The 72,089-nt window shown below is 41.4% G+C and overlaps 1 pseudogene; it reads left to right on the plus strand.

Annotated features, from left to right (window-relative positions):
- Nucleotides 1–50,452: 50,452 nt before the first annotated feature.
- LOC147444399 (ran-binding protein 1 homolog c-like) lies at nucleotides 50,453–56,121 on the plus strand (annotated as a pseudogene).
- Nucleotides 56,122–72,089: the final 15,968 nt, after the last annotated feature.

The following is a 72,089-nucleotide window of genomic DNA, read 5'->3' on the forward strand; positions in this document are numbered from 1 at the left end:
CACACATTATTGGAGGTCTTCAATGAAGCTAACCCTAAGGTCTTATGGTCCATTTGTTAGCCTAGCTCTTTGATAAACCATCTCTCATTTGGGCCCCTTTACCATTGGCCCCGTGTTGAGATAGATCTATAAGTACATATCTATATCTTAACACTTGTTCCCGTTTATTCTCTCACATTAAGTGATCGGTTTAAAATGAGAAGATCATTTGGGTTGCTTAGATATTAGATATTAGATTTTATGACATTACCTCTCTCTTGAAATCATAGTCGTCCTCGACTATGAGGTAGAAGAGATAAAGCCTTAATCATTAGTCAATTTTACTTAGCGGGTAGAGGATCCCTTTTTACCCTACGACATCTTTCCAAGATGGATGACTAATCCATTTGGTGCTTGGGAGACATAGTTGCCGCAAGCATGTCTGCTCTTTAGTCCATTTCATTCTCCCAAAGTAGAGTGACAAATTCTACTTGGTGTTTGAGAGACGTCGTCATCACAAACATGATCTTCCCATGTACTTTGAGTAGCAAGCGACTTTTAGGTCTTCCCTCAATGACCTTAAAAGGTGCTTTTCCCGTAGAAGTATGTACAATATTATTGTAGGCATACTCTACAAGAGGTAAGTACTTTTCCCATTGTGATCGTTGATCTACTTCGGTAACATAAGTCTTGAGTAGATCGAGTATCGTAAGATTGGCTATCTCACTTTGGCCATCCGTTTGTGGGTAATAGGCCGAAGAGAAATTCAATCTTGTTCCTAGATTTTCAAAGAGACCTTTCCAGAAATTACTGGTCATTCTAGGATCTCTATCCGACACGATGGATGTGGGTAATCCATGGTGCTTGAAAATTTGAGATATGAAGAGAGTTGCCATTTGATGTGCCTTAATAGTCTTTTTGACAGGAATAAAATGTGCTTGTTTGCTAAAACTGTCTACTATTTTCCATATTTCCGTATTCCCATGGATAGACTTGGGTAATCCAAAGATGAAATCCATGGATATACTCTCCCATGGTGAATTTGGGATAGGCAATGGATGGAGTAATCTAGGTTGCTTCCCTCTATCATACTTGGTCTTTTGGCATACTACACATTTTGAAACATACTCTTGTATGTCCACTTTCATGGTAGGCCATTAGAAGTATGTCTCTACTCCTCGAAGAGTAGGTTGAATACCTCTATGCCCCACATATGGAGGAGCATGGGATTCATACATAACTTTATCACAAAGGGAATGGGTAACACATAGCCTATTGCCGTGGATAATATAACCATCCTACAAGGTGAATGGTTCCTCTTTCTTCCCCAAAGTAAGGGCTGACATTATGTCTCTAAAGTCATGGTCAGTAGCGTACTCATCTATCAGAGAGGATAGATCATTGTGAGTAGCTGTAGACACCGCATTAACTTTGGGTCATCGTGAAAGTGCATCGGCCACTTGATTGTGCTTACCAGCTATGTGAGAAATATGGAAATTAAATTGCGAAAGAAAATTTGCCCACCTCATTTGTTTTTCGGAAAGCTTGGTTTGCGTCATGAAATACTTGAGACTTTGGTGGTCAGTTCGTAGGATAAATGGAGTCCCCAATAAGTAGTCCTTCCATGTGTCTAGGGCATGTAGAACAACAAAGCTCTTTCTCATAAATGCCCAAGACTCGTTCATCAGTATTGAGCCTTCGGCTCTCATATGCTATGGCATGCCCTTCTTGAAGCAAAACTACTCCAAGGCAATCACCACAAGAATCACATTGGACCACAAATGGCTTTGAGAGATCCGGAAGCACGAGGACCGGTTGGGAAGTAAGCTTCTCTTTGAGCTTTTTAAAAGCATTTTTCTCCTTAGCAGTCCATACAAACTTAACGTTCTTCTTAGTTAAGTCGTGTAGTAGTCCTGCTACTTGAGAGAATTTTTCTATGAAGCGTCTATAGTATGCACACATACCAATAAAGCTTCTTAGCTCATGTAAATTTCTTGGGTTAGGCCATGTTTTTATAACCTCTAACTTTGATGGATCCATATGGATACCATCTTTAAAGATAATATGACCTAGGTATTGAATCTCTTGAAGGAAGAATTCGCTTTTCTTTTGGTTGGGAAAAAGCTTGTTCTCCCTCAATGCTTGAAAAATCACTTGGAGATGTTGCTTATGTTCCTCCAAACACTTGGAGTAGATGATGATATCATCAAAGAACACTCCAGTGAATTTGCGATAAGGTCTAAAAATTTTCTCCATCAGATGATTGCACGTAGCTGGTGCATTAGTCAAGCCAAAAGGCATGACTAGATATTCATAAAGACTAAATGTTGTGCGAAACGCGGTCTTTAGGATATCTTCATCCACTATCCTTATTTGATGATAGCCACTTTTAAGGTCAATCCTACTGAAGTAGGTAGAGCCTTGTAGCTTATCAAACAGATCTTCTACTCGAAGCACGGGAAATCTGTTTTTGATAGTGATATGGTTTAGTGCTCGATAGTCCACACACATACAATATGTACCATCTTTATTTTGCACTAAAAGGACTGGAGAACAAAAGGGAGAGGAACTAGACCTCACCATCCCATTGTCTACCAATTCTTGTACTTGCCTCATGATCTCCTCTTGTTGAGCTTGTGAGACTTGATAAGGAGGCTTGTTAGGTGGTGAGCTTCCAGGAAGGAGCCCAATGCGATGGTCATCATCCCCTCATTTTGGAGGTAAGTCCATAGGGATATCATCGATGAACACATCTTGGAATCCTTTTAGAAAATTAGACAAGTCTAACTCTTCTTGATTCCTACCATTTACATTTGATGAAACATTAGTATCTTTTAGAGACTCTTTGACAAAAATCATGTATGCAGAAACTGATCTCTTCATTGACTTATCAAAAGCAAGAGGATTTACAAGTGGAATAGTACGATCATGTTCACTAGCATCTATATACATGTTCTTTCCCCTATAGGTGAAGTAGATTCGCCTTTTAGGGAACTTCATGTTGGCAGCCATGCGATCAAACCATGGTGCCCCTAGGATAACATCCTCATGTTGGAGAGGAGAGATGAAGAAGTCTTCTTTGTCGACATAGCTTTGGACATGAAGCCTCAAATTCCCAATCAAGGGAGTAACGGAGGCTTGCTGTCCCTTGAAAGCTGCGTCAACCATTATTATATCTCCCATCTCAAAAGCTTGAATGCCCAACTTGGTGGCCAACTCCGTTGATATGAAGTTGAGAGTAGAGCCATGGTCAAACAAGATGAAGGCATCATGCTCTCTTACCTTTCCCCAAGCATAGGAAAGTGATGATCCTTTGCAATGAGCATCCTCTTTTGGGGCTTCGATGGTGGAAGCCCTAGAAGTCTCATTGCGAGTATTCTTCTTGGGGCAAGAACGATAGCGATGTCCTTGCTCCCCACACTTGAAACACTTATGGTCCTTGCGAAAAGCTTCAAGCTCTTCAGGAGAGAGTTTGTTTTTACCTTTGTAAACTACCTTCTCCTTGGACCGATTGTTGTTGTTGTTGGAAGTGACTTGGGAAGAATTTTGAACATTGGTTTTCCCCTTTGCATCATTGTTGTCTTTGTTTTCCATGGGCTTGACGTTACGTCTAGCCCCTTGATGGAAATTGATGCGTGAAGCAACCATGGTGTGATGGATTACTTCGATAATAGTACCAGGCCGTTGAGAGTTGATGTATTCGGACATCTCTTCAGGTAATCCCGCACAGAATTGTTGCCTTTGCTCGGCAAAGTCTATCTTTTGAAAGATAGTATCCTTGAGATGTAAATCCCAAAACTTGTCTACATATTTGTGGATAGACTCATGGGAGAGAAGCTTCAAGCTGTGCCATTTGGTAAGCCCTTTTTCCTTTGCATCGCTTGTACGGAATTGCTTCATGATGGAAACTCGTAGAGTTTTCCATGTCTTTGGGGCTTCACCATTGCCACGAAGGATAGCCCACCATTGACGAGCTAATTTTTGGAAGTGCATAGCTACATGGTGTAGCTTGGAGGACTCTGTGAAGCCCTCGTCTCCAAAGGCCGCATCAAATTGCTGGATGAAGGCCAACACTTTGTCGGTAGCACCAAAGGGTGCCATCATAGGTGAGAAAAGAGATACTCTTTCCTCTCGCCTTGAACTTCTTTAGCTTTTGTGACCTTCGCCATGCAGGAAATGATTTGCGATGTCCTCCCCTCTTGTATTCTCTAGGAGAATAGCCATAGCTTTCATCGGAAGAGGAGGAAGGTGAAGAAGAAGGAGAAGAGGGTGACCTCTTCCTAACCCTTTCTTTCTTTGTTTATAACGTTCATTTGACACTCTAAAAATCCCGAAAGAGGCTAAACCTCCACATTCATACTCTCAGATTCAGAACTCTTCCACCTTCTCCTGGAAATTCAAAGTTACTATTTATTATGAAAAGGAAAAAAAGTAGCCTTGACTAAATCTCGCTCATACAAGGTTGGATTCAAAAACTTTTTTAATCAAACTTTAGCTATTTCAAGCTCTAAAAATTCATAGGAGAAGTCAAAAGCTAATTTGGAGATTAGGGAGGTCATCTGAGAGGATTATATGAGACAATTAGGAATTTCAAAAACCTTTACTAGCCCTATGGATTCCACTCCTTTTCTATGAAATATACTTATATTCATTATCTATTGATGCTTTGAAGAAAAGAAGTACGTATGAGGACCAAGGAGCTACAAAGTTGCTCTAGTCATAGGGATCTTAGCATTCACAGTCCTATGTATACTCAAGCTTCTCTTTGTTGTGAAGAGCTCAAAGAGCACGTTGGAAAGGGGGAAGAGGGAACACACCCATCACAAACAATGTTTGCCTCTCTATAGCCCAGGGATTCGGTTGCACCCCTATCCACACAGAATCTTACACACAGACACACACTTTTCTCAAACGAACTTGCAAATACACCCAAATCAATGCGCACATACTCGCATGGACCACAATCTAGCTCACACCCATAAACACATCAATTTCTTGTTTCCCTTGCACACAATCACCTCTCTCTCTCTCTCTCTCTCTCTCTCTCTCTCTCTCTCTCTCTCTCTCTCTCTCTCTCTCTCTCTCTCTCTCTCTCTCTCTCTCTCTCTCTCTCTGCACATCACACCCTCGGGGGGGCACACCTGCCTACACACACCCGAAAACACCGCGCAACAGAGCAGAAGAGAAGAGAGGGGAGGGGGAACAACACCAAAAGAAACACAACCAGAGCTTGCTTCTTCTTCAATTGATGGGCTATGGTGGAGCATACAACCATCAAAGCTCTCTCCTTCTCTGTTCTGTCTGTCGCCCTCCTTAGCGCAACAGAGTACGAAAAGTTAAATATCTGCTAATCCGCGTAGAATTTGCCTATGTGCGTGAGACGCAAAAATGCTCAAAACGCCCTTTTCCTCCATTGTGGAGACCAGTTTTTACAAATAACCAGTTTTACAAAAAATTTACAGAATGATACTTTTCGGTCTCCCTCATGAAGAGGTGTGAAGTCTCTCACACACTTTCCTGTCTTCCACTGACCACATGTCTTCCTCTACCCAAGTTGCCTTGCATGTCCTAAGAGCCTTTTAACATGTAAAAACCTTTTCTTCAAGCATCGAATCTTTCACGCTTAGACCTTCATAACCACATAGAACATACCCTTTCTGGATCTCCCTGCTTCTAATGGGCCTTCGTATCTGCTTCATCACGCATGTCTGTGCTTGTAAGCCTGCTTGTGCCCTTGGCTAGGGTCGACACACTTTGGCTGCACCATCATTGCCCAGCCCCTCGTTGAACATTTATGTTCAACCAAAAGAATTCTTTATTCATCTACAAAATGTAAACACTCAAGAACACTGTGAGAACACACCAAAAACCATATATATAGTCTTATTCCTGCTTATTGTCATCAAACCTCAAGTGGGTTGCCCAACCCCCTGCATCATAGCAACGCCTCCGCCTGGATCAAAGACATAACCTTGAGTGCAACCATTCATTGGGAATAGCCTCCTGTAAAGCTGCATCCATGCACATAACCAATGGTGCATATAGAATGCACACATCACTCCTTCACCGCTCCATGCATCCACAAGCATCCCGTCCTCTTCAAATTGAGAACGATCATGCTCACCATCTTGTTCAACATATGAATCATCCATATCGCCACCCACCTTGAACCTATCTGGCATACCTTCCCAACCATAGAAGATGGAAATCTCCTCCAAGAACTCCTGTACCTGTTGAATATCCCACTGCATAGCTGTGTCCATAAGCATACTCATCACCTGTGAAGCACATACCACTTTTATAAGCTTGTCCATAGCCATAGCATGTGGCTCTTCACTTGGCACAATCGGCAACACCTGCTCTTCGATCAAAGGCTTCCCTACCTGCATCAGCTTCATCTCCCCTTCCATACCTGTAAGCAGCCTCGAGCACCTCCTCTTCAGGACCATCCAAAAAAGTAGAGACATATGGCTCCACTAACTCCTCTCGTATGTTATCTTCATGAACGAATTCTTCTAATACAGGCTCTACTGCCATATTTTTAGACAAAAAAGAAGGAAGCTCACCCCATACCATTTCATCCTGGAACATAGCATCAACAGACTCCTCCTCCTTGTAGGATCTAATAGTCTATGCCATACGTCTGTGCATAAACCTTTGCGACCAGCCTTGCCTTGTGATGCTCAATGTTACCATCAATTTGACAGGCATAAGGCACAGGGATTGTTACAGCCTTTACCCATACCCACCCACCCCTTGGAAAGTATTGCAATGGATTTCATTTTTTATCTCCCGAGAACACAGAATGATCACGATGATTTTCCGATTACATGGCACGTCTGAGACGATTGTCTCCGACAGAGACCCCAGATTTATGAGTTTGTTTTGGAAGGCATATCCTCTTCTATAGACTTTTGCTTTTCAATTTGCTCTTCATTTACATTTCCAATCGACATGTCTTTATACACATAGTCAGGAATATTTACTCTTACCAGCTTGACCTTATCGGAATCACTTTGCTCGGCATAGGATGTGAAGTCTTCATACATGCTTTCCTCTTTGCTAGTCTCCCAAAACTCAGAGCTTGTATTATTATCATCCTCGCCATAGGTTGACACCGTGTCTGCATCTTCATCCTCTTTCTGCTCCATGAAAAGTTGGCCACCGCCTTGGCTTTGCACAAACTCTTTGTCCACTTTTGAGCTTTTGGTATCGGCAACCTGACTGCCATCTACTACTTTTTCATGCACAATCTCAATAAGAACATGATCCTTTATCTCTTTATGCTTCTCTGGAAACCCGACATCTACTACCTCTTTAGCACACACACTCTCTTCGACCAGAGGCTTATCTTCGTTGAGAAGCTCGTCCACCACTGGCACAGGCACATCATAAACTGAAAACCTCCAAGGAACATAACCAACCATAGGCCTTACCTCAACAGGCTCCGCACTTCGAACAATTGGAACCTCCTTCGGTTGAACCATAGGACACTTTGCAATCGTCGCAACAGGAACATAATCAATAGGCTTCAGCAAGCCCAGCTCTAGCTTCCGCTTCACTTCATAGGTATCGGCTCCACACTCCACCTTTTCCTTGATCTTTGGAAGCAAGCACTCAAGAAACTTTGACAACTTTAGGTATAGGTTGCCTTTGACCCCAATAGCAATCTTCAATTCCTTCCAACATGCTTCAAATTGCTCAAGAAAAATGGAAAAGTCTTTACTTACATCCTGACGTACCACCTTCAACCTAGCACCGGCTTCTTTAGGAGAGATCGTTTACTGAAATTGCTTCAGAAACTGCATTCATAGCTCTCGCCATGAACTTCGATCACCATCACCTAAACCATTGAACCATGTCTTTGCTTGTCCTCGCAACAATAACGGTACCATCTGCAGCTTTTCTGCATATGTCAATCTACGCATTGACATCATCCACAATTCAAAATCTGCTGCCCAATCCTTTGGATCTTCAATACCTGTGAAAATGGGACCAATGCTTGCCTTTGCCATCTTGATCAATTCGCAATTGCACTCTTTACTTTCACTATTTGCCAATCGTTTGGCGACTTCAAACTTTGCTCACAACTTCTACCAAGGAGCATCAGCATACTCCTCCGTGGGGGCACCACTGATGGAAAGGGGGAAGAGGGAACACACCCAACACACACAATGTTTGCCTCTCTATAGCCCAGGGATTCCGCTATACCCCTATCCACACAAAATCTTACACACAAACACACACTTTTCTCAAACGAACTTGCAAGTACACCCAAATCAATGCGCACACACTCGCACGGACCACAATCTACCTCACACCCATAAACACATCAATTTCTCGTTTCCCTTGCACACAATCACCTCTCTCTCTCTCTCTCTCTCTCTCTCTCTCTCTCTCTCTCTCTCTCTCTCTCTCTCTCTCTCTCTCTCTCTCTCTCTCTTTGCACATCACACCCTCGGGGGGGCACACCTGCTTACACACACCCGAAAACACCACGCAACAGAGCAGAAGAGAAGAGAGGGGAGGGGGAACAACATCAAAAGAAACACAACCAGAGCTTGCTTCTTCTTCAATTGATGGGCTGTGGTGGAGCATACAACCATCAAAGCTCTCTCCTTCTCTGTTCTGTCTGTCGCCCTCCTGAACACAGCAGAGCATGAAAAGTTAAATATCTGCTAATCCGTGCAGAATTTGCCTATGTGCGTGAGACGCAAAATTGTCAAAACGCCTAAACGGCCAGTTTTTATAAAAAACCAGTTTTGCAAAAAATTTACAGAATGGGACTTTTGGGTCTCCCTCATGCAGAGGTGTGAAGTCTCTCACACACTTTCCTTTCTTCCACTGACCACATGTCTTCCTCTACCCAAGTTGCCTTGCATGTCCTAAGAGCCTTTTCACATGTAAAAACCTTTTCTTCAAGCATCGAATCTCTACGCTTAGGCCTTCATAACCACATAGAACATACCCTTTTTGGATCTCTCTGCTTCTAATGGGCCTTCGTATCTGCTTTATCACCCATTTCTACACCTGTAAGCATACACATCACTGCTTGTGCCCTCTGCTAGGGTCGACACACTTGGCTGCACCAACGTATCATGAAAAGCCTTTTAAAATCTAACCCTCAATTTTGTGTTGTCACATGTGAATAATATTTTTCTTAATTTTGGTTATAAGCACGCTAGTAATATGTTTGTTAAAATGATACTTGGATATGGACCCAAAAATGTAATCTATGCTAAGGTGAATTTATGTGTAAAGCGAGCTAAATCTAATCTTTCACTTACAATTTTTTAATTCCTATGGTGAATCCTCACATAATAGGAAAGAAATAGTATCATGTCTAAGCTTCTCTACAAGGGACCATGGTTAATAGCTTTCCAACATTGTATCAAAGTTATACTTTTGAATTTTTATAAAGATAATTGTTGATTGAATGTTATATATAATGAAAGTAAGATACACGATTCACAAAGTTATACAAGCTGATGGATTCCTATCCCAACCAAAGAAGCTTTTCAATAATGAGTGTTTGAGAAAGAATGATGATATGATCGTTCTACCTCTCTCCTTCCGTAGGAGAATAAAGTATGGATAATGAATTCACCAAAACCCAAAATAGCATAATCAGGTTTCCTTGAACTATTGTATCCATAGCTATGTTGATTAAAATGGGTGAATCTTTCTCTAGAAAAACTACTGACTTTACGCTTTTGTATATGAATTCCTAAAATAATTTTAGGTGCACATATTAAATGGATGGTAAAGTGATCCTCTCCTTGTTTTGAAAATATTGCTAATTTTTATGATATAACCTTCTAAGTGTCGAATGGGAAGATTAAAGATATCTTTAAGTCATCCTTTTGGGAGCTAGGGACTCTCCTCCCATGGAGAAACCTATTATGTAACAACCCAAGGAACTGCCGTAAGGATTCACCGCCCTACCACCCTTTATATAGGCCCTTGGCCACCAGTTTTAGAATCCCATGTCCACACCTAGCAGTTGGCCCTTGGCCTCGGTCCGTGACCCCTTGGGTTTGGCCCTTGGCATTACATTACTCTCCCTTTGGAGAAGCATTTTTGTCCTCCAAAACAAAAGTGGTGATAGTGTCATAAAGAACACTAATGTTTTTGGCATTGGTGTCTTGCATGGATCCAGTTTTTGTGTTAACCAAAGCACGATCCCCTTGTGGCTCCTTGCAACCGGCCCATATCCGACATAACGTGTAGACTCCATTCAAAACTCACTCAAGCACTCTAAATGAGTTATCACAACAAATATGTACCCAAAATGAGTACCTCTTGTCACTTTCCATGAAAGTAACTGCCTGATGTAACTTAGTAGCAAAGTGTAACACACCGAAATGTTATCAATCTTCATCAGTAAACAACCCCACCATAACTGGTGTTCAAGGTTGAGAAGCTAACTTAAACATGAGGAGACTAAACTTAGTCGCAAACATGCTTTGCATCATTATGAACAAACTCCAAACTGGAAAGATAGTCTTTACCCGTTGGGTTGCTTTTCTCGCTAATGCATGCTCTTAGCATATCCTTTAGCACTAGGTTAATACTTACCAATTGCCCATACTTATTTACATGAGTGGTAGTATGTGTTGTTATTTTTTTCCCACCCGTTTACAAACAGTCCTCCAAAAATGACTAGTAAACGTGGGTTCTCAATGACTCACAAAATTGTGATGCATTCCATATAAGCTATAAAGATTGGAATGAACCAACTTGGTTAAAGAGTGGATCTAATTGAATAAACGTATACCATTTAATTAACCTATAGGAAAATACCCATACCGAGTGCGCTGCTCGTATGGTAGTTGGTAGATCGACACTAAATTGCATAGAAAAATTGCACATGTGATGCAGTATGCTTTGTAAGTTATCTTGTCCATGAATTTGCATGCCGCTCCAAACAAGCATGTGTTAAACACTAGGGCCCATAATACCTAGTTTGCATGCACTTAACACAAACCTATCCGAACCTACATTTTCATGCCTAGGATTTACATGGTAACTACGTGAAAATCTCGCATTAAAAGTTATACCATAGTAGAATGTGAAAATTTAATCACATATAGGCACCAACAATGAGACATTTTTATTAACCGAACATAGCCGTGCTATATATGTAAACAGCCATCTGTGAATGTTGTTTACTATACTTGTAACCTCAACAAGTCTGTACTTAGTATTAGATAATTTTTTGCCAATGAAATTTCTCCTGATATTGTGTGCATGGTCTAATAAACGGATGTGACCATAACCTAGGGACTATGTTGCAACACATCATTAGGATACACGCACCAATGTCAGTCTCGGAGACTCATATTCTCCACATGCATAATATGTCTCATAAAACAATGTCAAAAAAAGGGACATCAAGCAAGTACAAGATGTACTTGTGTGTGAAGGTAACTGCAACACTCAGCGACATGAGTGAGGGGGACCCTCACGAACCTTGCTCCACACTGGCTAAACCAAACTCCCTGAGTTCCTAGGCCATGTTGCTCACCTTGTGATCAACAACATGTGCCAAACAAAACCATACCATATAGGCTTATCACTAAAAAAATGCATAAATTTCCTGGTACACTGCTTTCCCAAAGTGTTTTGCTCCAACATGACCTTGTCAGTGTCTGTTGAGCAAAATGGAAGCAGCATATACCTCCTATTCTGGGAACACTTAAGAAAATTATATACAAACAGAAACAAGCAAAGTACATACTGACATTAAGTTAGGAACATACCGTGGAGATCCAAATCCTTGCTTCAAGGGCTCAGTACTGACACAACCTGTCAACTAAACACTAAAAGGAAATTAGTGAATAGACACAAATAGTTACATGATGATTATTGCCCATGTCTTGGAAATCTAAAACCCTTGGCAGATCCCAAATGATACGATGATTACCTCATGGTAGATGAGAAAATATTTCCTTAAAAGTACGTGTGAATGTTCCAAGAATTGGCCATCAACACTTAGTGAGTGATTTAGTAATCGAGAGCTAGGTCTTACCCAAAAGATGAGCTTCTATAAACACTGTCAGTCCTATAGACAAAATAGGAGATCCACTGAAGTTGGAATCATATTCACAACTAGATCTTTGGTAAACTTGTAAGTCCATAATCTTGAATTTTTAATGGACAATCGTGCTATCTGAAATGTTTGCTTCATCTATATACCTTGGTAGAGATAAGCATGTACGAGTTTAAAAACTCAACTTGATCTTCACACTATAAATATGTAGTGCTAAAGTAACATCCAAAAAATCACTAATGACAAGGAACTTGCTTGTCCACTAGAATTAATGGGTACTCAACTGGATATAATTGTTTGACCTTGATAACGATCATTGATGGATTATAAACAGATGGTTGTTACCCATGCAAAAGTAGATGGCTCATAGCCTTTCTAAAATAGATGGCTCTTAGTCTTTCCTGTTACCATACCGACCTAGAAAGATCTTGGTAAAACCATATCTAATTTCACTATCCCTTCAGAAAATTAGGAGGGAGAGAGAGAGAGAGAGAGAGAGAGAGAGAGAGAGAGAGAGAGAGAGAGAGAGAGAGAGATAGATAGATTGAATTATCGTCCACGGAGGTCATATATGACCCATGGGACCAAAAAGCACAACATTACAACAATCTCTTCTCAGTGCAGGCTGATACATATCAGTTAAGGACTGAGGGTCCATCAAGAGGGTAGAATAGAGAAAAAGAGAGAAAAAAAACCTAAGGAGGGTCGATTGAGCGGAGAGCTAGTTTGGGATTTTGAAACTCCTGGATGATCCCTTTGCCACCTCTGTAGACTGCCCATTGTCCTTGCTTACGTGCTTCATGCATCTTCTTGAGCTTGCTCGCTTTACTCTTGAGTTGTTTCATGGTCAATTCTTCAGCAATCCAAATATTTTTTCCCTTGAGAAGTCGAGATTGACGTAGCAGCTTCATACGCTCATCTTTGTCTTTGAAAGTGAGTATGCAATGCTTGAGTGGCACCTGTCTATGTGTGTTGTTGATCCAAGCAATAGCTTCGGGCTTGATGTAGATAAGTTGAAGCTGAATGTCATTCAGTTTCATGATTGCTTCCTCAAGAGTGTCCTCCGTGGTGCACCACGGTGATTGTAACCCCCCAATCCCAACCTTGAGGCCAAGAGATTCTTGTAGCCGGCATTCTTGTAGGGCCGCCTGTATCTTGGTGTCAATTTTCTTATGTGTTGCATCATGTGATTCTTTCTGCACAGCCATAACAATTTTGGTGAGTGAGGCTTCAATTGCGTGTGCTTTTCCAAGGAGAACTTCGATCTCTACTTCCTTCGCATCTTCAAGCTTGCATAACCTTTCTTTGAGTCTCTCATTCTCCCCGATGAGTTCTTGAATTTGAGCCTCAAGGGTTTTGATTTGTGCTTCTTGGCGGGTGGCGGGGTCCTTCCTTGGTGCCGCTGCCACTGCAAGAAAGCTCTTGCGTGCGGTAGGAGTGCCAACAGACGACATCAGTGCCACAAATGGGTAGTGATGCCTGCAAGAAGGCTATTCCTGTTGAACCAGTAATGCTTGGGAATTCTTGCAACTTTGTCGAAATGAGAGTGTGGTGAGATCGAAAGCTTATTTGATTTAAATAATTGGAGTGAAAGGCTTAATCTATACTCTGTGTAGAAGTAACACTGTGGGAGGCGGGGTGGCAGAGACGCTGTGTGTAGGATAAACACTGTGGAAGGTGGGACGACAGAGAAATAGCGCTGGCGAGGTCAAGGTAGGCTATCCATGACAAGGATGAGCTCAAGAGTCCGTGACGAGGGTGACACGAGGGCAAGCAGGCCGAAACCGGCTGCCTAGGATAGCGCGGTGGCTTGCTGCTTGTTGGGGCGGCGCTGGCTAGACCTGGACCCCCCTACAGGGCAGCCCCTCGCCTAGGGGGAGGTCGAATGAAGCAAGACTGTTGCCGCTAGGGTTTGAGAGAGAGAGAGAGAGAGAGAGAGAGAGAGAGAGAGAGAGAGAGAGAGAGAGAGAGAGAGAGAGAGAGAGAGAGAGAGAGAGAGAGAGAGAATGCTAGGTTAAGGAAAATCTCTTAAACTATATGTAACTAGCAGTCTTCATGAAGCAAAGGTACATAAAATACTTGAGGGGTTCACTAAATAATTAGGCAACTATCACGTGAGTGCAACAGAAGGGCTTATTAAATTTTATGTTTTCTCACATTTTCACATAGAAAAGGGTGCCGTAAAATGGAATTGGTAAAAAAAAATATAGATTGAATAATAAAATGGTGTATTTTATTTTTCAAAAACTCATAGATAAGGATGTTTAAAAATAGTCCTTGAACGTATGCGATATACACAATTTATACATAGTGACCCCCCCCCAAACAGAAGAAATGTGCATGACAAGTCACAGGCAGTGCCTTGACTTGTCTAATTGTAGTTGAATGACTTATCAACATGTGAGGCTTGTAGCCCCTTTGGCATATGCAATTGGGAATTCTACGCCTGACTTGTAGCTTATTCTATAAGCATAGGACAAGTGGTTTGGACGGTGCACTCTCATGAAGATGTTGCCCAACAACATCAGTCATAACTTGACCCACCTACCTTGTATGTGGTCATGACTGTCTCAGATGGATGTACTTATGGCATTGTGCCCGTGTATTAATTTTATGTGATTAAATCATTTTAAACAATTAATTTCTTTCTTTGTCCTTGTTCAGAGAGTAGCTGGGGTTATAGTAGAAGTGTAAACAATGATCAAGGTGAAGTACCTTGTACTTGACTAGCGTGTCATGCATGAAAAGGTGTAAGCCCTTAGCTACAATGATGGCCTCAAAATTTTGAGCTGATACTAGAAGTGCCTTGCACAATCAGGAATGGATACATCACAATTTGTCGTTGTCATACGTAAACTATGAGCGTATATCCCTCATTTGCCAAAGTCAGTGTAACAACCCGAGTCAATGGGAAATACCATGGCACATGTTAGAAGCCTTGCTTCTCATGAATATTAAACCACTTTTCTTTATATAACAGGAAATCCTTACCAATGTTAAAGGTCAAAACATAGAAAAACTTGAAATTGTCCAATCTGGTGATCCTCTTGTCACCAGTTGTCTTGAAAATCTGAAGGAAAACTCGCTCAAAGCTGGCTCAAAGAACTTGCTCAAAATTGGCTCAAAGCCATATCTGTTGTGCGGAAGAGAGTTGTCGTATTTACCGTATACGCCCCATTGGCGCGTAACGAGATAATGTGCATACACATTTTCAAGTTCCCCCAAGTTTGTATGCTACGAATATATTCCAAACCTTCGAAACCTCGATGCCAGATGCCGAAGTTGAAGCCTTGATTCACATAATTACTCATGGAGTTCTTGTGCTCATAGCTAACAGAGACTCTTGCCAACTTACAAATGTCATAGCAAAAGAAAGTCGACCTTGTCGAGCATCCTCAAATAATTGACCTTTTTGAATCGTGCATGTATTGAAAAGAAGGAAAATACTTGCAATGTATGTACCTCTTACCTGCTAGGCTTGATTACTATTGTCCTTGACCATGTAGATTCGTCTTGATTGATGAAAACTTGGGAAAACTTTTCCTAGGAACCATGTCGTAGAAAAAATGCAAATCCAGGACACGAAAATAGAGAAACCCATGTCGGGGGCTTCTCAAAGTGTAACAAGTGGTCGGCGATGCCGAGAAACTTTGCTCCCATCATCAAGCCTAGCAAAAGGCTGTGCCGATCTCCTTGAGATGCTAGAGAGGCGGTTTGTACTCAAGTCGTGCTTGATTTGGGTTTGCAAACTAATAATTGCCCCTTTGCCAATAATGTGCGATGACAAGGCTATGCATCATGATTTTTTTCAAACAAAAGCGAAATTGATCACTTACCTCATAAATTACTTATATCATCTTACCGTGTTGTCGATCTCTTGCATAATTCTCGAAGAGTCTTGCCCTCATTTACGCTTCATCCCTACAAGAAAGAGGCATGTTGAAAAGATTTTCTTGGAAAGCCTTGCCTTATTTACAACTCATGTCAAAGCTTGAAGCCACTCCAAAAATCCTGACTCGATAATTTGATCTGCATGCAACCGTTGCCGATTGTCCTTAACTAGCATGGCTTATTATGCCATTGCGATGGCATCTCCATAAACATTAGAAGCCTTAATTGCAAATTTGGAGAGTGTAGTGCATATCCTTGATCAGCTCAACCGCATCGTTTTCAAGTATCCAAGGGATGGGCCTTGCCAAGATCTCCATAGCTTGGTAGTTGCCTTCTTCATGAACATGCATGATTTTTTGAAATATGTTGTGGATAGAGAACAATATCAGATTCCATGGCCGTATATACCCTTGATGGCCCTTGGACACTTAACAAAACCTTGGAAACTGTGGGACAAAACCCTTAGGGGATGCCCCTTGGGTGACCCCCTTGGGTACCCTTGGGCACCCATGTCTGCAAAAAAGAAAAAAAAAAACGCTTTCTCACAGTAATGACGACGGCTGATTTTCATAGGGTCTCTTAGCTCACACCGCTCGCGGTGTTGCGTATCCTGCATGCCACCCATGACAAAAAAACGATCCACAGTCTGCACCGACCACAATGAGAGAGAGAGAGAGAGAGAGAGAGAGAGAGAGAGAGAGAGAGAGAGAGAGAGAGAGAGAGAGATAGATTTTATTATCGTCCTCGGAGGTCAAATATGACCTATGGGACCAAAGTTACATGTGATGTAGTATGTGTATGGCTGATGAGTGACTCTCGATGCTCCAAAATTGTAGTGATGAGAGTCGCAATGGAGAGCCCACACTTTGGCTGGGAGAGGAAAGTGTGTAGGTCTAAGTTATGGATGAAAATGTGAGAGAAGCAAGTTCGGATGTGATCAAAAGCTGAGCACTCTAGTAGTGTGTGGTACTCAGACTCTCGAACTTGCAGTGAGCATAATGTGCACAATCGATTTGACTCTTCTCCATTGCCCCAACGCCCTATCTCGCATCGAAGGAAATGGGAGCTAAGCCGAATTGCTGCGATAGTGCGTATCGCGGACAAGGGAATAGGATCAAGCATGTAAGTGTGAGTACGCTTTCCTCTCTCAGTGAAGAACATGGTTTTGTAGTTGGGGGCAATATAGGTGGTGTAATGTATGAAGCGTGACCCACGGGATTTCTCCCAAGCCGTAATACATTGGCGTTGTAGAAAAGCTTCATTCACTTGAGAGTCAATTTAAGCATCATGTAGCAAGTGTAATGCATCCCATCTCCCAAACCACTTCTTTATGTCTTGCATCCATCCCGTGCTCAAGATCTTGCTTCTATGCGTCTTTTGAACTTTTTTGCTTGCTTCCCATGCAATTGTAGGAAGTCGATGTGAGGGGTTTTGACGCATCTTTATCATGTACTCCACAACCCTTTCCATGCCCATAACCTCAATTGGAAGAGATCCCGACTCAAGAAGTAGGAGCATATATGGTGTTTGTGTCTTAACTTGGAGAAAGTTTGTAAGAAAACGCTTTTGGACATTCTCAAACTCTTTCCAAGTAGACTTTGAGATGCTCCCGCCCCACACTTCAACTCCATAAAGAAGAACCGGTGTCACCAATGCATCAAAAAGATACTTCTTGAGAACCCAACACTTGATGTTTCCCGCATTACACATGTTCTCAAATGCATAATATGCTCTCTTTCTCGCTTCCAAACGACGCATAGCACATTCATGCCACTTGTGATTGGATGGAACCTCAAGGCCAAGGTACTTAAAGCTCTCAACAACTTCAAGTGTCTCGTTGTTGTACACAATGCATGGCTTCTCCTTATGGTTGGTTTTCACAAGCATCACCTTTGTTTTGGATTCATTTACAATCAGCCCACTATGCAAGCAAAAGTTCTCAAGGACAACCATAAGCTTTTGTGCATCTTCTAAAGTGTGTGCTAGAAGCACTACATCATCCGCATACAACAAAAGCATGATTACAGCATTGCAAATAGTGACCTCTTCAATGCCTTCTTCTTGCATAAAGTCAAGTACCATTTGTTCCAATTGATCGATGCATAGAACAAAGAGAGTTGGTGACAATGGACATCCTTGTTTAACCCCAATAGTGCTTACAAAATTTCTGAAATTTCTCTTCCCATGCGCAATTGACAAATCACCTTCTCATAGATTCGAGAAACCGCAAGCATAAACTCACTTGGCACTTGGAGTTCTTCCACCCTTCTCCACAAATTGTTACGTGGAATCATATCAAAGGATTTCTTAAAGTCCACAAAACAACAATACAATCGCTTGCCTTTCAACCGACTTTCCTCCATGAGAACACGAAGAGTGACAAGATGATCAATGGTGCTATGGCATCGACGAAAACCCGCTTGTCCCTTTGCACGCTTGTCATTCTCTTCAGCCCAATCACTCAATTTCATCTCCATTATGCACCCAAACAACTTTGCCATAAGAGACCCAATCATTATAGTCCGGTAGTTGCTTACATTCTTTACATCCCCTCCTTTATGCAAAGGCTTAACCCAATTAGTACTCCAATCATAAGGCATACCATGTTGAAGTGCAAGGTTGAACATATCACACATCCACTCATGGGTAAAATATCCTGTCCATTTGATCATCTCCGGCTTGATACCTTGAAGATCTCCCGCTTTGCGAGTGGCCAACTTTTCAAGCCCACCGCATACATCCTCAATAGTAAAAAAAGAAGGCATACATGGGAGTGAACCATAAAATGGCATTTTTTCAGTATTTGCTTGCTCATATAATTGCCTACAATGTGTGTACATATCCACTAGACTCAAGTTACCAAAATTCTCAACTCGCTTGCCTCTCAAGTTTCTCCAAAATCTTCCACATGCATGTGCCTTTTCTTGGACTTGAAATTCTTGTTGCTTTACTTCACATCTTCTTCTCTTTTTTTGAATCAATGCCTTGTATGTATGCAAACGACTTTGATAGTTGTCTTTGTCCATAGTTGCATCAAGCTTTATCGAGGACTTTCGAGCATCTTGACATTCTTTATCAAACCACCTTTTGCGTGATCTATCTTTGTTGATACCATGGAGATGCTTTATGGCAAAGCATTCTTCCGCACAAGAACAAATAGCTTTCTTGAAAGCTTCCCATTTAGTTTCCAATGGTGCGTCACATTGAAGCTTTGTCTTCTATAATTTTTGCTCAACCATTTCAATGTACATTGGTGCCCGTTTGAAATCCATACATAGTGATAACTTCTCTTTCCTTTGGCTGAGATTATCATGCTTAGTTGCTTCTCCACATGAAAGGTCAATACATAAGGTGCGATGGTCGGATTCCGGGGTCCATTGACCAAACATAAAACTCTTTATGCGATACATGATGGCTTCAGAGAGTAGCATATAGTCAATCACACTATCCCCATTATGTCTCCTACATGTAAATCCATTGGTTCCACTCCACAAAGATACACCATTGGCAATGAGCATACCCGTGCTATTACACATGTGTAAAAGTAACTTTCCATAGTGGTCCGGCTCTTTCTCATCCATTGAAGTACGATCATACAAGTGAACTTCCTCCAACTCCCTTGAAATGTATGGCATATCAAATTGTTGAGTATCATGTTGCAATGTTTTTGTGCGAGCATTCATATTCCCAAATACAATAACATCACCTTCATCTTTGAAATAAGCAATGTCCTCTTCCAAATCAGAAAATGGTTGATCTCTATCCATGCAAGCATAAAAGGGAGAATCATGATGAGGAATGTAGCAACCGGCTACAAACATGGGTGCGCTTTTTGGTGTCATAATTTTCAGCCATACATAACGTTTGTACTTGTCATCTTTCACAATTGATACAAAATCTTCCAATCCTTTCTTAACCATACATGCTAACCCTCCTTGTCCTCTTCGTTGCTTGAGATTCTTTGACCACATCAATGAATGTACATTGTAATCCTCCAAGCCGTTAATCCTTTGTGTGTCATGCTCCCAAGTTTCAACAAGAAGTACAACATCGGCTTTGCTTGTTAGTTCATCAATGCCAACTCTCGCATTCCATGGGTATCCATTACAATTCCAAAAGCATATTTTCAATTGTAACTCGGTCTCATAGGTCACGCATCCCTATTTGCTTGAGAGACTTGCCTCCTCCTTGGGCACATTTTCTTCATGAGAGATCTCCTTGTTTTTATTATTCTTTTTCTCATATGCCTTGCGACGCATATTTTGTTGCTTAATAGTGCGATCTTCACATACAAAACATTTTGTATCCCTCAAATAGATCCAACTATTATCAAGGATAATCTTTCTCTTGGTCTCATCCGGCATGGTGCATACAATTGGCCGTTCTCCCGAGCGAGGAGCTCCTTGCTTCCCCACTCTATGTGCTCCATAGACCATAACTCCGAACATGCCAAAGTGGGTTTTGAAGACATCTTCAATAACAATGGCAAGAGAAGGAGGTGTCTCTAACTTCTCTTCGGGAATTCCACGAATAACAATGTTCTTGGAACGTCGCTCCCGTTCCTTCAACTCCTCCACATCCACATTCTCAACATTCTTTGTTTGAACTATAGCTTGCATGAGTGAGGAATTAGAAACCACATTGCTACCACATACATCAGCCCAAGACTTGTTTGTGCATACATTTTTCATGTCGCATACATCCCGTCTCATAGTGTCAAATTTCTCCTCTTTCAATACATGGTCATGCTCTACTTTGCTCATCCGCTCCTTCAAAGCATTCAAGTCCATAAGAGAGCGTTTACATTCCTTAACTTCCTCTTCAAGGTGCATCAAACGTGTTGTTTGCATCTCAAGTGTCCTCTTGAGATTCTCATTCTCAACCACAAGTACCCTTAGTGTGCCATTCTCCATTGCAAGTGCTCGTAAGTCTTCGCCTTGTTTGTTTACGGTCTCTTGCAATGATACCAAGTACGCCATGAGCATGGTTTCCGATGTCGTTGGTTGGGTGGTTGTGTTGCTATCTCCACACTTAGGAGATTTTGGATCATTTTTCACAATGGTTGTGGACCTTGTTGAAGAAGAAGAACCCTTGCGAGTGCCGGAAGACATTGTATGTAAAATAGGAGATGAGAATCAATTTTGTTGAACCTGTTCACTTCGAAAATGCTGCTACAGAAACGCCTTCCATAACTCTGAAAATTTTTGTCTTTACATCAATGCGTAGAGGACTTTGTGCTCTTCGATTGAGGCTATAGATCACCCAAATCGGAGTTCGGATGAAGAAGTTATGATCAAAAGAGTGGACTGCTGTCTACTAGGTCAAAAAACGGCTGCGTTTTTAGAGAGAGAGAGAGAGAGAGAGAGAGAGAGAGAGAGAGAGATAGATTTTATTATCGTCCTCGGAGGTCAAATATGACCTATGGGACCAAAGTTACATGTGATGTAGTATGTGTATGGCTGATGAGTGACTCTCGATGCTCCAAAATTGTAGTGATGAGAGTCGCAATGGAGAGCCCACACTTTGGCTGGGAGAGGAAAGTGTGTAGGTCTAAGTTATGGATGAAAATGTGAGAGAAGCAAGTTCGGATGTGATCAAAAGCTGAGCACTCTAGTAGTGTGTGGTACTCAGACTCTCGAACTTGCAGTGAGCATAATGTGCACAATCGATTTGACTCTTCTCCATTGCCCCAACGCCCTATCTCGCATCGAAGGAAATGGGAGCTAAGCCGAATTGCTGCGATAGTGCGTATCGCGGACAAGGGAATAGGATCAAGCATGTAAGTGTGAGTACGCTTTCCTCTCTCAGTGAAGAACATGGTTTTGTAGTTGGGGGCAATATAGGTGGTGTAATGTATGAAGCGTGACCCACGGGATTTCTCCCAAGCCGTAATACATTGGCGTTGTAGAAAAGCTTCATTCACTTGAGAGTCAATTTAAGCATCATGTAGCAAGTGTAATGCATCCCATCTCCCAAACCACTTCTTTATGTCTTGCATCCATCCCGTGCTCAAGATCTTGCTTCTATGCGTCTTTTGAACTTTTTTGCTTGCTTCCCATGCAATTGTAGGAAGTCGATGTGAGGGGTTTTGACGCATCTTTATCATGTACTCCACAACCCTTTCCATGCCCATAACCTCAATTGGAAGAGATCCCGACTCAAGAAGTAGGAGCATATATGGTGTTTGTGTCTTAACTTGGAGAAAGTTTGTAAGAAAACGCTTTTGGACATTCTCAAACTCTTTCCAAGTAGACTTTGAGATGCTCCCGCCCCACACTTCAACTCCATAAAGAAGAACCGGTGTCACCAATGCATCAAAAAGATACTTCTTGAGAACCCAACACTTGATGTTTCCCGCATTACACATGTTCTCAAATGCATAATATGCTCTCTTTCTCGCTTCCAAACGACGCATAGCACATTCATGCCACTTGTGATTGGATGGAACCTCAAGGCCAAGGTACTTAAAGCTCTCAACAACTTCAAGTGTCTCGTTGTTGTACACAATGCATGGCTTCTCCTTATGGTTGGTTTTCACAAGCATCACCTTTGTTTTGGATTCATTTACAATCAGCCCACTATGCAAGCAAAAGTTCTCAAGGACAACCATAAGCTTTTGTGCATCTTCTAAAGTGTGTGCTAGAAGCACTACATCATCCGCATACAACAAAAGCATGATTACAGCATTGCAAATAGTGACCTCTTCAATGCCTTCTTCTTGCATAAAGTCAAGTACCATTTGTTCCAATTGATCGATGCATAGAACAAAGAGAGTTGGTGACAATGGACATCCTTGTTTAACCCCAATAGTGCTTACAAAATTTCTGAAATTTCTCTTCCCATGCGCAATTGACAAATCACCTTCTCATAGATTCGAGAAACCGCAAGCATAAACTCACTTGGCACTTGGAGTTCTTCCACCCTTCTCCACAAATTGTTACGTGGAATCATATCAAAGGATTTCTTAAAGTCCACAAAACAACAATACAATCGCTTGCCTTTCAACCGACTTTCCTCCATGAGAACACGAAGAGTGACAAGATGATCAATGGTGCTATGGCATCGACGAAAACCCGCTTGTCCCTTTGCACGCTTGTCATTCTCTTCAGCCCAATCACTCAATTTCATCTCCATTATGCACCCAAACAACTTTGCCATAAGAGACCCAATCATTATAGTCCGGTAGTTGCTTACATTCTTTACATCCCCTCCTTTATGCAAAGGCTTAACCCAATTAGTACTCCAATCATAAGGCATACCATGTTGAAGTGCAAGGTTGAACATATCACACATCCACTCATGGGTAAAATATCCTGTCCATTTGATCATCTCCGGCTTGATACCTTGAAGATCTCCCGCTTTGCGAGTGGCCAACTTTTCAAGCCCACCGCATACATCCTCAATAGTAAAAAAAGAAGGCATACATGGGAGTGAACCATAAAATGGCATTTTTTCAGTATTTGCTTGCTCATATAATTGCCTACAATGTGTGTACATATCCACTAGACTCAAGTTACCAAAATTCTCAACTCGCTTGCCTCTCAAGTTTCTCCAAAATCTTCCACATGCATGTGCCTTTTCTTGGACTTGAAATTCTTGTTGCTTTACTTCACATCTTCTTCTCTTTTTTTGAATCAATGCCTTGTATGTATGCAAACGACTTTGATAGTTGTCTTTGTCCATAGTTGCATCAAGCTTTATCGAGGACTTTCGAGCATCTTGACATTCTTTATCAAACCACCTTTTGCGTGATCTATCTTTATTGATACCATGGAGATGCTTTATGGCAAAGCATTCTTCCGCACAAGAACAAATAGCTTTCTTGAAAGCTTCCCATTTAGTTTCCAATGGTGCGTCACATTGAAGCTTTGTCTTCTATAATTTTTGCTCAACCATTTCAATGTACATTGGTGCCCGTTTGAAATCCATACATAGTGATAACTTCTCTTTCCTTTGGCTGAGATTATCATGCTTAGTTGCTTCTCCACATGAAAGGTCAATACATAAGGTGCGATGGTCGGATTCCGGGGTCCATTGACCAAACATAAAACTCTTTATGCGATACATGATGGCTTCAGAGAGTAGCATATAGTCAATCACACTATCCCCATTATGTCTCCTACATGTAAATCCATTGGTTCCACTCCACAAAGATACACCATTGGCAATGAGCATACCCGTGCTATTACACATGTGTAAAAGTAACTTTCCATAGTGGTCCGGCTCTTTCTCATCCATTGAAGTACGATCATACAAGTGAACTTCCTCCAACTCCCTTGAAATGTATGGCATATCAAATTGTTGAGTATCATGTTGCAATGTTTTTGTGCGAGCATTCATATTCCCAAATACAATAACATCACCTTCACCTTTGAAATAAGCAATGTCCTCTTCCAAATCAGAAAATGGTTGATCTCTATCCATGCAAGCATAAAAGGGAGAATCATGATGAGGAATGTAGCAACCGGCTACAAACATGGGTGCGCTTTTTGGTGTCATAATTTTCAGCCATACATAACGTTTGTACTTGTCATCTTTCACAATTGATACAAAATCTTCCAATCCTTTCTTAACCATACATGCTAACCCTCCTTGTCCTCTTCGTTGCTTGAGATTCTTTGACCACATCAATGAATGTACATTGTAATCCTCCAAGCCGTTAATCCTTTGTGTGTCATGCTCCCAAGTTTCAACAAGAAGTACAACATCGGCTTTGCTTGTTAGTTCATCAATGCCAACTCTCGCATTCCATGGGTATCCATTACAATTCCAAAAGCATATTTTCAATTGTAACTCGGTCTCATAGGTCACGCATCCCTATTTGCTTGAGAGACTTGCCTCCTCCTTGGGCACATTTTCTTCATGAGAGATCTCCTTGTTTTTATTATTCTTTTTCTCATATGCCTTGCGACGCATATTTTGTTGCTTAATAGTGCGATCTTCACATACAAAACATTTTGTATCCCTCAAATAGATCCAACTATTATCAAGGATAATCTTTCTCTTGGTCTCATCCGGCATGGTGCATACAATTGGCCGTTCTCCCGAGCGAGGAGCTCCTTGCTTCCCCACTCTATGTGCTCCATAGACCATAACTCCGAACATGCCAAAGTGGGTTTTGAAGACATCTTCAATAACAATGGCAAGAGAAGGAGGTGTCTCTAACTTCTCTTCGGGAATTCCACGAATAACAATGTTCTTGGAACGTCGCTCCCGTTCCTTCAACTCCTCCACATCCACATTCTCAACATTCTTTGTTTGAACTATAGCTTGCATGAGTGAGGAATTAGAAACCACATTGCTACCACATACATCAGCCCAAGACTTGTTTGTGCATACATTTTTCATGTCGCATACATCCCGTCTCATAGTGTCAAATTTCTCCTCTTTCAATACATGGTCATGCTCTACTTTGCTCATCCGCTCCTTCAAAGCATTCAAGTCCATAAGAGAGCGTTTACATTCCTTAACTTCCTCTTCAAGGTGCATCAAACGTGTTGTTTGCATCTCAAGTGTCCTCTTGAGATTCTCATTCTCAACCACAAGTACCCTTAGTGTGCCATTCTCCATTGCAAGTGCTCGTAAGTCTTCGCCTTGTTTGTTTACGGTCTCTTGCAATGATACCAAGTACGCCATGATCATGGTTTCCGATGTCGTTGGTTGGGTGGTTGTGTTGCTATCTCCACACTTAGGAGATTTTGGATCATTTTTCACAATGGTTGTGGACCTTGTTGAAGAAGAAGAACCCTTGCGAGTGCCGGAAGACATTGTATGTAAAATAGGAGATGAGAATCAATTTTGTTGAACCTGTTCACTTCGAAAATGCTGCTACAGAAACGCCTTCCATAACTCTGAAAATTTTTGTCTTTACATCAATGCGTAGAGGACTTTGTGCTCTTCGATTGAGGCTATAGATCACCCAAATCGGAGTTCGGATGAAGAAGTTATGATCAAAAGAGTGGACTGCTGTCTACTAGGTCAAAAAACGGCTGCGTTTTTAGAGAGAGAGAGAGAGAGAGAGAGAGAGAGAGAGAGAGAGAGCATGCAAAAGACTCGTACCATTCATCTTCCTTGCTCCATAGATTCCCCCTCCCCTGAGATCTGATACCAATGTAACAACCCAGGGAACTATCATAAGGATTCACCACCCTACCTTCCTTTATATAGGCCCTTGGCTTCCAGGTTTAGAATCCCTTGTCCACACCTAGTAGTCGGCCTTTCTCCCGGGTCCGTAAACCCCCTCAGTTTGCCCCTAGCATTACATATTTCCAAAAGAAATATGTACGTGCCAAGAGTCTTGTTGGAATTAGGGTTGCAGGAAAACACACATAGCTTGGAGAAGATGAAGGAAGCTCCAGGCACACAACAAATAGTGTTTTAGTATGCAATGGAAAGATAAGATAGCCATAGAGTGATGGGTGTATATACAATGCAAGGGGGAAAAAACCTCCTATCGAGCAAAAAATTTGCTCCAGTGGTCTTAAGTGTGTTCACACACATCACTACCACATGTATATGGTAACAAATCCCCCCTGGGAGTTATGTAGTGAATGAGAGCTAGCACATAGAGTATAGGGAAGTGCCATGCCCTGAGGACATGATCAGTCCACAAAGGGAAGTAAGCCCAAAGCTTTGCAGAAAGCTTTAAATTCTCTCAAGACAATGCCTTTGTAAAAAGATTTACGAGGTTGTCCTATGTTGGCACATAAGCCAAGCTGATCACTTTGTTTGAGAGCCTCTCCCTGACATGGTGGTAATGCACCTCAACGTGATTTGTGTCAGCATGAAAAACTCGGTTCCTTGCAACTGCCAATGCGCTCTGACTATCAGTGTAGATAGCGGCTAAGCACGCTCGGCCCGGACCTTGCCGATGGCATGCATGTCTTGGCTTAAGCTATCAAGATTAGGCATTGGGTAACCCTCCATGACGTTGTAGTTGAAGGAGTACGAGCGGAAGTGCGACGCGAGAGAGAGTGCGAGAAGAAGAGCACGACGATATGGTGAACTCGCTCTACTGTAATGTGTAGAGCATAGTGAGTTCTTATTAGGTTTTAACAAAAGAATATGTGTACATACCTGGCGGCCCGCCCACTTACCTGGGCGACCACATTGGGCTTTATACCCCAACAACCTCCCACTTAAAGTCCAATGTGGTACTTTAAGTGTGAGAGAAGCTACTATACAAGCTAATATACAAGAGATGTAGAGAAGTGATGTACTACCCTACACCTAACTGCTTGCGAAAATGCGCAAAGCTCTCTAAGGGAAGTCCTTTTGTAAGTAGATCAGCAGGATTTTCTGTGGTGTGAACTTTGACAAGCTGAAGTTGCTTATCCTCGAGCATTTCCATGATGAAATGATACTTCACATCCACATGCTTTGTCTTTGAGTGATAAACTGGATTGCGAGCCAATTGTATAGCACTTTGACTATCACAATATAACACAGACATCTCTTCTTTGATTCCCAAATCTGTTACTAGTCGATTAAGCCAAATTGATTCTTTGCATGCCTCTGATGCTGCAACATATTCAGCCTCTGTAGTAGACTGAGTAACACAATCTTGTAATCTAGAACGCCATGATACTGCTCCACCAGCCAATGTAAAGACATATCCTGACGTAGACCTTCGGTTGTCTAAGTCACCTGCATAATCTGAGTCTGTAAAACCCTTTACACTTAGCTCCTGACTCCCATAGCATATACACATACTCTTTGTAGCTTTCAGGTATCTCAATATTCCTTTCACTGCCTCCCAATGTTTCTTGCCTGGGTTTGACATGTATCGACTTACTACTCCCACTGCAAATGCAATGTCTGGGCGAGTAGCAATCATTGCATACATCAAACTACCCACTGCAAACGCATATGGAATCTTATCCATTTCAGCCTGTTCTTCCTCAGACACAGGACAATCTTGTTTGCTAAGTTTCACATATGGTGGCAATGGAACACTCAGTGCCTTTCCCTTCTCCATATTGAAACGTTGCAAAACCTTGTCAATATACTCTGTTTGAGATAACCAAATCAACTTCTTTGATCTGTCTCTCTCAATGCGCATACCAAGTATATGACTTGCCTCACCCATGTCTTTCATGTCAAACGATTTTGCCATCTTTGACTTCAAAGCTGAAATTTCTTCCAAGTGCTTGCCAGCAATCAACATGTCATCCACATACAAAATAAGGATCAGCCAACTGCCATCCTTAGCCTTCTTTGTATATAGACAGTGATCGAACTCACTACGTTTGTAGCCTTGGGAAAGCATAAACTTGTGGAATTTATGGTACCATGCCCTCGGTGATTGTTTTAAGCCATAAAGACTCTTTAACAACTGGCATACCCAATCTTCCTTGCCTTTCTCAACAAACCCTTCTGGCTGCTGCATGTAAATTTCCACATCTAAATCACCATGCAAGAACACTGTCTTGACATCCATTTGGTGCAACCTCAAATCTAATATGGCAACCAATGCAAGAAAGCATCTCAATGTAGTCATCTTGACCACCGGAGAGAAGACTTCATTAAAGTCAATGCCTTGTTCTTGCTTAAAGCCCTTGGCAACAAGCCTTGCTTTGTACTTTGGCTGACTATCATGAGCGGTGATCTTATACCTGTAAACCCATTTACAGGGTAGAGCCTTTTTGCCCCGTGGTAATTTAACTAGCTTCCATGTCTGGTTTTTATGCAGAGCTGTCATCTCTGACTGCATGGCCAATTGCCAATTCCCGGAGTCCTTCATTTGCACTACTTCCTTGTAACATGAAGGCTCATTGCAATCAGTCAACATGACATAGTTCATAGATGGAACAAACCTATCAGGAGGTCGCGTGACATGTCCAGATCTACGCACAATAGGTGGCTCAGGCTCAGCCACAACCTATGGTTCCAATCTATCCTGTCCTTGCTCCTCTTGAGCCCTGACATTTAGTCTTGCACGTGCAGGTCCATCTTCTTGGAAGACAACTCTTCTAATCTCCTCAACTTTCTCTGGTTTAGAATGATATTTGGCTTCATTAAAGTGAACATCATTGCTGCGGATAACCTTTCTGGATTCGGGATCCCAAAGTCTGTACCCCATCTCACCAGAATTACCATAGCCTAGAAAGCTGCACTTTCTACTTTTTGGCTCAAGTTTGTTCCTAAATTCCTTTGCAACGTGAGTATATGCCTCACAGCCAAAGACTCTGAGATGCTTGTATGAGGGCACCTTGCCTGACCATACCATCTCTGGCACTGAATTCTTCTGCAAAACCTTGCTAGGAGATCTATTTACAAGATGAACAATTGTTGATACAGCTTCAGCCCAAAACCCATTTGGCAGCTGTGCATTAGACAACATACTTCTGACCTTCTCTTGTATGGTTCTATTCATCCTCTCAGCAACACCATTTTGAGGAGGATTGTAAGGAGCAGTAAGTTCACGTTTTATACCTTTTGACTCACAAAAGTCCTGAAAGGCCTTTGAAACATACTCTCCACCATTGTCAGTGCATAAGCATTTAAGCTTCTTGCCACTCTGATTCTCCACAAGTGTCACAAACATTTTGAAAACACTAAACGCTTCATCCTTGTGCTTGAGAAAGTAAACCCATACTTTCCTCGAGTAATCATCTATAAATGTCATAAAGTAAGAAGCTCCCCCTAGAGATAGGTTAGGCATAGGTCCACACAAATCACTATGAACAAGTGCCAACTGTGTATCTCTTCTACTGCTTCTATGCTTATGTGGCTGCTGTGTTTGCTTACCATACAGACAATGTTCACAGAATTCAAAATCATTAAATGAAAAGCCAGGCAAATAACCAGAACGAGACAAGATTTCCATTCCCTTCTTGGACATATGTCCTAACCGGCTATGCCACAAAGAAACGTTCGGCTGCTCAGTTACATTGATTACATTTTTAGAGACATTTGATACATAAATAATGTAAAGTCCTCCAGACTTTACTCCATGTGCTACTGTCATAGAACCCTTGGATATCTTCCACATGTTCTGTCCAAAAGTGGTGACGTAGCCAGCATCATCAAGTAAACCTGTGCTGATCAAGCTCTTTGTAATTGCGGGAACATGCATAGGCTAAGTTCCCACCACAAGCTTGGCCATTAAGCACTTTAAGCTTGGGCTGGGCTCTCACCTCAAGTACAACCCTAGCATCTCAAGCATGCTAAGCACCTCAAGAACCGCAATCATCAAGCACCTCAAGCATCTCAATCATCAAGCACCTCAAGCACATTAGTCATCAAGCAGGACAAGCACCTCGAGCTGGGTCGGGTTCCTGCTTCAAGCTCAAACCTAGCTTACCTTAGGTCAAAGGACTTTTACACACATTATTGGAGGTCTTCAATGAAGCTAACCCTAAGGTCTCATGCTCCATTGGTTAGCCTTGTTCTTTGATAGACCATCTCTCATATGGGCCCCTTTACCATTGGCCCCGTGTTGAGATAGATCTATAAGCACATGTCTATATCTTAACCCTTGTTCCCCTTTATTCTCCCACATTAAGTGATCAGTTTAATATGAGAAAATCATTTGGGTTGGTTAGATATTAGATATTAGCTTTTATGACATTACCTCTCTCTTGAAATCATAGTCTTCCTCGACTATGAGGTAGAAAAGGTAAAGCCTTAGTCATTAGTGAATTTTACTTAGCGGGTGGAGGATCCCTTTTTACCCTACGACATCTTTAAAAGATGGATGACTAATCTATTATGTGCTTGGGAGACATAGCTACCGCAAGCATGTCTTGCTCTTTAGTCCATTTCATTCTCCCAAAGTAGAGTGACAAATTCTATTTGGTGTTTGAGAGACATCGTCATCACCAACATGATTCTAAGCATGCATACTAGTTAGATTTGTGCACAATTAGAAATAGAACTAGTCTTATAAGACAAAAACATGAGTCATTTAAAAGAAATTTGTACATTTGCTTACTCTAATGTAGCATTGTAAGCATTGACAAGGTTCATTCTATCTTTAAGTTGTATTCCTTGCATCCATCTAGTATCTTCAAAAGGATAATTTTTGAATTTAATAAGATACCGTTGGATACTCTTACCATGTCGTAGTATCTTGTCTTCATGCCGAAGGATAGCTTCGGGTTGTAGCACCTCTTCTTGGTCTTCAACTTCAGGAGGATCTTCAATAATTGGCTCACTCGGTGGCTCTCCTTTGTAGGGCTTAAGTAGGCTTACATGAAAGGCATTGTGTATGAGCCAATGGTTGGGCAGCTTGAATTGATAAGCCATCTCATTGATGGGCTCCTAGATTTGGAAATGACCATAGTATCTTTTTGCTAGCTTAGAATAATACTTTTGATGGCCAGTAGGATTTTTGCCCGTCGTTTGCCTTCATCAAGCCTTAGGAAACTTAAGTAAGACCCAATCATTTTCTTTGAATATCAAGGCCCTTCTGTGCTTATCAGCAACAGCTTTTTCCCTTTGTTGAGAGATGGATATAGCCTCCTTAATCTTTTGAAAAGATTCTTGTAGGTCACGGTTATACTCATCGGGGGCAAAGATCTTCCCATGTACTATGAGTAGCAAGGGACTTTTAGGTCTTCCCTCAATGATCTCAAAAGGTGCTTTTCCCGTAGAAGTATGTACAATATTATTGTAGGCATACTCTACAAGAGGTAAGTACTTTTCCCACTGTGAGCGTTGATCTACTTCAGTAACATAAGTCTTGAGTAGATCGAGAATCATAAGATTGTCTATCTCACTTTGGCCATCCGTTTGTGGGTGATAGGCCAAGAGAAATTCAATCTTGTTCCTAGATTTTCAAAGAGACCTTTCCAGAAATTACTGGTCATTCTAGGATCTCTATCTGACACGATGGATGTGGGTAATCCATGGTGCTTGAAAATTTGAGATATGAAGAGAGTTGCCATTTGATGTGCCTTAATAGTCTTTTTGATAGGAATAAAATGTGCTTGCTTTCTAAACATGTTGACTATTGTCCATATTCCCATATTCCCATGGATAGACTTGGGTAATCCAAAGATGATATACTCTACCATGGTGAATTTGGGATAGGCAATGGATGGAGTAATCCAGGTTTCTTCCCTCTATCATACTTGGTCTTTTGGCATACTACACATTTTGAAACATACTCTTGTATGTTCACTTTCATCGTAGGCCAATAGAAGTATGTCTCTACTCCTTGGAGACTACGTTGAATACCTCTATGCCCCGCATATGGAGGAGCATAGGATTCATACATAACTTTCTAACGAAGGGAATGTGTAACACATATCCTATTGCCGTGGAGAGAAGATAACCATCCTGCAAGGTGAATGGTTCCTCTTTATTCCCCGAAGCAAGGGCTGACATTATGTCTGTAAAGTTAGGGTCAGTAGCATACTCATCTATCATAGAAGATAGATCATTGTGAGTAGCTATAGACACCGCATTAACTTTTGGTTGTCATGAAAGTGCATTGGCCACTGCAATGTGAGCAATATGAAAATTAAATTGCGAAAGAAAATTTTCCCACCTCATTTGTTTGTCGGAAAGCTTGGTTTGTGTCATGAAATACTTGAGACTTTGGTGATCGGTTTGTAGAATGAATGGAGTCACCAATAAGTAGTGCTTCCATGTGTCTAGGGTATGTAGAATAGCTAGACGCTCTTTCTCATAAGTGCCCAAGACTCGTTCATGAGTATTGAGCCGTCAGCTCTCATATGCTATGGCATGCTCTTCTTGAAGCAAAACTGCTCCACGGCAATCACCACAAGCATCACATTGGACCTCAAATGGTTTTGAGAGATCCGGAAGTACGAAGACTGGTTGGGAAGTAAACTTCTCTTTGAGCTTATCAAAAGCATTTTGCTCCTTAGCAGTCCATACATACTTAACATTCTTCTTAGTTAAGTCATGTAGTGGTCCTCCTACTTGAGAGAATTTTGCTATGATGTCATGCCAAGGGTAGGACCAAGCATGGCCAAGGGCCAGGACGGACATGCAGTCAAGGGGGTCCCTATATTTAGCAGGCCAAGGGTCTATATAGGGCATGGCTGGGTGGTGATGAGCATGTTCCAATTCCCTTGTCCTTTCACTGGTATCAGAGAAAGGTGGAGAGGAAGAAGAAGGGTGGAGCCATGGCGGAAGAGAAGGCATGGATCTCTCTCTCCCTGTAGGAAAGGTCTCATTCTTTCTCTCTCTCTCTCTCTCTCTCTCTCTCTCTCTCTCTCTCTCTCTCTCTCTCTCAATCTTTCTCAAAAAAAAAAATCATGGAGTTCTCTCTCGCTTTCTCCTTGAGCAAGGAGATAGGGGGAGCCTGGCTGTGGCGGCATGCAAATCCATGGCAGAAGGGAGAAGCAAAGCACGGCATGGAGTTTCATGCATGTTTTTTTTCCTCACTCTCGATCTCCATGCTCTACACCCGTCGACGAGTCCTTGTCGGATTTGGGACACGCAGGAAACTCCGCTAATGCATGCACAAATGCGATGCTCATCTGGCATCAAATAGCATGCAATTAGGCTCGTTCGGAGAACATGGGCCTATAGCTCCATTTCTGATTCTGCAAATCGGTGCCAGGGTTACTTCAGCGGCTTGTGTGCCCTTTTATTTACTTGCGTAGGTCGGCAGCCCTCCATATCCCTGTGCAGGCCTTTTTGTTTCATACCTCGATTAATTGGGCGCCCAAGGTTGCCCAAGGGGCAACCCTAGGGGCCCATCCCATGGAGAGAACTTGTCAAATCCGGCAAAAGAAGCGAACGGCTGAATTTCGTGACCACGGAGGCCAATGGCATACACAACCCGAACTCGGCAAGGGTGTCGTCCAAGGCGCGTTGCAACCTCGTCAGGTGCTGATAGGCTTCTCCGTAAGTTTGGCTGCAGTTTAAGGTCCATGGACACATTGACTGACAGGTCGAATCGCATGATTACCCAGGTATGCAATAGCTTTTGTTTTAGGATTCATGCATGTTTTCAAACGTGCTATGTAGCTCTTACATGTAGGCACAAGCACGGCTTGTGACAGTTCCATACGCATTCAACTTTTGTTAATTGCTTTGTTTGCAAAGAATCACTATTTCGTTGAGGGATCAATATCAAGCACGGCTTGTCACAATACTTCGACAACTCACGTTCGTTGGAGGTTGAAGGTTGATACAAAGGCAACTCATGCAGGGCCGATGACATATCCAATTATGGTATTCGGCAAGGCCGACCGGTAAGTATAATTTCAAGTAACTTTCTACCATCAAAAACATTTCATAAATGTCTACCATCAGACACATTTCAGGAGCAAGGCTCCCTATAGCGACACTCCAATAAACCAATTTTTGTCTTACGTCGGTTGTTAATTTTTTATCTCTCCTCGTTGTGCTATCTCAAGGCGGAGGAAATCAAGATTTCTTGGCTCCATGCATTGGATGCATACTCGTTTTTAAACCATTACAACTTGCCAGGGAGCATGCAATATAGGTACATGAAGCATCGTGGAAAAAACATTGACATCCACAGCTAGGAGCTGAATGCAATGTTGACCATCATATGAATTTTCACAATGCCAACTTGTCAAGCAAAGGTTTCTTTGAATAAGTAGTATTGGACAATCGCTGACATTTGAGAACTGAGTTGTAGATGATATCTTTTCACTATCGGGCAATGTTATGATTCTCAATCAATAGCAAAATTTGGCAAGGTTGTTTCCCTATGCCTTTTTTTTTACAAGGTCAATCTTTTTCTGCTCGGACCTATGTATGTGACCAAGAACATCTGTTAGCTATGAGCACTCAGGTTACATTCGTGTCTCATCCATTTGATGAACTTAAGTGAAGCAAGGCTTCTATTTATGCATCTTGCATTGCGACTCCCCACGTTCGGCCTATGCTATGACCATACAAACTTGGGCGGACTTGACAATATGCTTGCAGGTTATTTCATTACGTGACAGATGGGCGTATATGATACAAGGGACGTATCGGTATATATGAGAGCTCCCACTCATGCAGCAGATATGGCTATGCACCATTTTTAAGCGAGTTTTCTTCCATGGAATATCGGGCCAACTGGCCAGAGCAATGACCAGGTTAGCCAATTTGACAATCTTCTTATTTTTCCATGTTTACATCTTTGATTGGAAACTATTTCTTTTGTGCAATGCAATGTGCTTTGACAATTTTACAAGAAGCAAGGCTTCTTCCTTGTGCCAAGGTACTACCCAATGACTTGGCATCAAGGGCATTGGCACACAAGTTTGGGAAACTCAAAAAATAGGGAATCTCAGCTCACCGAATCCCTACCAGTTTAAACTGTGCAAGGCACTTATGGTTTTCGCTCTCACGTTTGAGGCCATCACTTTTGCCAAGGGCTTAAGTTTATGTCTGTATGGCATGCTAGCTAGGTGGATTCAATTCTACCGCCTCCTGAAACACGTTTCTGCTTGAACAACAGACACTTTGTCAAGGACACAAAAAGCATCTAAATCAAGGACTTAATTCAAAGGCTAAGTGCTATCATTAGGTCACACCAGTGTCAGTCACAACCACATACATGGTAGGTGGGTCAGTCTATGACTTGTTTGTGTTTTTCTGTTACCCCTCTCGATGAGAGAGTCATAGAAGAAAATTGTGGCACGCTTATATGATAAGTTGCACGCTACGTATAAGATGCACAAAGAATGGGTATGCACTACATTATGTTAAGAAACCTTCTTCAACCCAGCATGCTACCTCTTTCTCTCTTTTTCTTATTTCTCTCAAAAATAATGAAAACTTTCTAAGAAGCTTTTGATACATGTTTTGTTGGAAGTCGGCATGAGCCAAGGTGCTCTAACTCTCAGCTAGAAATTGGCCAAGATGCCATTCACATTAGTCTTCATCGATTTATCAATTAAACAGTAATTGTCGTAAAGGCTATGAGCCACACACGCTGGCTACAAGTCATTGTCAAATCTCGGGTACGACCCAACTCTTGGCATTCCTTGGGTGCTTGTTCTTAAGATTGAACAGACTTACCCAGTGTAGTACACAACGATGTCAATGGACAAGCACGAGTCTTGTCATTATGGATGTTTAGGGTGTCATTTTTGCATGACATGTTTTCAGTGCGACACTCGAGTTGAGATTTTGATAACCATAAACTCAACCTAGTTGATCTCTACCATGAATTTTAGATGCAACAAACCATTGCGACAACATGGCTATCCATAAGAGCTACGCTTTACACTTGTGTGGATCTCCTGCTTTCTCTATAGCACTACGAGTGGCTATGGACGCATTGTTTTGGGGTAAGACCCCGCGGGTGCTTACTAAATCACCCCATATAGGCATTGAGGATCACAGTTTGATCTATTCCCGTTACACTTTCAAGGAAATAATTCCGCAATATACCATGCGGTAGCAGAAAAATTCAACTTTTCAAGTTGATTCTCATCATTCTGTACACGGTTAACTAGTTGGTTACCGTTACTAGCTAGTTGAGCAGTTTCTACAAAGGGTCTTACCAAGTGGTTTGACTACGTAGATTCTACCCAACGGGTTTTGATTGCGAAGGCAACACCGAGGGTTTCCATTGCAATGTTGCTTGGTTTTTTCACAGGTGTGAGACGTACTCCTGTGCATTTGAATACGGGTAACTGAACTTTTAGTTCAATCCCCATGGCCATGCCAAGGGCATGTCGAAACAAGAATTTTGGGTTGTAGTATCCAATCTACATTATGCTATTATGAATCCACTTGTAGGATTCGATTTGGCACATGTTGTCACATGGGATACAACATGGTCTAGGGACTCAAGGAGTTCGGTTTAGCCAGTGTGGAGCAATGAATGAGGGTCCCTCTCACTCTTGTCGTGGAGTATTTAGAGTTACCTCCACACACAAGTACATCTCTTACTTGAAGGATGTTCTTTTTTAAACATCCTTACATGAGACATATTCCACATGTGGAGAATATGAGTCTCTAGACTGACACTGGCCCCCATTATTTCAAGTATGTGTCACGACAAAGTCCCTAGGTGCTGGTCAAATTTGTTTTTTAGACCATTTTTAGCACGACATATCAGGAGCAATTTCAGCGGCCAAAAATTGTCGGATACTTAGAATGACTTGTTCAGGTACAAGTACTGGTAAACAACATTACGGATGGTTGTTTATACATATATCAAGGCTCTAAGTTGTTAATGAAAAAGTTTCATTGTTTGTACCTAGAAGTGATCACTGTTTCACTTTCTATTATGGTTCAGACATTTCAGCAAGGCTTGCAAAAGATTACAACTAATAAAAGTATTTAGTTTCTTTTCAGAACTATTTACATTCCTGTTTAATGTGTGCTAGGCATCACATTTGCCATAAGTATTGGCAAGGATCTCCATGGATATACAGGTTCGGATCTATTTTTTGTGAAATGCATGCACACTAGGTGTTATGGGCCCTAGTGTTAGCAAAGGCTGAACTGGAACGGCATGTGTATTCCTCAAGTTGTTGCTTATGAAGTATTTTGCACTCTATGTGGAGTATCTCTATGAGATTACTTTTGGGTCTACTAATCACATATAGAGGTCATGGCTCGGTTTGGATGTTTGTGGATTTTTCAAGTTAACCACGATGGTTATTACGGACATTGTTGATTCCTCAACAATGTTACACGATATTGTGATTCCCATTTAACAGTCTCATCTGGGAAGACTGTCTGTAAACTGTGAGGAAAACACACCACAGTACTATCAGTTATCCAAGGGGATAGGCAGATTACAAAGTGTAATCTTGTGCTAAAGGATATGCAAAGTGCGTACATTAGCACCAAGTGATCCAATTAGTAAGCATTTATTGCTCCATTTGGAGTTTGCTTATTATAAGTTAAAGCATGTTTTCAACTAGGTGTAGTCTCTTCATGTATAAATCAAGTTCTCAACCTTGAACACTAGTAATGGTGGGGTTGTTTACTGCTGAAATTGGAAAACCAGTCAAGGACTTAAACTTGGCTAATGAGCTATGTTAGCAAGTTACTTTCATGGAAAGTGAAAAGAGGTACTCTTTAGGGTACATCTTTGTGTGATAACTTGTTTTAATTACTCATGTGTTTTCTAAATGGAGTCTACACACTATGATAGGATAGGAATTGGTAACACAAGTTGGTTGCAAATGGACAACAATGTGGACAATTAAGATGTTACTCTTGGTTTCATTGAACCTTCTGCTGAACCGTGTTCCGGTCAACCAAACAGCTGGATCCATGAAGGATTCCACTATAGAAAACATTAGTGTATCATCACTCTTGTTTTCGAGGACGAAAATGTTTCTCCAAGGGGGGAGTAATGTCATGCCAAGGGTAGGACCAAGCATGGCCAAGAACCAGGTCGGACATGAAGTTAAGGGGGTCCCTATATTTAGCAGGCCAAGGGTCTATATAGGGCATGGCTGGGTGGTGATGAGCATGTTCCAGTTCCCTTGTCCTTTCATATGAAGCGCTTATAGTATGCACACATACCAATAAAGCTTCTTAGCTCATGTAGATTCCTTGGGTTAGGCCATGCTTTTATTACCTCTAACTTCAATGGATCCATATGGACACCATCTTGAGAGATAATATGACCTAAGTATTGAATCTATTGAAGGAAAAATTCACTTTTCTTTTGGTTGAGAAAAAGCTTATTCTCCCTTAATGCTTGAAAAATCACTTGGAGATGTTGCTTATGTTCCTCCAAAGACTTGGAGTAGATGATGATATCATCAAAGAACACTCTAGTGAATTTACGATAAGGTCTAAAAAATTTCAACATTAGATGATTGAACGTAGCTAGTGCATTAGTCAAGCCAAAAGGCATGACTGGATATTCATAAAGACCAAATGTTGTGCGAAACACAGTCTTTAGGATATCATCATCCACTATCCTTATTTGATGATAGCCACTCTTAAGGTCAATCCTAATAAAGTAGGTAGAGACTTGTAGCTTATCAAACAGATCTTCTACCCGAGGCACGGGAAATCTGTTTTTGATAGTGATATGGTTTAGTGCTCGATAGTCCACACACATACGATATGTACCATCTTTGTTTTGCACTAAAAGGACTGGAGAACAAAAGGGAGAGGAACTAGGCCTCACCATCCCTTTGTCTACCAATTCCTATACTTGCCTCATGATATCCTCCTGTTGAGCTTGTGAGACTCGATAAGGAGGCTTGTTAGGCGTTAAGCTTCCTGGAAGGAGTTCAATGCGATGGTCATCATCCCCTCGTTTTGAAGGTAAGTCCATAGGGATATCATCGATGAACACATCTTGGAATCCTTTTAGAAAATTAGACAAGTCTAACTCTGCTTGATTCCTACTATTTAGATTTGATGAAACATTAGGATCTTTTAGAGACTTTTTGACAAATATCATGTACGCCTGAGCTCTTCATTGACTTATCAAAATCAAGAGGATTTACAAGTGAAATAGTACGACCACGCTCACTAGCATCTATATACATGTTCTTTTCCCTGTAGGTGAAGTACATTCTCCTTTTAGGGAACTTCATGTTGGCATCCATGCGATCAAACCATGGTGCCCCTAGGATAGCATCCTCATGTTGGAGAGGAGAGATGAAGAAGTCTTCTTTGTCGACATAGCTTTGGACATGAAGCCTTAACTTCCCAATCAAAGGAGTAACGGAGGCTTGCTATCCCTTGAAAGCTACATTAGCCATTACCATATCTCCCATCTCAAAAGCTTGAATGCCCAACTTGGTGGCCAACTCCATTGATATGAAGTTGTGAGTAGAGCCAGGGTCAAACAAGATAAAGGCATCATGCTCTCTTACCTTTCCCCAAGCATAGGAAAGTGATGATCCTTTGCAATGAGCAGCCTCTTTTGGAGCTTCGATGGTGTAAGCCCTAGGAGTCTCATTGCCAGTATTCTTCTAGGGGCAAGAACGATAGCCATGTCCTGCTCCCCACACTTGAAACACTTATGGTCCTTGCCAAAATCTTCAATTTCTTCAGGAGGAGTTTTTTTTTACCTTCGTAAACTCCCTTCTCCTTGGACCGATTGTTGTTGTTGTTGTTGGAAGTGCCTTGGGAAGAATTTTAAACATTGGTTTTCCCCTTTGCATCATTTTTGTCTTTGTTTTACATGGACTTGACATTACGTCTAGCCCCTTGATGGAAATTGATGCGTGAAGCAACCATGGTGTGATGGATTACTCTACTAATAGTACCAGGCCATTGAGAGTTGGTGTATTTGGCCATCTCTTCAGGTAATCCCGCATACAATTGCTACCTTTGAGCGGCAAAGTCTATCTCTTAAAAGACAGTAGCCTTGAGATGTAGATCCCAAAACTTTTCTACATACTTGTAGATAGACTCATGAGAGAGAATCTTCAAGCTACGCCATACGGTAAGCACTTTGTCCTTTGCATAGCTTGCAAGGAATTGCTTCATGATGGAAACTCGTAGAGTTTTCCATGTCTTTGGGGATTCATCGTTGCCACGAAGGCTAGCCCACCATTGACGAGATGATTTTGAAAGTGCATAGCTACATGGTGTAGCTTGGAGGACTCTATGAAGCCCTCATCTCCAGAGGCCGCATCAAATTGCTGGATGAAGGCCAACACTTTGTCGGTAGCACCAATGGTGCCATCATAGGTGAGAAAAGAGATACTCTTTCCTCCCTCCTTGAACTTCTTTAGCTTTTGAGACCTTCCCCATGTAGGAAATGATTTGTGATGTCCTTCCCTCTTGTATTCTCTAGGAGAATAGCCATAGCTTTTGTCGGAAGAGGAGGAAGGTGAAGAAGAAGGAGAAGAGGGTGACCTCTTCCTAGCCCTTTTCTTCCTTTTTTTCCTCTCTTCCCTTTTGGAGTGACGAGGAGAAGGACTATGTGTTGATCTTTTCCTCTTGGGAGGAGTGGACGATTGTCTAGACCGCCGTCTTCGTGGAGCCACATCTTCAGAGGAAATTAAACTTTCATTGCTTTCTTGCTCTTTAGATTCCTCCTCTTGAATGGAGAGAGTCTAGTTTTGGGGGTCTCTTCAAGAGGCCTCCTAAGCTCTCTCTCCTCTTGGAGAGGAAGGGAAATTCCATAAGCACAAAGTTGTTGAGTAACTTTGTCTTGCAAAGCGGGGTTGCCCATAGCTTGCTGCAACCTAGTGACGAGATAATTCACAAACATGGGAGCATCATCATTAGCACCTTCATGTGCAAAATCAAAGCTATCAATGTTCATTCTACTCTCTTGATTATTGTCAGCCATGTTAACAAAACTTATGTATGTACTTAAAATATATATTTTGGCAATTCAAAACCTTAGTTGCCACTCCTCTTAGCCTTTGAAAATCGGCTCTTAGTATCTACACCCACGGCTCGAAGTGGTTAATTATAGAGAGTAGAGGATTAGGTCAAACATTGCAGAGTTGTCGAGGGCTAGCTCCTTTCGGACTTCTTATGGCTCAATAATGGTAAAGCCGTAGGCAGGTCTAAAAAGAATCCATTATTAAGTCCAAAGCTCCCGAGGTGTGCACCATATCCCACATACTGGGCTCAACAAAACCGATAATAGATCCCAGTTCCACTTAGCCTAATATAATTAACAACATCAACCATTTATAGGCAACCTAAGGAACTCTCTTCTTAAGCAAGAAAAGAGAAACCAAATGCTCTAATAACAATGTAATGGAATTGGCCTATTTAACTTGAGAGTAGCGGAAATTAATGAGAGTACTTTTGAGAAATGACTTTGTGAGCATAGCGGGTGAACATAATTTAAAGATAGCAACATAATCATATCAATTAGTTAACTTGGCATGAATAATACTTTTGCAAGAGAGAGAATTTAGAGAACATGACAACAGTTGAGGACCGGATTTATGTGCAGCCGGCAGTCCCCCCTCCAATAGGGATTTGTATTATGATTTCTCCCATTAAGAGAGACTTGTTACAATACAATCTTTGTGTTCCTTGTGACCTAGGTGATGCAATAAAGATGAAAACTTCATGAATCACAAGCATAACACAAACTTGAAGAAAGATTTACCTATCCCAAGACCTCAAACACCTTCGAAGGTGGAGAGAGCTAGCAGGGAATGAGGGTAGGGAAGAGGAAGAAGAAACATTTCATAGGAGAAAGAATTAGTTCCTCACTTATCATAACTCTTCTTACTAGCATACATAATAGCATAGTAATGAAGAAGAAGGAGATGGCAAGCTTAAGCATTGAAGCATGGCTCTTGGTTGGATATGCACTCCATAGCCAAGACTGTTGGTGTAGGCTCTCAACCTCTACTTGCTTGGAGAAGGAGAGGGAGCTCTTGCACTTTGCATAGCACACAATGAGAGTGTTTGTGGGTGAGTATACCCCCTAGCTTGCTTGGGTCGACCCCCCCTTGTAGCTCATGCTTGAAGCTCATTGGACCCCTCCAGGCCTAGCCAATCACAAGCACGAGGCATTACAAGCAGCAAGGGTAGCCTTGGGACAAGTGTCCCCCTTTCCCCTTTGAGAGAGAGGACTTGATAAATGCAGAATCCTCTAATTAAATCTCCTAAATTATCATTGGACCCCCTGGGTGGCCAACCAATAGGCTTCAGGCACACCATGAGGGCAACATGAGGAGCTTGACAACTGTCCCTTTTGCTTTCTTTGTACCATGCATGCCTTGTGTGAGTGTGTGGGTGTTCTCTCTCATCCCCTCTCATGTAGGGCTCGCCCCCTCCTTGTAGGGATTGAATATTTGACTTTTTGACACCTCAAGCCCCTCATGCATAGGCCCAGTTCCCACCACAAGCTTGGCCCTTAAGCACTTTAAGCTTGAGCTGGGTTCTCACCTCAAGTACAACCCTAGCATCTTAAGCATGTCAAGCACCTCAAGCATCTCAATCATCAAGCACCTCAAGCACATTAGTCATCAAGCATGACAAGCAAGACAAGCACCTCGAGCTGGGTCGCGTTTTTGCCTCAAGCTCAGCCCTAGCTTACCTTAGGTCAAAGGACTTTTACACATATTATTGGAGGTCTTCAATGAAGCTAACCCTAAGGTCTTATGCTCCATTGGTTAGCCTAGATCTTTGATAGACCATCTCTCATTTGGGCCCCTTTACCATTGGCCCCATGATGAGATAGATCTATAAGCACATGTCTATATATTAACCCTTGTTCCCGTTTATTCTCCCACATTAAGTGATCAGTTTAATATGAGAAAATCATTTGGGTTTGTTAGATATTAGATATTAGATTTTATGACAATGTAGACTTAATACTTTATAAAAAAATCACCTATTGTCACACCCTTACTCTCAAAGGCATTTGATTTTTCCAATCAAATAGCCTTGTAGGGATTTTGATAAGTTAAGCACATATACTCCACATAAGGCTCATCTTCTTTTACAAAGAACAACACCGGTTTGTGATTTACTCTGCATGTGGAGAGTAAATGTACCCTTGTACTTAGACACAAAGCACCACATTTTTTTTTCATGTGTCATAGGAAATTCAAAATGCTAATCAAATGACTAATCTGCAGCAATAACATTCCAGTTTTTGGATGAGATTCCTTGAGAAGAAAGAGCAATAAGCTTGCTATGTTAGAGTATCTCGCTTGAGGTAGGCTTTACTATTAGCTTGAGCTTCAAGTAAAGGTTCCTTTTGGCCAAAGAAATGGTCCTTAAGAGGATACTTGGTTTAATCATTCAATTTAGTTTTTGCTACGAGCAGATAGTTCTACATATGAGTAATGGATCTCGTAATTCTAAAGTGGATCAATTGACTTAATCTAGGTTTAAAGAGGCAAACATTGAATTTTTTAAAGAAGAGTTGTTTCATTGATGTTTTGGAGGATGAAAACTCTCCTTCAAGGGAAAAGTAATGTCACAACAAGGGTAGAAGTAAAATCAAGACAAGGGTAGGACCAAAGGGGGCATGGCCTTTTAGTAACCGGTAATAGGACTAGAGGGAGCCACTTTTTGTAGGTGTAGGATTTGGATACAACATGTATAAGCCATTTGTGAGGAAATTGTGCAAAAATGGGTCATTTTGTGGCTTGGAGATAATAAGCGCAATTATTGTCTCTACTTGCACATATATGACCAATTTTTATGATACACATTTGTCCTATAGGCCTAGTAAGCAACCCTGAGACCCCTTTTGAACTTTTTTCAGTTACGTTGAGGTGTTCTCCCCACTTGTCTCTTACTTTGGTGATTTTGCCCCTGACTCTTAGTTGTGGCCTTTTTTTCCATTTTTGAGCTCACGAGGCTGTTCATGAATTGTATGGATTTGCTTTGCCAAATTTGGATCATTTCGGAGTTGATTTGTGGCTATACGTTGAAATGATACTTTGTGTCCCTTCGTGTAATTTTCTAATGCCACAGGCATCAAATAATGTTTTTATTCAAGTCCACTGAGGTACATTTTCTATAACCTCTATATAGAAGCCTCTTGGGAAGTCAGAACTAGATTCCGACACTTGGTAAAAATAGAGATTATTATCTATAGACCCCCCTAGTCAAAAAGTCATCTAAGATTGTGGGAATGTTCTATAGGTATATGAAATGGCCCCCTTCAAATTTGGTTCACTTTGATGTGCCAGGCCGGTCGCTACAGTCATCTCTATGTTCGTCTTTCTCGAGAAGATTTTGCTAACCTAAGGTTTTTCTGAGCTACCCATTTACCATACCCACTTACAAACATGCTCGTTAGTAAGTTAGGAACTCATTCTCATGTCTCGTGCATACCTAACCTATACATGCGTACACTTCCCTGCTCACTTTCTCTCATACCCCCCAGTTAGTCCCAATAAATCATGCATTATACTTTCCTTTCAAAAATTTCCCCATTTGGACTCGTTGTCTATCATATTTGTACTCTTAAGCTATGTTACTAGTTTCATATAGCCTTTTTATCTCACTTGTCTCACAAAATTTTTATGGCCTTTTTGTGCACTTGTTTGACAATTTTTTTACACTTAAGCTATGTTACTAGTTTCATATGACCTTTTCTTCTCACTTGCTTGACAAAAAAATTGGTCCTTTTTCTAACTGTCTACCCGAAATAATGTTTGATCTTTGGATTAGTTTTTCTTTTTCCCTTAACATATGGTCCCCTTCTAGAATGTTTTCTACTTTGTATCTATCATACATTTATATCTTGGATTTTATTGGGCTCTCTCAAAATTCTTTGTATACTAATTATGTGTGCTTTTTGGGTTACCTTCTGACCTTTTACTATGTGTTACTAGTGTGTCTTACCCAACCTTTGCACTTCACCGTTGTAACTCTATACAAACTGGAATTATTCTTTTGATTCTGGATAGAATTTATTGAAGTTTCTCTTACAATCTAGCCATTCTTATTGCACGTACAATTCAAAGAACTATTCGTTGAATTTTGGATAAAATTTATTAAAGTTTCTCTTACAGTTTGGCCATTCTTAGTGCACCTACAATTTAAGAGAGATCCTCTCTTATACATGGCTAGTTGTTATAGAATGCGATGAATAGTATTTCTCATAAAACCTAGTGCCTTAGACGTGCTCTTACTAGTCTTGATGATGTACTTAGTAGGATTGTGTTAAAAGGAAAGCACTAGTTTGTCCTTTGAAAGTTCACTATTACTAAAAGGTTTTCTTATTTTACTGGTTGTTGAGTTGGTAATTTCATGGTCTATTAGTAGAAGGGAAGAATTTGGACACCCAAAGTATTTCCACCTACAGTTGATCGTTTTAGAAGCCTTTCATGCAAAAAAATGACCCCAACCTAGCATTTGGACACCCAAATTATTTCCACCTACAGTTGGTCATTTTTGCCTTTCATGCAAAAATGACCCCAGCCTAGCATTTATCCAACCAAATTCTTGACTATTTTCAATGCCTATAAATTATGTGCATAGCCAAAATTCACTTTTCATACCAGAATCATGCCCAAGATAATAATCGTGCTTATTATCTCAATTGTAAATTTTTGTTCAATTTGGTTTTGGTGGTTGCATCTCGTTTTTATGGACTTCTCTAGTAACTTTTGGCCTTAAAACTTGAATTTGGCATTTCCTAGCTCAAATGGGACATCAAAAGGTTTTTGACTCTAAAATAGACCTGACTTGCCAAATCTTGTGTGTTGCCTACACGCTCCATGTAAAGCTCGCCAGCTATAGCCAAGAAGAAAACCATGAAGAAAAAATTGCAAGAGCTTCCCTCATACCAACTGGAGAACGAATCTATTCTAGTAGCTAAATAGACATATGTAGGAGAAACCCACTGGAAAAACACCAGGAAAAAATTTTCCACGAAAGATTCAGAAGCCCATCAACTACTCCCCAAGGAAATATATGATGTAGCTCACACTCCAAAGATCAGGGAGTCAAACAAGAGACCGGCCCTACTTCCATTCTACAATATGGAACCTGCAAAGTAGATCTCCAAAGGGCTTATAAAACCCTAAGCTCAATTCAAGAAGATGGCATAGCTCGGATCACTAACTCCACTGACTAAGCTATTGAAGTCATTATAACTAAAGAAATAGTAGACTAAGGCTACCAATAGAGGGTGAGTCACCGTGATCTTTAGAAATAGTAGCAAAAGCACTAAGGCTACCAATAGAGGGTGAGTCAATGTTAAGGCTACCAATAGAGGGTGAGTCAACGTGATCTAAAGAGAAGAAAAGGATGAGAATATTCACCAAAAACAATGTCGTAGCCACCTTCATGGATATGATCCACAAGCCAACAGAGGATCCCACAAAGGCACTACCACCAAACTAGGCTACTGATGCCTATTGACTACGCTTCATATGTGCTCAACATACTAAAGAGCACCAAGAAGAGCAGCGAAATTTCATATCTAGGAGCTCCTGAAGTCCTTACATGGATTGCCTACCATGCCATAGGTATGGCCAAAAATCTACCACATGCCCCAAATCAGAATGCATGGCTAATAGCCGGGGTAAAGAATGAAGAAGAGGAGGAAGAAGAGTTGGAATCTATGACATACCCTACCACAAGATCCAAAAGAAAGCTATTTCAGCTCTGTTGACAAAGATGAAGAAAGTGATGAAGGTCCTACGGAGCATCCAGATTTTGAAGATGAACCACCTGCAGAAAGTGTTGTAGAACCCTCAGATACTGAGGAAGAAAAAAAGAGAGTTGCAAGGGGGAAAACAAAAGGTGGGCTAGCGGCCACCACTAGTCACAATAGAAGAACCTGTCTAAAGAGCTATGAGATTAGAACGTGAAAAGAAAGCCTTTGAAACGAAAAGGGGCCTACAAGGGGATTGAAGAATTTTGGCAGTCTAACCTACAAAAGATCTGCATTAAAACCCCCATGTACCACCAAGTCAAGGATCCCCTCGTAGATTTAGAGTTTCTTTATGGCCAAGAGAAAAGAGAAAGGATGGAAAGTGAGGTTGATAAAGATGCATTAAAGGTAGCACTGAAGCAGAAGGCACCTTAATGGGACCTTAATACTTGTGCTAGTGAAACCAAAGTTGGTCAAGGCTAGAAATGGTGCTAAGCAGTGCTAAGGGTGCATATAGGTGCATGACAAAGTTCCTTGGGGGAGGCAAGGGGTTGCTGAAGTGTATGTGTAAGGTGGTTTTTTAAGGCAAAAAAGGATCCAAAATGAGCCAATCAAGTTGGTAGGTCAAGGTGTCCAATGTGCTAAAATTGTACCTTGGGATGTGGTACTTTAGGTTCTCTACAAGCCGCTCTAGATGGCTCCTCAAACGAAGTTACGATGTAAAAGATATCAAAGTTTAAATTTGGAAAGGTTTGCAGATCCTCAACGGCGGATAAGGCAAGTGCAGGCAAATGGTTAGAGCTGGTGTGAGCAAATAGGATTGAAGTGCTTGAGTTGTGGAGCATGCCGGTTTTCTGCATTATCAATCACAACCAAAACGAGCAAGATATGGCCAATCAAAGATTTCAAGGGGGCTAGTTATGTGGTAGATTGATCACATCGATCGACATGCCATCTAGTGTTTTTTTTGCCTTGCCAGAGTTTGAGAAGGTAGTGTGCACTATGTGGAGTTGACAAGATTTGACGACTCATCAATTAGAGTTGCAACTATTAAGTATGGAGCCTGATTTACCCCTTGTAATTTTTTGTATTCAAAATGCACATTTGTAAGGCCCCCATTATGAGGATAAGTCATTGTGCATGAAGAAAACTCACTCACCAGAAACTAAAATTTTCACGGCCAGTCTTAAGCTTTGCTCGAGAAAGGCTTCATTGAAATATTCCTTTTTGTTGGAATATTATGGCCGGACGGCGGCCGAACAATGGCCGAAAAAACGGTATGTCGGTTGGCCAATGGCCGGTAGTCAATGGCTAATGGCCGGTGGTCGAAATTCAATGGCCAGTGGGAGATGATCGAATTCAATGGCCAGTGGCCGATTTCAAGATGGACTTGTCCTCTCAGCCACACATGGGCGCATTGGAGAGTCCAAGTTGGACTTCTCAACACAAGGGCGGCTACACACGGCTGCCTCTCATGTGAGGGGGTAGCCCTTTTGGCCTATAAAAGGAGGCCTCTTCTACACACAAAAATGGATTGTGAAGCATTGTGGTGCATTGTGAAGTTGATGTGTGAGGTGGTGAGAGTGAAGCAAGGCAAGAGCTCCAAAAGGGTATAATCCCTTTGTAACTTACTTCTTGTTTGAAGTACTAAATCCATTGAGTGGCTGATTTTTTGTGGACGTAGCCCAGATTGGGTGAACCACGTATATCGTGTACTCTCTCTCTCTCTCTCTCTCTCCTCTATAATCTCTCGTGTGTGAAAATTATCTCTCTCCATTAATTAAACTACTCAAATATCTATTTAGGTACGTCCTATTTCCTAACAACTGGTATCAAAGCAAGGTTTTCTCATAGCTAAAGTTTCTCAAGGAAAGGATTTCTTGAACTGAGTGGGAGTAATGACGGAGGAAGGGAAGCTCAAGATCGAGAAGTTCAAAGGCAAGAACTACCAACACTGTAAGATGCAGATTGAAGACTATCTCTGCCAACCTTTATTTGCCACTAGGCGGTCCTGCAAAGAAGCCCTCAACAATGGCAAATGAAGCTTGGATTGTCCTTGGTCAAAATGCATTAGAAACAATCCGACTAAGCTTGGCGTCAACAGTGGCCTTCAACATTTTGACGATGAAGACCATGGAGGACTTGATGAAGTCACTTGACGGCCTCTACGAGAAACCATTGTCATCCAATAAGGTATTTCTCATAAGCGCTTGTTCAATCTAAAGATGGCATAGAATGGTTCAGTTGTAGAACACCTAAATGTCTTTATCACCAACGTAAGTCAACTTTGATCGATGAAAATCAATTTTGATGATGAAGTTTGTGCTCTCCTTATTCTATTGTCTCTAGTGGATAGTTAGGATACCCTTGTGATGGTTGTAAGTAATTCTATTTTTGGCACAAATACTCTCAAGTTTAATGATGTTGTGGGTGTTCTCTTAAGCAAGGAAATGTGAAGGAGAAGCATATGAGAATCATCAAGTGCTGCACTGTCAACTCAAGCTAGGAAAGGTGCATACAAGTGAAAATCCTGCTTACATGTTTACAAAGATGGTCAACAAGGAGAAGTTGAGCTCTGCTCATCTTCAATCGGCATTCAAGCTTCACCAAAATATTCCTTTTTTTCAGAATATTATGGCTGGACGGTGGCCAAAAAGTGGCCAAAAAACGCGATCGCTTAGCCGGTGGTCGGTGGTCAAAAGTCAATGGCCAGTGGGCAGTGGCCGATTTCAAGATGGACTTGTCTTCTCAACAGCGGCCACACATGGGCACATTGGAGAGTCCAAGTCGGACTTGTCAACACAAGGGCGGCTACTCAGGCTACCTCTCATGAGAGAGGGCATCCCTTTTGGCCTATAAATAGAGGCCTCTTCTACACACAAAAACGGATTGCGAAGCATTGTGGTGCATTGTGTGAGGTGGTGAAAGTGAAGCAAGGTGGGATCTCCAAAAGGGTATAATCCCTTTGTAACTTACTTCTTGTTTGAAGCACTATACCCATTGAGTGGCTGCTTTCCCATGGACGTAGCCCACATTGGGTGAAACACGTATATCCTGTGCTCTCTCTCTCTCTCTCTCTCTCTCTCTCTCTCTCTCTCTCTCTCTCTCTCTCTCTCTCTCTCTCTCTCTCTCTCTCTCTCTCTCTCTCGTGTGTGTGAAAATTATCTCTCTCCATTAAGTAAGCTACTCAAATATCTATTTAGCTACATCCTATTTTCTAACAGCGACGGCCAAGATACAAGCGGTTGAAGGTGGGTGCAAATGCCTAAGGGGTAGTGTCATGTATTCTTTTCTCATTTTGGGGCTCTCGGTTTGAGGCCACAACAACGTCAAAAAGCGGTGAGGATTGTGGAGTTTGAGGTTGGCACGGAGGGCTCCTAGCCGGCTGGACTTTACAATTTGGATGTGAGGTTTGTGACAATAAGGAGAAAAGAATTTATTTTTGAAAAAATTTAGGAGGGGTCTTCGACCACCACCATGGGGGAGTTGATTGGGAGGATGCCACGTGGCTCTCAAATAAGCCCATATGCACAGCAAGGTGCACAATTTGAAGGCTATAAAGCCTATGCCACGTCTATTAGTGATAGTATAAGGTGATGGAGAGCATGGGGAGTGCCAACAATGCCGACTTTGCCATACTTCTCACTGTTGGTGCTATATGCATAGCCAGAGGTGGTGCTTGTGGCGTTTTTGAGGTGCTTCGAGCGTCTTTAATGGTTGTAGGCAATGCACTGACAATGCTGGTCGGCAACTGGTGGTGCTATAGTAGATGTTGTAGTAGTTCCACCTAGTGGCCGTTCTTGTATGCAAGGGGCATTAAATTTTTGAAGGCAAAGGAAGGTCTCTCCCCACTAGTAACATCGCTAGTGCAAGGGAGGGAGAGGTGTGAGAGGAAGAGAGAGATGAGATTGAAGGGCTTCCAAAGTAGGTAATGAGGGTGGATTTGAGAGTGTAAGTCAAAGGGTAATTGTAAGATGAGAGAGAGAGAGAGAGAGAGAGAGAGAGAGAGAGAGAGAGAGAGAGAAATAAAGTGAAATTCCCAATGTGCCCAAGGGCACTAGCAAACCCCCCCCCCCCCCCCCCCCCCCCCCCCCCCCCCCCTTCAAAGCAAAAGAGAGCATATGGAGAGTGAGCAAGCAAGAGGGCACCACCCATTCAAAGATTTCCAAATGAGGGTGCCAAATGGACCAATCAAAAGATGGTTTCTAAAGCTGTGAGAGCCCGCTTATAAAGGGATTTTCAAATCATTTCTAAGGGCTTTTTGAGCCGTTTTCAAGCATGCAAAGTGTGAGTTTATGTTGACAAAGGGGCATGCCGTTCAAACCTTTGAGTGTTTTTTTATGGTATAGCCATTGTGATGGCCTTGGCAGCTTTATATGTGTTCTCTGGAACCAAGATCAAGCTATTGTTGCCCAATTTTGGTGTCATTTCCCCTCCCCCCTTATCTTTCTCATACTCTTGTGTTATCCTACGATGTCAACAGTGTGGATGTGTGTGCCCCCCAAACCGATGGTGTTTTGTGTGCGTGTGTTGTGTTTTGGTCGTGCTAAGTGTGTGATCAATGGGAAATGTACAGGCGGTGGTATGCTAGTGTGAGTAGTATCTTTTGAAGGTGACTTTTGAGAGAACGGGGGTGCTGTGAATGCCCAAAGCTATAGAGAGGCATTGTGTTGGGTGTGTTCCCGAAGTGTTTCCCCATTCCCCCTCTCCAACGCTATGCCTTGGATGCCCGAGTTCTATCCTAATGAAGATTTTATGGACTTTTTCTTGGGGTTGGTTATGCTCAAAGGCTTCCCTCTCTAGCTTCATGACTATGTGGATTCCATAGCTGCTATGTTGGGTGGGTGCTTTTCATTCCAAAACTCCAGTGAGTAAGGTTGAGTTTGGATATAAAGGTTTTTGTTATGTGGAATATGAGTCAACCAATTCCCAAGCATCTAAATTTGAGTATGGGAAGTTTTGGTGCCTTCCAACAAGAGTTAGCATTTTCCTCGTTTCCAAATGCCTACTATGAGTGCCACAAAATTGGGAACTATGCTAAGTATTGTCCCAAGGTGGAAGTTGCTTGCAATCAGATTAAGCCCTCTGGAGGTGACCTAGGCCAAAAGATAAGGCCAGAGAATAGGATCAGATGTGCAAACAGGTGGCTAAAGAAATGAGTTGCTCATCACTGGAGATGCAAGAGAAACCAATTGAGCCAATCTAACTTGCAGGTAGTGAGACAAGCAATGAGACAATAAGCTCATCTGATGAGATGTAAGATAATCAGAGTTGCTCGTTAATTCTTCTAAAGAGACACCGATTGAATCTGGCCAAGCGAGGAATCCCAATCCTCGAGCGAGTACTTCCAAGCGCACAAGAAACCGAGCGAGTGCATAAAATGAAAAAAACTTTATGAAGACCTCAATCATTACTCTATAGAGGATAGTGTAGCAAGTAAATACAAAAACCAACATAACCTTGGCACACCCCCCCCCCCCCCCCATGGTTCAGCCCGGATGCGGGATATTTTTTGTTACCCCAAAAAAATGGTGCAAAAACCTCATGCATAATATCATGTGAGCCATCATTAATGAATCATACATACTTGGTTCAATTCTTCTAATTTCCCATACCTTCTTTGCAACCTTTACCTTGGGCCAATACACTGTGTATCCCTATGTGCAGATGCATATCCTCTACCACCAATGGGTTCAATGATTGTAACAGACTCGGGCTTATAGCTATCCTCCTCCAATACCACACTTACGTCCACAAAGATTAGCCTCTTCTTCTTCACAACTTTTTGTCTTATATTTGACCTATTCAACTCTTGACTTTGCAAACCCATTTTTGCCATCGGGATAATTTTTCATTATTTTACACTATTTTTCTAAAAATCTAAGCGACCCTTTTCCTTCTTCTCTTGCTCTCCTGCGGCATTTTTGCTTCAAGGACTTCCCACAATGTGTGTGTGTGTGTGTGTGTGTGTGTGTGTGTGTGTGTGTGTGTGTGTGAGAGAGAGAGAGAGAGAGAGAGAGAGAGAGAGAGAGAGAGAGAGAGAGAGAGAGAAACTATGAGGCACAACAAGATGTGTACATATTTCATGATGTGATTCCATTCAAGAGGTAGAGTGGTGAAGTGGTTTTCATCTTAGATTCCAAAGAATATAAAGGGAAAAAGGAATGTCTTCTAAATGTTGCAGAATATGTCCTGACGATTCAATGAAAATCGTCGAAAGGCAAAATCATGTGCATATGCCTTTGTGAAGATTAACATATTGGTTGCTCCCGGTGCTTGCATTTTATGTAGCCACTGATGCATGGTCCATGCGCGCTTGTCCTGATGCCTATGTTTTATATAACAACTCCCTCTCTCGCTCTTGAGTTCTCAGCTCTCCTCGTCGGCTATATATTTAAGGTCTCTTGGGATAGTTTCCTACGACGTTAAAACACTCCTTCTCCTCCTCCTCCTCCTCCTCCTCCTCCTCTCTCTCTCTCTCTCTCTCTCTCTCTCTCTCTCATCGATGTACGTAGAGGGGCAAAAGGCAGGACTAGTTGCAACGGGTATACCTTTCTCCATATCGGTATTCAAGAAAAAGCATTTTTTCAAACATACAGAATTCCTTTCCTTGTATTTAGCAAGAGAAAATTTCAAAAAATTAGGTTTGTTTTGCAGATTTTTACACTATTTCTCTAGAATCTCTCCTTTTTCCCTTGCCCTCAACTGGACGGCACAATATTAACCTGAGACACATTTTTCCCAAACACTGCTCCACATAGAGTCGCTTATGCTCTCACCTGAAGCCTTGTAGGTGGAGGGGCATGAAGAGCTCTCTCTCTCTCTCTCTCTCTCTCTCTCTCTCTCTCTCTCTCTCTCTCTCTCTCTCTCTCTCTCTCTCTCTCTCTCTCTCTCTCTCTCTCTCTCTCTCTCTTTTCTGGGGCTACGTAGATGCAAATGGGGGGCCTTTCTCAACAGCGGCTTCAAGTGTCATGCTAAAGCAGCGGTGGCTGAAGAAAGGTGTCCTGCTTTGATCTGTAAGCCAAGGGGGGGGTGTATGGTATCAGGAGGCGAGGAGGGAAGAAGGCGGAGAGGGCGACTATGAAAGAGAGTTCAAATTTGTAAGGGATAACAAGCCGGGGCTGCTCCCACACAGCATGGGTGGGGCCTTTTGTTTCTCATGGTCATTTTAGGTGTCCTTTGCTACTTCTATACTGCAACATCCGACCTCATCATCAGTCCCAGCTTCTTGCGCAAGTTAGTGGTCCAAGTTGCTTGCAACGCTACTTATCATGCACTCTATGTCGGGGCCACCTCCTGTGCCGACCCTTGCCCCTTAACATAGGCCAAGATTGCAAAGCACGTCCTGTAGAGCGGGGACCTCTGGCTTCTTCAGTGTCTTGCAATTGTGAAGATGCACAAGCATCCTTTCCCCTCTCAATTCTTACTCAACCAATCCCAGCTGCTTGCAGCCCTTCTAATCCCGCCTCTAGTTCTCTGATATTTGCGTGCATGCCTGCAAAGAAAACAGCAGCATGGCCACGTTCTTGAAGGATAGCTCCAAAGAACAGATCGTTGCAATAGGCTCCACGGGACAACTCGCCGCGGTGGGCTCCAAGAAGCTCCAATCATCCAAGAGGGCACACACACACGCCACAATATAGTCAAGTTTTTGAAAAAACGTTTTTTGAAAGACTATTTAGGACCACACGCCAGCGTGCGGTCCTTGCAGTAGGTACCACCTATGGTACCTACTAGGAAAAATACAAAAAACAAGAAGAATCTGGCGTGGATGCCAATTCTGATCGAAGGGAAGAAAGGAAAAGCAGAAGTCGTGTAGCCGGTGGGTGGACCGAAGCAGAGGTGTGGGTTTGAAGTTATTTTTTAATTAAATCAAAGGTGTGGAGAGACATCTCTAAAAGTAGTTGGCTAAGGTGGTTAGCGCTAAGATATTTGGGCAGATCCAATTAAGTTCAAATGTGCTCATTGATTGTGGGTTTTGCTCCTCTACGTGCGCCAAGGCAGGAAATGGATTCGAATCTTGGATCTCAAAAAATTTGTGTACAATATAATATAGGAACTGCCAATAGAACCCCCTAGGACTCCTTGCAGTAGTGAGGATTAAATCCTCTCTCCAACAAAAAAAGTTAGTAGATTTCATTGTTTTTGGTCCACATCAAGGGCCCTTGTTAGACGTTAGCTCTCTATTGTATGCATATTTTAATACTCACTACTGCAAGCACCGCACGCCGACACGCAGTCCTTGGAGTAGTGAGTATTAAAATATGTAGTGTGATAGTGATTGGTTGATAGAAGCAATCACCTAGGGCACATGTGGATTTTCCGCTACGCCTGATCGGTGAGATGGAAAGTGGCCGGTGAGAGTCGTGGCGCGGTGAGAGAGAGAGAGAGAGAGAGTATCTCATATAAAATTAGGGCTGGTGGAATTCATCGTGCAATCAAACATTCCCAAGAAAACTTTGATGCAAGGTGAACTTGACTCTGTAGACTTTCAGTGCAAGGAGTTTTACAATCTCTCTCTCTCTCTCTCTCTCTCTCTCTCTCTCTCTCTCTCTCTCTCTCTCTCTCTCTCTCTCTCTCTCTCTCTCTCTCTCTCTCTCTCTCTCTCTCTCTCTCTCTCTCTCAGCCCACTTCAGTCCAGATGGATGCTAAGCACTGAGCGAAGAGAAAGAGCACGTGGAAAATGCCCCTGCAGAGGAAGTTGATGATGCAAGACCTGCAACTAAGAAGGAAGACACAGGTGCCGCATCATCAAGCTTGATGTCGTTGCTGTCAATACCGGCAAGGAGAATGAGGATGTTCTCATTGACCTAAAGGCCAATTAGCTATACCAAATTGATAAGGACGGCAACCAATGGAAAGAGAGAAGTATGGGGCAGGTGAAGCTAGTCCATCATAAGAAGACCAAAAACATTTGATTGGTCATGAAATCTATGCAAATCACACAATCGTTCCCTCTATGAGCTTCTTGTAGGAACATTAGGGCAGTGACAAGGCTTGGGTCATGCATGCCTCTCATTTTGCAGAAGGAGAGTTGATAGAGGAAATGTTTTACATTTTCTTTGGAGTGTGGAAAATGCTCAAGCATTTTTTAAAAGCTTTTGAGGCTGCTCAAAAGGAGATGTCGGGCGCCCCAAGGGGGGTGGGTGAGTTTCTTGAGGGACTCAAAGTTGGCAACAAGGAGGCCAAGGGTGAGTAAGTGAAGGATGAAGTTGAGGACTCGACGTCACCAGAGAAGAAAGTTGTGGCACTAACTATTTTCTTTGTTTCCTAAGAGTTTTGACATTTTGTATGGAGTGGACAATGTAAATCATAAATAAGATCTTTCAGTGTTTGATGGTTCATTGGTATTGCATTTGGAGTTATTTATTTTCAAAAAGGCATTAAAATCGCAAACCTATGTGTTGCCTCTGTTTTAAGTTGTTGCATCTGCGTGATATTTTTCATGTTTATCCATCTCATTATGTGAAAATGTTGAAATTTTATGACTTATGTACACATAAACGAGTAGATTTGTGCGGCTCTTTATGCATGTCTACGAGTGATCGAAAACTAAGATTTTGTTACAAATTTAAGAGTTTCAATGGTAATGATAGTGTACTCTTTCGGTTTGCACCAACATATGGATCACATACTATAGTTGCTATGTTGATTCAATTCTCTATACACTTCAATTGTCATCAAAAGCTGATTTTATGATGTTTCTTGGATGGGGCTGAAATATTGTATTTATAAATGCCACATAAAAGAAGGCATTGGACAGTATCTACGTTTAGCTGGATGCTTCATCATTTGACGTTTCTTATCTATTGTAGGATCTAAGTATATCCTTTGAAAATTTTTTAGCTTGGTGTTCAAACTAACAATTTCCTCAACCTGGTTGGAGAGGACCACTTAGTACGCATGATGTAGTACTCATTATTGAAAGCTTTGAAGTTGTTAGGTAAGGAACATCAATGAAGCATAACGCTTTTTTTTATTTTTTGGTTATTGAACTTATTGTAATTAATTAGTTGGCTTGCAAGAATCACTATTATCATGATAATATTTTAATGGAAGTGCATGAGTTTTTTGAAGGACTCCAATGATACTTTCATATCAATGTGGTTTTGAGTCGTAGTGCAGATTCAGCTCGCATAGGGTTCGCGAGTTCGAAGATCGCTTGCCGGCCAATACAAAATACTCTTATAGGGATAGATATGAGAATTGGAGGATTGTATTATATACCTTGTATGAGGGGCGTCGTCGTTTTGGTAGGAGCATTCGTTGTGTGGTCCATGGATTCTATGAGTACCAAATGCAACATCTTGAAGATTGTCGTTTTGAAGTTGCAGTTGTTTTGTTAGTTAAGATTTAGTGGCTTGCAAAAAAAAAAATCTTTAGAGACGAATGTTAGGTTATGCTAACAAAGACTACTTACAGTAATGGAAGTGGATTGTTGTTTTTCTTATAATCTCCCTTTCCCCGTCTCTCTCGCTCTCTCTCTCTCTCTCTCTCTCTCTCTCTCTCTGTGCCCCCACCTCATGTGTAACCTTTTAAGTTTATGTTCTATAGTTGTTATGTTCATTCAATTCTCTATGCACTTTTTATTGCCGCACAAAGTCAATGTGATTTAGGTTGATACCATAAAGCATTATTGCACATAATAAATCATTTAAGATATGGTTGTCACTACCTTGAATTGTATGCATAAAGAATACTTACACATGTTATTCTTTTAAAGAAGGGGGGAGGGGGGTTACACAAAATTAAGTGATACTCCTTCTTGGCCGTAGCAACGCGTGGGTCACATACTAGTACTATATATGAAGCAACTTAAATTTTTCAAGGAAAGAGAGACCTCCATGTGTCACTCACTCTTCATTTAAGAGAAAACCTTACAAAAACTCTATTCTAAAATGCAAAAATCACTCACTCTTCGTCTAAGAGAAAACCTTACAAAACCTCTATTCTAAAATGCAAAAGTAAGGGTAGGAAGATTTAAAATGCAAAATTGAATAGTAGCATTGGAGGAAATGAAAAGACTTTTGGGAATGGAAAATCAAAGACTTTCTACTTTACACAAAGTAATTGTACCACTTTGTGTACAATTACTGGGTGGTATATTGGGTTTGTCGTGCAAGTCATTAATTAATTAACAGCGAAGATTCTCCGGCCTCTCATTCGCAAAAGAAAAACTACTGTGTTGTCGCATTCCCATGCAATGCCTCCATCCCCACACCTCGCGCTCGACTTCATCCTTGTCCTCTGTCATTCTAGGTCCGAATGGTCTCCATGCCTAGCTCACAGACACAGAGCGACTGTTGCTTGCTGCTCCTCCAGGAGTCCTCCCCACACAGGAGCGAATGGCTATCGCGAGCCCTCCACACATGTCGCTACTCATTGTTGGTCCAAGACCTGCCTACGAGTCGTCCACCAGCTCGCGAGATCACTCGTATGCAATGCGCGCTCCTCCTCTTGTCCACTGCCCGACGTCCCACGCAAGACCTTAGCTACAAAAATCTGGCTCCCTCTCCACGGACATCATGACACATGACAGAGTGGCTGTCGGCATGAGGCATCTCTCTCCCTCTCTCTCTCTACACGTGCCTCCGCCTAAGTTGTTTTGCCTCAAAGCTCTAAGAGCATCTTCCTAGATTCCCACTAATGTGAGCTGCTTGCAAAATTGGGCCAACATATTTGTACCACTTTAAGTACACATAACAAAAAAGACTTTTGAAAAAGTAAAGTCAAAAGGCTTTCTACTTTACATAAAGTAAATTGGGTGTCCGTTCTGGACATTTAGGTACTCCACGCAGATATCTCGACTTCCTCTTCGAGATCAATGATGCACATTCATGAATGCACGCTCAAGGTACTCCTCGTTTGCGATCGACGACTTTTCGGCAGATTTGCGGGCTCGAGGCGGTTCAAGGCATTTTCGGCTATTTTTCAAGTTTGCCCAAAGTGGCCTGACAGTGTTCCAGAGGGATCTCTTCACCATGCGCTCAAGGCTCGAATAGCCTCGTTCGTTTGACATGATCCTAAAGACGCTTCTGTAGTCAATCTAAACTTTAAACGTACGGTGCCAAGACGGCTCTCACGCGCATCGAGCTATATGTGATCTCGGACCGTTTTTTGGACGAGCCCATCAACAAGCCGCCAAGGGGGACTCAAGTCGGCTAGACGCGAGTCTCTTAGCCCACATGCTCTAAATTGAGGACCCTCGATCTCTTGGTGAAGGTGTCACCTTGAGTGTCACAGATTAAGTGCACATAACAAAAAAATGACAATTGTTGTGGATATTTTATTGTTTAATTAAAATCTAGTTTTTGGTGGGCATTGGTGGACATGTGGGAGTTAGGCCCATGGAAAAGCATGCTGGGGTTCACATACACTAGCTTGCAATATGCCAATACAGCTTCCCAACTGGACCGTTGTTATTGCTCTCATCAAGCTGATTGGCTATCTTCATGCTTGGAAATGAAGGTGATAACGTCACAGTGCTTATCATATCACCTTTCGTTAAGCATAAAATTCAAAAAAACAAAGGAGCGGATCAGTGCCCTCAAGGCTATAAAAAGATACTTTCAATAGGGACCCACCTACTCAATGACGCTCTCTTCAGAAGCCTCGCCCTCAAAGCTATAAACAAGCTTCGAAAAGATGTGGATTCAGGAAGCCCTAGGACCGTGGATATTTTTGCCAAGAGTATCCAAAAAGCCATCAAAACTACAGGTCCGAGAAGAAAGAAAAAACAAGAGGAACAACTCAATCTGCTCATAGACAATTTTGAAATTCTAACCATCAAAAAACAGGAAGGGTTCGCTTCAGAGATAGAGCACAAAAGATGGCTAGAAGCTTAAGCAAAATTAATCGATCTTCAACTAGAAGAGGTGAGAAAGGCAAGAATCCTATCCAGAGAAACTTTCCTCCAGCCAGAGGGGACTAACTGTATTCACTTCTTCAAGGCCCTCAAAGTTAAAAGAATTCGGGGCCTGGTCCACTCTCTCACAAATACGGGTGAAAATGATATTGAAAAGTCTGATGAAATGGTTGCACTAATGCTCAACCACTTGCAACAGATAATAGGCCAGCCCAAGGATTGCTCCGCTAAAATAGATGCCGCCAAAACAACTCTCCTTGGGAGCATCAAAAGAGCGATTTCCCTCTCTAAAGCCAACCCCTTGGAGAAGGAGTTCATCGAGGATGAATGCTACCTTGCATTGCATGCTCTAGGCAAAGAAAGATTCCTTGGTTGGGATGGGTTGACTATTGAGTTCTTCATGGAATTTTGGGAAGATCTTAATTCCCCCATCACGAGGATGGCAAATCAAGACTTCAGGGATGGGGTCATGGACTCAAGCATTAAAACAGGCCTCGTTAAGCCTATCCCCAAACAATTCTGCTACTCCCAACCTAAGCATTGGTGCCCCATAACGATGATGTTAGTTTCCTATAAAATTATCACCAAAACTGTAGCCCTCAGGCTATCCCCCCTCCTCGACAAAGTTTTCACTCCCCACCAACATGGATTCATCGAAGGAATGTTAATCTATGACAACATTTTGGCCGCAATGGTCGGCATTGACTATGCCGCTTTCTCAAAGCAAGCATGTATCTTACTGCAGTTGGATCTTGATAAAGCCTATGACAGAATAACATGGTCATTCATTAAAGATTTCATGAAGTCATTAGTCTTTGGGCCACATATGTGCTGCTTGGTGAACACCCTAGGTGTTGGAAGCCAATAAGAGCTCCTATTCAATGAGAGAATTATGGGTGCTTTTGAGGTTAGAAGATCCGTAAAACAAGGATCCCACTTGCCCCTCTTATGTTCGCCATTGGTTCCCACCCTCTGGTTACGTTTCTGGAAAACAGTGCTGCTCTACAGGAGAGATTCAAGGATCGGCTCTGCCAAATAACGACAAGCTGCTGCTGCTAGCAAAGCTTTTCACGAATGATTTCCTGCTCTTCCGAAAAGCTTTCTCTGAGGTTCTCAAGAAAGCTCTGGAAATTGTGCAAACGTTCGCCTCAGGGTCAAGATGTAGTGGGGAAAAATCAAGATTGATCTCTCTCTCCGAGAATGACTTTTTTTATCCGTCTATGTGGACCGGGGAGATAGTGTCAAAAGGGAAGATTTTTCATCACTTGGGAGCCCCGCTGGGGGTGGGAGTTACTCACAAACAGAGATTCTTATGGGTTATGGAGAAGGTCAATATTAAGATGTACAAGTGGGAGTTCGTGCTTCTCCCCTTCCCAAGCAGAGTGAAGGTTATCAACTCTTTCATGTTACCCTACATAGCCTTCAATGGTCCGCTGCTGAAGCTAGCTAAATGCAATTGGAAAGAGTTCTTGAAACCAGTAAAGACATTTCTTTAGAAGAGCATCACTAAAGGCACAACACCCTGGCAATGGGCAAAATAAGAGACGATTGCAAGACTAGTGGAGCAAGGTCGGCTTGGGATTCTTAACCCCAACACTCATGCGAAGGCTCAATGTGCCAAGTTTTTAGTAGCCCTCCCTAAGGAACACCAGGCTTGGGCTATTATAGCTAAAAATATGATGGACAACTCCAAAAGTCACTCGCAAGGCAGGCAGTGGAAAGAGATCGATGTACATAACAAGATGTTGGCCACACAATGGGTCATCCTAAAACTTGGGGGTATGACAAGTGAGCTTACCCATAAATGCAACAGAGTAACATGGTCTTTGGAATGGGGAGAGTTATCAAGGTACTTCCACAACTCTATATCTCATTGGTCCCCTTGGCTCTCCAAGGCTAGAGGCGTCCTTTTGAACCCTTATTGGAGGGAAGTGTCCAGAAAAGTTAATAACAAAGGTATTAGACGTATAGGCCAACTATGGGACTACAGTAGAGGCTATTGGAAAGGAGATGATAAACTTGATTTTGATTTTACCCTCAGTGGGCTAGAAAGATTGTTGATTAGCAGAGCCCTTGAACAGCTCTCTTTGTGGTATCTGTCAGACTGTGAGTCCAAGCTCAAGCAGAAAGCTTGGCACTAGCCTGTGAAAAGACATTTTGTAAAACCCCAAACAAAGAATGTGTATCTTGCTCTTATGAAATCAGAGGATTGGTTCTCCCCGCTCAATAAACAATGGGAAAAGAATTGGCCAGAGTCAAGGAGGGAAACACTCGTCAAGAACATTTGGTGCCCTCGATGGCCGGATAGGATGAAGGTTTTTCTATGGAAGGTGCTATGGGGAGCCATGCCAACTGGAGTGAAGGTCCTTGCTAGGGGAATTGGTCGAGATAGATGCTCTCAATGTAGAATGGCTTGTGAAGATCTTTCCCACCTATCTGTCAATCTATGGACTTGCAGATAAGATTTGCAAATGGGTCCAAAAAACCTGGAAAATAGGATTCTTCAAGAACGATCTCTTCTTGGGAGGAAAGATGTTCAAGTGCCATACATTGCTCATTGCTACACAAATCGTGAGGTATTGCTACTTTAAACACATTTGGAAGGCAAGGAGCGCTCAAATTTTTGAGAACTCTCTAGAGGTAGCTAAGTTTGTGGAGATAGTCCAAGAAAGCGGGGTGACGATCATCACCATTGGAAAGCAAAAGAACTCAAAAGAGTGGAGCAGGGACCTCGGGGCTGCTGTAATGGACGTGCAAGTGTGAATTTGTGGAATCATCCATTGTCAAGGGGTGGCTCCCACATCATCCGATGTATCTAAAATCCAGAGAAGTGGTCATGGCTCGTCATGAGCATGACAAGAATTTGTAATTTTTGGGTATGGTAATATAATCCACTCACCCATTGTGAGTTTTTCAAAAAATTAAAAAATTAAAAATTTGTGCAAGTGTATTTTCAAATAATTTTTTTTGGCAAAACTCACAATATTGAGTGAATGTATTTAAATCTCAAAGAAATTACAAAACGGCCTCAAGCTCAAGCCGAGCCTTGAGATACTGAAGATTACATATTTGTCCTCGCCTGGAGACTATTAAAAACACAGTAGGTGTACTATAATAACAAACTTTTACTTATCGCATCTTGCCACAACGGCATGGGTAGCCCTATACCAATGTATTTTGGAAACAAACATGTGTATTTTCAAAATTTTAAAAATAACTATAAATTGAAACTTTTATCCCCTTTCTTAAAGTTCTTGAAAAATTGTTGAACATTGGAGACCTGTGTTGTTGTCCCTTATTCTCTCCCAATTTATCAGTTATTGTAGTGAGTGCGTGTATGTATGTGCATGCACATGACAGAGACATTAACAAAAACTCGAACATTGAGTGTATTTTTATGAAGAGAGGAGGGCTTGAGTGCTTATGGCAAAGCTCCGCCATCCATGGGGTAGATCTCGATGCAACTCAAGTATGTCACTAGGTAGGGGGGGAGGGAGAGAGAGAGAGAGTTGGCAAAGAGAGGAGTTTTGTGGACAATCCACTATCAAATTTAGCAGGAGTATATCTGCTTGTGTGAATCACCTTTTGACATGGTAGATAAGCCAATTTCAACACGTGCACGCATGCATGTGTGTGTGTGTGTGTGTGTGTGAGAGAGAGAGAGAGAGAGAGAGAGAGAGAGAGAGAGAGAGAGAGAGAGAGAGATTAAAGGGACACTGATCAACGAGAAGAAGAGAGCAGAAAGAGGTTCTGTGTGTGTGTGTGTGTGTGGGGAGAGAGAGAGAGAGAGAGAGAGAGAGAGAGAGAGAGAGAGAGAGGCACTAATCGATGAAAGGAAGATAGGGGGACAGAGAAAGAGAGACAAAGAGATCAGAGAGAGGTTGATTCTCATAACTGCTCACGTTAAAATATCCTTAGTTTTTGGTAAAAGATGATAAACGGGATTTCCCTTGGGATGAAACAAGGGGTGCCGAGACGGCTCCCGCGCGCATCGAGCTATATGTGAGATCTAGGGCCTTTTTTGGACAAGCCCGTCAACGAGCCGCCAAAGGGGACTCAGGTCCGCTAGACGCAAGTCTCCCAACCCGCGTGCTCTAAGTTGTGAACCCTCGGTCTCGTGGTGAAGGTGTCACCTTGAGTGTCACAGCTTAAGTGCACATAACAAAAAAATGACAATTATTGTGGATATTTTATTGTTTAATTAAAATTTATTTTTTAAAGATAAATTTGGCTTTGTCTTTTCAAAGGGTTTTTTGTGAGACCAATGTTGATATCTTTTAGAGATTTGTGCAAGTGTATTCTCAGTTGTTTTTTTTGGCAAAACTCACAATATTGAGTGAATGTATTTAAATCTCAAAGAAATTACAAAACGGCCTCAAGCTCAAGCCGAGCCTTGAGGTACTGAAGATTACATATTTGTCCTCACCTTGAGGCGAAACTTTTACTTATCGCATCTTGCCACAATGGCATGGGTAGCCCTATACCACTGTATTTTGGAAACAAACAATTGTATTTTCAAAATTTTAAAAATAAATATAAAGAGACACTTTTATACCCTTTCTTAAAGTTCTTGAAAAATTGTTGAACATTGGGGAAATGTGTTGTTGTCCCTTCTCTCCCGATTTATCGGTTATTATACTGAGTGCGTGAATGTATGTGCATGCACATGACATAGACATTAACAAAAACTCGAACATTGAGGGTATTTTTATGAAGAGAGGAGGGCTTGCCTGCTTACGGCAAAGCTCGACCATCCATGGGGTAGCTCTCGATACAACTCAAGTATGTCACTGAGGTGGGGGGGGAGAGAGAGAGAGAGAGAGAGTTGGCAAACAAAGAAGTTTTGTGGATAGTCCACTATCAGATTTAGCAGGAGTACATCTGCTTGTGTGAATCACCTTTTGACATGGTAGATATGCCAATTTCAACACGTGTGTGTGTGTGTGTGTGTGTGTGTGTGTGAGAGAGAGAGAGAGAGAGAGAGAGAGAGAGAGATATTAAAGGGACACTGATCAACGAGAAGAAGAGAGTAGAGAGAAGTTATGTGTATGTGTGTGTGGAGAGAGAGAGAGAGAGAGAGAGAGAGAGAGAGAGAGAGAGGCTCTGAGACAAAGAGATCAGAGAGAGGTTGATTCTCATAACTGCTTACGTTAAAATATCCTTAGTTTTTGGTAAAATATGATAAACAGGATTTTCCTTGGGATGAAACAATGGGTCGACTACACACACATACACGTAGATAGATACATAGAGGGAGAGAGAGAGAAGAAGAAGATAAGTTCTTCCTTCAATAAATCTCTCTCTCTCTCTCTCTCTCTCTCTCTCTCTCTCTCACACACACACACACACACACACACACACACACACACACACACAATGAGAATTCCCAAATGGTGATGATTCTCATGGCACTGAAGAAACAACCTTGACCTGTGAGAGCTGAGTACAACTAGCCACATGGGCAAATTAATAAAAACCAAAAACCAAATGAAAAACCTCTCTTAAAGAATTAAAATTAAAAACCAAAAACCAAATGAAAAACCTATCTTAAAGAATTAAAATTTTTCCATGGTAAGCTAAATGGAGAGAGGATGATAGCAACCTTAGAAAGATAGGCACTTCCATTAAGAGCACACTCTGCAATCTCTCTCTCTCTCTCTCTCTCTCTCTCTCTCTCACACACACACACACACACACACACACACACACACACACCCATGCGAAGAATTTCTAGTGTATGTGCATATACGTTCCTATATACATGTATATATGTATGATATGTATGCATATATATATTATATACATAAACATATATATGTGTGTACACGCGCACACACACACACACACGTGTGTGTGTGTGTGTGTGAGAGAGAGAGAGAGATAGAGAGAGGGGGGGGCGACAAAAGAAGAAGAGAGATGTATACACTCACACACACACACACACACACATACGAGAAGAATCTAATGTAGAAAAAAAAAATCAAGGGGTCTTAGAGATCAATGTGACAAGTCAAATTCAAGATTTGTTACTCAAAGAGAGAGAGAGAGAGAGAGAGAGAGAGAGAGAGAGAGAGCAGGGGGGGTTGCTCCGAGACCCCATAGAGTCAAAGAAATGTGTGTATGTGTATGGATGTGTGTTTGAGAGAGAGAGAGAGAGAGAGAGAGAGAGAGAGAGAGAGAGAGAGAGAGCATGCTCCTATATAGCTAACTAAAGTGAAATATCTATACATATATAAAGTTGCTCCCATCTTCCATACATACATAGACACGCACATACACACACATACACGTAAATATATTCACACACACACACACATACACATATATATACACACACACACACACCTAAATATATTTACACACACACACACATACATACATACATATATGTGTGTGTGTGTGTGTGTGTGTGTGAGAGAGAGAGAGAGAGAGAGAGAGAGAGATGTACACAAACACACACACCCATGAGGAGAATTTCTAATGTTGTAGAAAAAAACCCAAAGGGATATTAGAGGTCAATCTGATAAGTCGAACTCAACATTTGTTGCTTAAAACCATAGAGAGAGAGGGGGGGGGGGGGGGGGGGAGAGGGCTGCTCCAGGCTCCCATAGAGCCAAAAAATGTGTGTGTGTGTGTGTGTGTGTGTGTGTGTTTGTGTACATTATGACAACAAAAATGCCGCGTGATTGTGGGCATTTATATTGAACTCACTTTCCATAACTCTCATTCCCCTCTTAACTTAGCAGGCCTTATGCCTTAGTGCCTTCTCACCTTGTTTCCATATAGATTTTTCTTTTAGCTTCAAGCTTAAGTAATCATAAAGACACATGCGTTGTTGGACAATAATATTTTTCTTGGCCTGCTAAAGGCCTTAGTATCCATAAGGATGAAGGTCGTTCAATTTTGATTGCTTAACATGTGTCCCTTTAAAAGTTAAAGAGAAAAATCATTTCCTTTCAAATGCTGACAATAATATTTTTCTTGGCCTGCTAAAGGCCTTAGTATCCATATAGGTGATTGAAATTGAAATTGACATTAAAGGCCTTAGTATCAAAATTGAAGGTCGTTCAATTTTGATTGCTTGACAAGTGTCCCTTTAAAAGTCGAAGAGAAAAAATCATTTCCTTTCAAATGCTATTTCTCAAATTGAACGCTTGACATGTGTCCCTTTAAAAGTTGAAGAGAAAAATCATTTCCTTACAAATGCTATTTTCCAAGTTGCTTTAGTTTTCTTTTTGGCATGCTGAAAAAGACTTTAGAGAACAAAGGATTAAATAGTATCTGTAGAAGTTTGATGCATGATGAAGTATTGATTCAATTTTTGGCTTTCTAAAACAAGCTTTAGAGATGTTGGGCTATGGATACTTTCAATGTTTTCAGTGATGATTGAGACTTACTTTAAATGTTATTTTGGTTTTAAAGTATTAAATGGATATTTTTATTTCACCTTCGATTTCACTTCCTCACATGGCTTGACTTCTCTTACATTTTATTCTTTTAGATTGATAAAGTGAAGCTTCACTTTGCATAATTCTAGTAAGTTCTATTCACACACACACACATGCACATATATAGATACACACATACACACACACACAATATAGATAAGTAAATATATAATATATGTTAGTGAGTTCTTTTTATTATATATGGAAAGTTATTTATTTATTTATCTATTTATACACACACACACATATATATCTATCTTTTAACAAGTTCTTTATATATTATATATATTTTTATATATATTTATATATATATATATATATATATATATATATTATTAATATTAATATTAATGAGAAAATCATGATAAAGAGAAGAAAAACCGGTGCAATGATGTCAAAACTTAGTTTAAAAATGTTACAAATTTTAAAAAATTTGATAGTATTTTTGGTTTGCTTCTTTGCGAGGAGGATACTCGATCGCTTAATAAAAGAGACATTCTTAAACATTGCTTCACCTTATATAATTTTATTTAAACTCAACCTAATGATTTTATCACTTTCTTATTGTTTTAGAAAGCCATCATGACCCTTTTACTTGTTTTTGGCATGTGGAAGGCCATAGGGTTCATTGTGCAAGGTTGTTGCAACACCGAGGCCGTTGGATTCTTTGGCTGGATGAGCGCCACATGGCAAGGGTCTTTGTAAAATAACTTTGTTGTCCCTTCAATTGTTTCCTTACACCTTCTTTAAGAGACAAGTGTCCCTAAGGGATTCAAAAGTCTTGTGAATAGAAAGCTAAAACTTTGGAATAGAAAGCTATTCTCCAAGGTAACATTTACTTTGTCTTTTGTCTGCATGTTTGAAAATGATTTTAGAGATCAAAACATTAAACAAAATATTCATAGGAGTTTGATTTTATGATGCAGTCTTCGAGAAAGTCTTTTTGTCTAAGCGGCAAGTTTCCTCCTTATATAAATACAAATTGGAAATACTAGTAGAAATTTTCAAATTTGTAAAATATTCGAACTATTTTCTAGTATATTTTATCGGGTTCCCCCCCTTTGCCATCCTTTGCAACCGGCTAATCTCGATTTTCAATTGGCTTAAGCCTAAGCTCAGACACACCTTTCTCAAACATTGAGGTATTGATAAACGGTTCTCTCATTTGAAGATTTCAAAAAAATTCACTTCACTAAATAGTTTAATTATTTTCTATGTTTATTTAAAAGCATTAAAATATTCTTTTGTTTTGATTTTTAATGTGTCTTTTTATTTTACTTCTTTTTTGTTTTATTTTGTTTCAAAATATTGATGTGCAATGTGCACCATTTACCTTATTATTGGGGCCTCTTCATCATATATAATCCATTTGCGAGTAACGGGTACCAACTAGAAGAAAATAAAAAAATGGCATGATTGAGACTTACCTTAAATTTTATTTAATTTTTATGATATTAAATGGATCTTTTTATTTCACCTTGCATTTCGCATCCTCACATGGCTTGACTTCGCTTGGATTTCATTCTTTTAGAATGCTAAAGTGAAGCTTCACCTTACATAATTCTAGTAAATTCTATACATACATACATATATATACATACATAAATATATATATACATACACACACACATATATATATTTATGTACTTATGTTTATTAAACCTACCTTTTTTTATGAAGACATTAAAAAAGAAGTCCTTAAATAACAAGACATTAAGTAGGGCATTTATAACATAATCCGTCGTTGAAGACAATGGTGAGGGTCAAATCGACCAGTAAGCCGTTCTTGAACCGCTAGTTTGTAACTGTGTGTGTATATGGACAATACAATCTATACTTCTATACTATATATAATTGAGCTTAAAATTTTCAAGGAAAGAGAGGGCATCCATGTGTCACTCTCTCCTTCGTTTCAGGAACCTTAAGAAACATTTTGTTTGAAATGTAAAAGTGAAGGGTAAGTCAAAAGTCATTTTGGTTTGAAATGTAAATGTGAAGGGTAAGTAGCAAGTCCTATGGTGGTAGAAAATAATCTTAGTTTTGAGAAGTGTGATAGTGAAAAATAAAAAGACTTAATTTTGACTTCTTAGTTCTGTCAAACACAGTCACAATACTTAGTACTATATATATATTTATATTATTTAAACTCTTTAGCAAGGCCATAGAATTTCACTCCAACCTTCAATTTTGAAAGGTGATTACTTTTGTTTTTCTAAAGGGTGGCTGTACTTTATAGGTTGGGAAAATAACAAGCAATGAGCTATGCCACGTGTGGATAATTTGGTATGCCTCGAACGTGTGTGCGTGTGAGTGTGTGTGTGTGTGTGTGAGAGAGAGAGAGAGAGAGAGAGAGAGAGAGAGAGAGATCATGTTTCATCTTCTACGGCATTGCTGTGTGTGTGTGTGTGTGTGTGTGTGAGAGAGAGAGAGAGAGAGAGAGAGAGAGAGGGCCAATCTCATTCAGTCTTGATGAGGAGTGTGTGTGTCTATTTCTATGAGAGAGAGAGAGAGAGAGAGAGAGAGAGAGAGAGAGAGAGTGCCATTGACTGGCCTTGGCGCTTGACAAAGAATGCCTCCCCCCTCCTCCAAACTCGATCATGGACGCAACGCACCACTTACTTCATGTGCAACTTCTCAAATGTTGCTAACAGGACTCGTGTAGTCTGCTCTATTAACATCCCTAGCTGCCAACAGCTTATCGGCCACGAGCCCCACACCCTTATACAACCTCAATCATTTGCTGGCCAGGATGCCAAGAGTCTGGATTGAATACATGTCCCACTCGCCACAAGCGCTTGCTGAGCCACCTTCTCCTCTACCACTGCATGTCCGCCACCCTTGATCCCAACGAGATCCATTTTCGCCTAGCTATGGACCTCCACACCACGAGAGAGAGAGAGAGAGAGAGAGAGAGAGAGAGAGAGAGAGAGAGAGAGAGAGAGAGAGAGAGAGAGTCCCACATCTGTCTCCACACTTTCTTCGTCTTTTTTAGGCCAATCAGTAGATGCTACAATGTTGAGATCTCCAACATGACCATCCAAGCTTTTTAGCTTTCCCAAGTTTTCACATCTCGAACTCGTGACATAGGCAAGAAAAAAGGGGTTCTGCAAGGGGATAGGTGGCATTGCATACTACTACAGTGCTCACGGCAACGGTCATGCAAGGCGGGTCTTCGATTTAGTGTTTGGGAAAAAAGTGTCTCAGCTTAATATCATGTCATTTTCATATTCAAAAATGCCGGTTGAGGGCAAGGGGAAAAGGAAAATTTCCGCCCCAAAATAAAGAAAAATAGAGTAGAAACCTGCAACATAAACCTAATTTTCTACATTTCCTCTTGGAAAATTAAAGGAAAGAAATTTTGTATGTTTGAAAAATAATTTTTCCAAAACACTCATGTGATTGCATTGGAGAATGATCATTGCCAGTGGAGGGTATTGGCCTTTGTCTTGGAGTTAGCAATCCTTTGCTCATTTGGATCCTCCTTGGTGTTGCATACCTAATGTGAGCCCCCTAGAAATGATGACTCCGGTCTCTTATTGTAGAGCTGCCTCCATGCATGTGCCTCCATTGTAGGACTGCCTCCATGTCATTTTGCTTACATTTTGAGCCTGGTCACTTTGGAACGGCTAAATAGCCTTCTAGCTTTGTTTGCAGGTCAAGAAAACCGGTGCCTTGAAAGATTAATGCTTGATTTGACTGAGTGATGAGATAGATCTTTAGCAAGTTCCTGCCAATCGAGAGTGCCTCAAAAGTCAACCATGTGAAAGGCTATGCCCTTTTCAATGCTCTTAACTACCACGATTAGATAGGTAGAGAGAGAAGAGTCGGCTCGTGACTGTGAAAAAAGTAGGGTCGCTGGTACATGCGACCAGGCTCTTAGCCTCTCACATGATTCATTTTAATACTACAAACTAGACATGCAACTTGAGAGAGAGAGAGAGAGAGAGAGAGAGAGAGAGATTTTTCTTTCTACTGACGTGGTTTGAGATCAGTTAATCTTGAGACCGACTAATCTCTACTCTGAACTATTAAGTTTTGGCAAACCTTATCCAATCCAAACATTGTTGGCAACAAGTCGTCATGTTGTCAATCCACAAGAATGTGGAGAGTACCTACACTTCATTAGTTGTTCGATCGTACACTCGAAAAGATAGACATATTGTTGATCCAAAATATAGATTTGTGTTTGGTTGATGTGAATGTGGAGGGCACTTAGACCTTGTGTGTTGTCATACATTGTCATCTAGAAAGTAGTTATAGTGGTGGTTGATGCACAAGTGTATTAAAGAGCTATAAAAGCTCACATAAGAATCATAGGCATTTGTTCACATTTGCCCTCCCTGTGAAGGGAAGGATAACAATGGTTGCTTCAATTGATGCACATGTAGCCGCGGCAACGCGCGGGTCACATACTAGTTTTATATTAAAACAATACAACTGCAACACTGATTAAGATCTACTTTTGATCATCTTTTCTCTCCCCTTACCTTCAAGAGGCCATTGTGAGTCCTCACCTTATTTCAATATTTTCATTTGTAAAGAGTCATTTTATTTTTTATTTAAGGACTTTACAAAGATTCATTTCATTAAATTGTTGAATTGTTTTACTATTCTCTATGCTTATTAGATCTGTCTTTTTTAATGAAGGCATTAATATATTCCTTTGTTTTAGTTTTTTAATGTGCTTTTTATTTTATCGCTTAATTTTATTTTATTTTCATTTTTAAAAAAAATGATAATGTGCAATGTACACCTTTCACCTTATTTTTGGCTTTCTAAAAGAAGCCTTAAGGTAGAAGCACCAGTACAAGGATGGATACTGCGAGGGGATTCGTTCCAACCCTGCAATGGCTCTATCTCTCATGTGAGAGGCGCAAAAGATGCGCAACATGAAGATGGCAAGAGAAAATAGGCGTCGTCCTTCGCGAT

This window comes from Adiantum capillus-veneris, chromosome 13 (genome assembly GCF_014529385.1).
Source record: "Adiantum capillus-veneris isolate H3 chromosome 13, ASM1452938v2, whole genome shotgun sequence".
NCBI lineage: Eukaryota > Viridiplantae > Streptophyta > Polypodiopsida > Polypodiales > Pteridaceae > Adiantum > Adiantum capillus-veneris.